This window comes from Telmatherina bonti, assembly GCF_933228915.1.
Source record: "Telmatherina bonti genome assembly, chromosome: 24".
Classification (NCBI taxonomy): domain Eukaryota; kingdom Metazoa; phylum Chordata; class Actinopteri; order Atheriniformes; family Telmatherinidae; genus Telmatherina; species Telmatherina bonti.
This window is the reverse complement of record NC_136633.1, coordinates 3,090,537-3,162,625: the sequence shown is the minus strand read 5'-3', so window position 1 is coordinate 3,162,625 and position 72,089 is coordinate 3,090,537. Positions and strand designations below refer to the sequence as shown.

Genomic DNA, 72,089 nt, shown 5'->3' with positions numbered 1-72,089 from the left:
ATAGAGACAGGTCTATAATCGGTTAGAGACAGATCTATGGTCCGTTAGAGACAGATCTATAGTCTGATAGAGACAGATCTATAGTCTGATAGAGACAGATCTATAATCGGTTAGAGACAGATCTATAGTCTGATAGAGACAGATCTATAGTCTGATAGAGACAGGTCTATAGTCGGTTAGAGACAGATCTATAGTCTGATAGAGACAGATCTATAGTCTGATAGAGACAGATCTATAATCTGATAGAGACAGGTCTATAATCAGTTAGAGACAGATCTATAGTCTGATAGAGACAGATCTATAATCTGATAGAGACAGGTCTATAATCAGTTAGAGACAGATCTATAGTCTGATAGAGACAGATCTATAGTCTGATAGAGACAGATCTATAATCTGATAGAGACAGGTCTATAATCCGTTAGAGGCAGGTCTATAGTCTGATAGAGACAGATCTATAATCTGATAGAGACAGGTCTATAATCGGTTAGAGACAGATCTATGGTCCGTTAGAGACAGGTCTATAGTCTGATAGAGACAGGTCTATAGTCTGATAGAGACAGATCTATAGTCTGATAGAGACAGATCTATAGTCTGATAGAGACAGATCTATAATCTGATAGAGACAGATCTATGGTCCGTTAGAGACAGGTCTATAATCGGTTAGAGACAGATCTATAGTCTGATAGAGACAGGTCTATAGTCTGATAGAGACAGGTCTATAGTCTGATAGAGACAGATCTATGGTCCGTTAGAGACAGGTCTATAATCGGTTAGAGGCAGATCTATAGTCTGATAGAGACAGGTCTATAGTCTGATAGAGACAGGTCTATAGTCTGATAGAGACAGATCTATAGTCTGATAGAGACAGGTCTATAGTCTGATAGAGACAGATCTATGGTCCGTTAGAGACAGGTCTATAATCGGTTAGAGACAGGTCTATAATCGGTTAGAGACAGATCTATAGTCTGATAGAGACAGGTCTATAATCGGTTAGAGACAGATCTATAGTCTGATAGAGACAGGTCTATAGTCTGATAGAGACAGATCTATGGTCCGTTAGAGACAGATCTATGGTCCGTTAGAGACAGATCTATGGTCCGTTAGAGACAGATCTATGGTCTGTTAGAGACAGGTCTATAATCGGTTAGAGACAGATCTATGGTCCGTTAGAGACAGGTCTATAATCGGTTAGAGACAGATCTATGGTCCGTTAGAGACAGATCTATGGTCCGTTAGAGACAGATCTATGGTCCGTTAGAGACAGATCTATGGTCCGTTAGAGACAGGTCTATAATCGTTTAGAGACAGATCTATGGTCCGTTAGAGACAGATCTATGGTCCGTTAGAGACAGATCTATGGTCCGTTAGAGACAGATCTATGGTCCGTTAGAGACAGGTCTATAATCGGTTAGAGACAGATCTATGGTCCGTTAGAGACAGGTCTATAATCGGTTAGAGACAGATCTATGGTCCGTTAGAGACAGATCTATAATCGGTTAGAGACAGATCTATGGTCCGTTAGAGACAGGTCTATAATCGGTTAGAGACAGATCTATAGTCTGATAGAGACAGGTCTATAGTCTGATAGAGACAGGTCTATAGTCTGATAGAGACAGATCTATAATCTGATAGAGACAGGTCTATAATCGGTTAGAGACAGATCTATAGTCTGATAGAGACAGGTCTATAATCGGTTAGAGACAGATCTATGGTCCGTTAGAGACAGATCTATAATCGGTTAGAGACAGATCTATGGTCCGTTAGAGACAGATCTATAATCGGTTAGAGACAGATCTATGGTCCGTTAGAGACAGGTCTATAATCGGTTAGAGACAGATCTATAGTCTGATAGAGACAGATCTATAATCTGATAGAGACAGGTCTATAATCGGTTAGAGACAGATCTATGGTCCGTTAGAGACAGATCTATAGTCTGATAGAGACAGATCTATAGTCTGATAGAGACAGGTCTATAATCGGTTAGAGACAGATCTATGGTCCGTTAGAGACAGATCTATGGTCCGTTAGAGACAGATCTATGGTCCGTTAGAGACAGATCTATGGTCCGTTAGAGACAGGTCTATAATCGGTTAGAGACAGATCTATGGTCCGTTAGAGACAGGTCTATAATCGGTTAGAGACAGATCTATGGTCTGTTAGAGACAGGTCTATAATCGGTTAGAGACAGATCTATGGTCTGTTAGAGACAGGTCTATAATCGGTTAGAGACAGATCTATGGTCCGTTAGAGACAGGTCTATAATCGGTTAGAGACAGATCTATGGTCCGTTAGAGACAGGTCTATAATCGGTTAGAGACAGATCTATGGTCCGTTAGAGACAGGTCTATAATCGGTTAGAGACAGATCTATGGTCCGTTAGAGACCATTATCTAGGCATCTAGAGTCATTCTCTTAAGGAGTGGCTTGACAGCAGCTATCATTAGTGACTAGGAAAAAATATCTGATAACTCTTAACCATAAGTGGGAGATCAGTTTCCACTGAGGTAAAAACTGGTTTTTCCTACATTTTGGACTCAGTCTAAACTCAGATGTTATCATGTCAAGAGCCCACGTTTATGATTTCAAATGACAAACTATTGTCAGACTTTTATCACTTCATTGCTGGTCTGCTGGGGTCTGCAGTAGTGGACTCCAGTAGCTCTTTGCTACAATGTCCATCTGAAAAATGGAAATTAACAGACATGAAAAGAAATGGCTTGTTAACTAAGAATTAAGATACAACAAAACCTTAACAGACACCCAGAAACATGAGGCCTACACAAAAGAAATGTCATGGCACAAGTCGCCAAAAGGCCTGGATGTGCAGCTTTTCAGTCCTTATGTCAGCCAGTCCCAGGCATGGATCGGCTGGAGGAGGCCACATTTTAGCAGAGTAGGGATTAAGCAGCTACAAAGCAGCACACTAAAAAAGATTTTACCAGATTCCCATGTGGAAGGAACAAAGAGACAAAGAATAATAATAAAAATGAAAACAAACAAATCCTCCATAATAGACTAAATGAGAATCAGACATAAAATCTCCAGAAAGACCCAAAATGATCCGGAGATTTTGATTACCACGGGGCACTTAAGCTAGTCCATGTAAATATGTTGTGGTGAGTTTAGGTGTAAAAAGTGAATCCGAACTGGACTGAGACAGTCTGCATGAGCAGTTCCATGAAGCAGCAGTGTTGACGTACTGACAGGCTGTCCAATACAGCTGTTGTCACATAATTCACTGTTTTATCTGTGTTTTTTCTTCAGCTGACGTTGGAGAAGCTCCTACTGACTCCTGAAACTGGCAGTAACAACTACACAAGTCAGCCTTCTCGCATTCAGCCTTTAAAGTTTGTCCCTGTGTCCTGTGAACTTCTCACAGAGAAAGTCATCATGTGAATTACAGGTGTGAAGTGGAGTCCAGCGGAGAAGAAGCTGTTGGTTAAATCTCTGAAGGTTCATCATAAAGACTTCAACAGAATCCAGAAAGCAGTAAGTTGGAACCTTGCTTCATCCTGCCAGCTGATAAACGGAAAGAAACGCCTTTTAAATGTTCTGACATTTTATTTACAACCTAATGCGCCATGTGTTTATGCCATATTGTCTGTCACATAAAGGAAAACTTCAAGAGTCAAAGCATCAGTTTGTTGGTGTGAATATCAGACCTGATTACTGTTCATGTGTGTGTGATCAGGTTCAGACCAAGTCTCTCTCTCAGTGTGTCGAGTTTTATTATCTCTGGAAGAAGAAACTCAGCCTAAGTACGAGGAACCAAGCTGGCCTGACCGTCACCCTGCCAGACACAAATGTAAGCAACACCCTCAAAGTTTGTCCTGTTAGTATCACATCATTTTTTGTATATTGGCCATATGCTGATAGAAACCTGTAGTTGTTGTGAGTCTGCAGTGAGTCTATCAGCAAATAGCCCAAGTGTAGATTTTTATGTTTGTGTGAAAGCAGCGCCTAATGGTTGTAACAATTTAGTCAAACGTTTAGATTAAAAAGGTGTAAATCTCTTCACATTTGAGACTGATATCAACTAACCATGACAACAAAGATCCTGTCAGCAGTCCTTATAAGCGCAGTTCTTCAAGGGTTAGTTTATTTCCTGGTTCTGGACCCTGACAAAGGAGTTCATTACCTTTTTTCTTTCCTAACTTGGGAGCCAGTGGGCTTAAATGTTTTTGTAGCTAACTTGGGACTTGGTGACCTGGTATCAAGATCCTTTATGACCTTTTTAACCCTTTCTTGTAACCTAACTGGGAATTTGAAGATCTTTTTTAGAAAATGACTTGGAACATGTTGGTCTTGTCCTGTCACCAGTCATTGGCCTGATTGACCTTGCACTGACTTATAGAATTGGTGACTTTGTCTTGGGAAGTGACTCTAGGACATGTTGGCATTGTGTTACTTTTTGAAGTCTTTAAAGTAAAGAATAAATAGACACTTGCCCCACAGAACCTCTTCCAGAGACACAAAAGAGGGAATTCTTTTTTAAAAAAAGGATCAAACCAAAAATACACATATACATGCAAGTTACACATCAATACACATAAGAAAATCCTATTTGATGTGTCAGTAATAGATTTATACAGAAGTATAAACCAGCAGAACTTTAAGCCCAATTAGTTAGTGATAAAACAGTGTTTACCAAAGCCAGAGTTGCCAAGGATCTCAGGAAAAAAGTTATATTACAATAATAACAATAATAATAGTAATAATAATAATAATAATAATAATAATAATAGTAATAATAATAATAATAATAATGATAATAGTAATAATAATAATAATAATAGTAATGGTAATGGACTTGTACTTCTATAGCGCTTTTCTAGTCATACAGACCACTCAAAGCGCTAGTAATAATAATAATAATGATAATAGTGATAATAATAATAATAATAATAATAATGATAATCTAACTTAAGTCCTTCTGTAATTTTAGTAAATTGTCCCTAGAGCAGAAAACACTTGTATTATTTGCAAACAACGCTAAATGCAAGGCCTGAGGGATCTTACATATATCATTAATGTACAAAACGAAAATTTTGGTTCCGACACTAACCCCTGGGGGACACCAAAAGCAGTATCCAAGAATGATGAAACAGTCACCCGATATGACAAACTGCTGTCTGCCACTTAAATGACTTTTACCCTCTGCAGCTCTTCCCCCCTGATGCTACATCTTTCTAGTTTCCTTAATGTTTCATTAATTATATAAAAGGCCTTTTACAGCATTTTCCTGTGATTTACAGCATTGGCGATTTCCTCTATTGCATGAATTGTTGATGTGCATCTGTTAGGCCCAACCCTGTACTGATTCTGTACAAATATTTTGTGCTTTTGTAAAAAATTGTTCAGTCTGTTGCTGAAAAGCTTTTCCAGTATTTCTGAGGGAAAGAGAAATAACTAACAAACAAATTGAAGAATTTTTCGCACTAAATGCTAGAAATTGGTAAGATTGTGGAATGCAAAAGGGTCCTCGGTAGGGTTTTAAATGTACTTATGTAACCCAAAATTGGGCCCCATACAGAGAAAAAGGTATCTCTAGATCCCCTAAGTGGGTATTTTTTCTCTAACTGTATTAGCTACATCAAATCGGTTAGTCAAAGGGAATGCCTTTGGTGGGTCTTTTGATTTCTAGTGCAATAGTATTCTCTTTTTTTGCAATTAATGTTGCAAAGGCATATATATCTTTGTGTTTCCCTCATTTTACAATGATTTTGGTCTCTGGTGCCAAAAAAGGGAAAGCGACGATTATTGCAAATGAGACTAGCGTTGTTTAAATGTTTAAATCCAAACGTCTGTCTAAATTGAAACTACATTTTAAAGTGTTTGTTACAACTGGATTATTAAAATAAGACATGGAAGGTTAGAGTCAAGCAAAGCTGTAAAAGTTAGTGAATTACATGACGAGGCTTCACAACAACATCAGTTAGTACTGGGTCCCTGAAGCGAGTACATTTTTTTTGCGCAATATCAGCCCAGAAATAATGGTGCAAGTTTGGGAAGCCAAAACCATCCAGATGGTTAGGTCTCTGTAATAGTTCTAATTCCACTCTTGGCCATCTCCCATTCCAAAAAAGTTAAGTAAAGATATTTCTACCAAGTTAAAGAAAGATTTAGGAATGTAAAGGGGAGTCCATTGAAACAAATACAGTAATCTGGGGAGTATATTCATAGTAATACAGTTTACTCGACCAGAAAAGGGACAACTTGAGTGCTTTCCCGTTATTCAAATCCAGCCTAACCTTGTCATGTAATGGGAGAAAATTTACCTGATATAGACTTTGCATGTCTGTAACTGGATAAGCTACATCAAATACCCAAGTTTCAAGCCTTTTCTAGACATCTGGAATAGTCAGGTGTTATCTTGTAGTTGAACAAGACCCCGAGATATTTAAACTCCTCCACTTGAGGCAGGACCTGACTCCCGACCCGGAGAGGGCAATCCACCCTATTCCGGCTGAGGACCATGGTCTCAGATTTGGATTTGGAGCTTGATTCATGAGGTAAAAATGGGGACAGTACCCTAATGTTAATGCTAATATTCCCATTCAATCCTGTCAAAGGGTTTGTCTGCGGCTAGCAAGAAAACCACTTCAGGCATCCCACTAGACGCAAAAGAATGGATGGTAGACAATACATGTTAGCAAATGAATGAAGTCCATTCATGAATCCAGTCTGACCAGTTGAAATCACATCATGCATTGTTGGATCGTAGGCAAGAATTTTGATTAAAATCTTTCTGTTGCTGTTTAAAAGGGAGATGAGGCACATTCGACTCACATTCTGCAATGTCTTTACCTGGCTTAGGTAGATGGATAATCCCAGCTTTGGTCAGTGTCCTTGGAAAAGAGCCATGAAAGAGTCATTGAACTTATCAAGTAGAATTTTAGCCCTCAGGTTAGAATGTTTTTTAAGAACTCCATGATGTAGCCATTAGTGCCATCTGCCTTGCAACATTGCATTGCTGTTATGGCATTAATGACCTCCACCAGTTGCAGTGGCGTTTTGGTCTCAGTCCTATGAGTAACGGTTATAGATGGAGCAATGAAGTCACCACATACACTTTCCAGGTCGCTATTGCCATTGTTATATTCTAATTTATAAAAGTTTGAGTAACATTTCCTTCATTTTGTAAGGGTTGATTGTTAAAATGCCATTATCGTTCCTCATTTTGGGGAATCTATTGACTAATTGTTTGACCATTGATTTGCAAGGAGACGGCCTGCCTTGTCCCCATGCTCATAAAGATGACCTTGCAAGTTTTGCAAAAATAGCTTTGCCTTGGCAGTACATTATACATCGTACTTAGTCTGAAGTTCAAGCCTTTTTGTAGAGTACACAAGAGTGAGCAATACTACATAAGGCATATTGATTTTATAAGCTGCTCTCTGCGATTGAATCTCTACGATTTGTTAAGTCTGGCAGTGTATGAAATTCCCCTCCATAGAGTGTGGTCAAACTAAAAAATGCCTCAAATATAAATGGGAGGCCCCTCTCTTACAAGCTCTCTCTATACTGTAACCGGACTTCTACAATCATGGCATTGTTTTGTCCACCTGCGAGAGAATTATCAACTAAACTGGTGATTTTGTCTTGGAAAGAGACTTGGGACATGTTCGCCTTATGCTGTCGGCTAACTTTGGAATTACTGACCCTGTATTGACTTGGGAACTGGTGAGTTTGTCCTTTGTCTCGGGAAGGTAATTGGAAGTGTCAGCTTTTGGCTGACTGGCTACATACATCATGACAGTGTGTCAAGTACTGTCGCAATTTGAAGGCTCCTTCAAATCCCCACTACAAACCCACATTTTGTTTGTCATGTAGTGAAGGCTACAGCAGTGCATCTTTCATGGCCTCCTGTCTCCCAGAAGGAATTTTATACAGGATGGAGTGGAATGTGCAGCAGAATGCAGTAGGAGGGAAGCACAGATCTGTTTTTTTTTTTATCAGCGGACTTCGGGTCGTTTCTTTGAGGTAAATCAAGTTTTAATGATCAAGTGAAGTTCAGTTCCATTTGCCACCACATATAGATGAGCTGGGGCCTACTTAATGACAACAAATTAATTTAATTACAGCATCTCACCAGGATTAAAGCTAACGTTAGCTTAACAGGGTGTTCTCTCAGCCCGAGGAGAGTTGGACTGGGCTGCCTCTTGGTCATGTTTTAAATTTAGAGTACAGCTCAGTGAAAGGAATTTAAATAAAAACTTCTGGCTCCATTTTATTTCTTTTTTTCTTTGAATATTCTTGAGGGTTTCATGGAGAAATGAGAACACAGATAAACATCTTCAACAGCTAGGTAGGTATATATGAGCACTGGAAGCTAAAGTAATGCCATCCAGGTTCATTACAAAACTGGAAAATTTAGCTCTGAGTTTTTCAGATCCAACGAGAATTACTTCAGTCTTATCTGAGTTTAAGAGGAGAAAATTTCTAGACATCCAAGTCTTTATGTCTATGAGACAATTTTGTAGCCTATTGGGCTGATTTGTTTCATCTGGTTTAAAGGATAAGTATATCTGAGTATCATCTGCATAACAATGAAAGTTTATTCCATGCTGTCTAATAATTTTGCCTAAAGGGAGCATATATAGCGTGAAGAGTACTGGTCCAAGTACAGAACCTTGAGGAACTCCATGACTTACTGTAGTTTGGGAGGAGGACTTGTCATTTACATGAACGAACTGAAGTCTATCAGATAAATATGATTTAAACCAGCTTAACGCTGTACCTGTAATTCCAACCACCTGTTCTAGTCTCTGTAACAGAATGTTATGATCGACTGTATCAAATGCAGCACTAAGATCAAGCAAGATAAGTACGGACACAAGTCCTTTGTCTGAGGCCATAAGAAGGTCATTAGTAACTTTCACCAATGCCGTCTCAGTACTATGATGAGCTCTAAATCCTGACTGAAACTCCTCGCATAAATTATTTCTGCTCAGGTGGGCATGTAGCTGAGCTGAAACTATTTTCTCCAGAATTTTGGACATAAACGGGAGGTTAGATATAGGTCTATAATTTGCTATCACCTCTGGATCCAGAGATTGCTTTTTAAGTAAAGGCTTGATTACAGCAGTTTTAAATGATTGTGGTACATATCCTGTCACTAAAGACATATTGATAAGATTTAGTAGTGATGTATTAATTAAAGGGAAAATGTCCTTAAAGAGGCTCGTTGGGAGAGGGTCTAAGATACAGGTGGATGGTTTAGATGAAGCTATTATTTTAGTTAATTCAGAGGGTTGGACAGGACAGAAACTATTTAGACACAAGTCAGATCCTGGTTCTAAGGATGCTTCGGAGACCACAACAGGCTCAACATTATAGGTAGAAGGAAGAATATTGTGGATTTGATCTCTAATAGTGTCAATTTTATTCCTGAAAAAATACATGAAATCATCCCAGCTAAGTGAGAAAGGAATACATGGCTCCACAGCGCTCCGGCTCCTAGTAAGCCTGGCTACAGTGCTGAAAAGAAACCCAGGGTTGTTTTTGTTTTCCTCTATCAATGATGAATAATAAGCTGTTCTTGCCGTACGTAAGGCTTTTTTGTATACGATTAAACTTTCTTTCCAGGTTAAGTGAGACTCCTCTAATCCTGATGATCGCCATCTGTTTTCCAAACGCCTTGATGCCTGTTTTAGAGCTCGAAGCTGGGAATTAAACCAGGGAGCCTTCATAATCTTACCTAATTTCTTCTTCTTTAGGGGAGCAACATTATCCAAGGTTGTACGCATTGAAGCCGTTATAGTATCAGCATGTTGATCAATCTGAGCAGGAGTAAAGCTTAAAGGGGGACTCTCAGTCATGCTAACACATGGTAGAGGGGAAAAAATTGATTCAATTGATTGTTTAAATTTTGTAATATTATTGTCTGATAAACATCTACTATAGTAGAATTTATTTTTGGTCAGTGAGTAATCAAATAAAGTGAATTCAAAGGTTAATAAGAAGTGATCAGACAAGACAGGGTTTTGAGGAAAAACTTTGAGCTTATCAGTCTCAATACCAGATGTTAGAACCAGATCAAGAGTATGACCATGAGAGTGAGTGGCTCCATGGACATTTTGTGAAAACCCAATTGAGTTTAGAATAGAGCTAAAGGAAATGTTTAAACTATCATTTTCATGGTCAACATGAATATTAAAATCACCTAGTACAATGACCTTATCAGTAGTCAGCACTAACTCAGACAAGAGATCAGAGAATTCGGTCAACTATTGACTTTGTGAGGAGAAGTGATTTGGAAGATGCTGGCCTTGTTTTTGGAGCTGGCAAAGGGCTTGAACGCCTCATCTTTGAACCTAGAACTGGTTGATTTCCTCCTAAAACCTGACCATGGACTGTCTGACCTTTTCTAGGAAACCAGTTAGGATATTACTGATCTTACTTTAGGGCCTCATTCTGCACTTGATAGTTCTGTCCTGGAACCTGATTTTACTTCACCTCGACTGCGGGGGCTGAGCTACACTTTCTATTGTCCTGTGTGTGAGTCTGTTTTGCTTATCTGAAAGGATACAAGAGTTTCTGTAGTACAAGTCTGGGTTTTCAGATGTCCACTCGGTTATTTGGAAACTCCCCTGTACAGGCTTAGTGAACCATCGGTAAACTAAAGTCGCAGTTCCCACAGAGTTGATTGGTTCAGTGTTTGAGGCCAGTTAACACAAGTGAAACTACTGGCTGAGCAAACAAAAACCACTAAAACCAAATTCCTGTTATCACTCCACATACACCCAGTACACAAAGAACACACAGTAAAACACACACAGGACACCCACTTCCTGCGAGAAGAACCGCGTCTTTAACAAACTGTGACATGACATTTCAAATAGCCAGCAAGTGTGTGTTGGGTTGCACTTCAGTCGACTTTCTTTTCCAACCAGGTCATGCTGTATAGTTTTGGTTCCACCTTCACATACTGGACATTAGACGGGCTTTTGTTTGGGTTTTCATTGTCAGATTGAGAAAATGTAGGTTTTCTTTGTTCCATGACTCATCATTCTGTTTCTTTGCCGTCACATTGATGACACTTACACGGTAAAACCAAACCCACCACTTCACAAGGACTTGTGTATAATCTTACTATTAATACGTCAAGACCAACATATTGTGACTTACGTTTTTTTTTTTTTGTGTCTCTTCAGGATGAAACATCATCAAAGTCCCAGGAAGCATCGTGAAGTGCTGGACCATCAGCTTCTATCACAGCACACTACTTGCCAACAAAAACACGATGATTTGTGTTTTGTCATGAAGCCTTGTCTTTCACTTGTCTTTCATAAATCCGAATGTCACTTATGTTGTATCAATAAAATGTTGTTAAAGGATATGTATTTTATATGTTAGAAACTCAACCAGAAAACATCTGTCTATATTTGTTAGAAGACACATTTTCATTTAAAGTTACATTTTATTTTATTTTATTTTATTTTTTTATGCCAATTTGAAAAACCAACACAAAGACAACCAAACTTCTGACTGAGCTTATGGTGAAAAAAAAAACAAAAAACAAAAAACAGCTCAAGACTTCAAGTTAACTGTTTTGGAAAATTGCTTTTTTCTCCTTAATCCTCTCAGTCTTTGCTTGTTTTGTGCCACAGGGGCCTGATGCTGAACCTAGCTCTGCTTATTGCTGCCTGAATAAAAACCATAAAAATAAACCTGAAACCCAGGCTTTCTTTCTGACCGCAGCTTCCTATGTCAGGATCCAGAGTTGACGCTGATGTGTTGATGTGACGCGAGCCTGCAAGATCTAGTGGTGGTTCTATGTCCACAAACAAAACATTTAGATCACTTTCACTTCACAATATGAAATCTGTGGCAACAAGTTTCCAGAATATTAACAACTCAAATAAGTATGTGTGGGTTTCTTCAATGCTGGACAAGACAAAAAGAAAAAGAAAGGGGATGCATACAGAGCCGATAAGAAACTCCCTCTCAGTCCTGCAGACCATAATGTTGTTCACCTTGTTCCAGTTTACTGCACTGAGCTACAGAGAGACGGCATTGTAAAGGGATGCATTCACACTGTTTACCGAGGCTTTAGACCAGGTCACTGATGGCGTTACATCATACATCACTTTCTGTACAGGTATGCTGGTCCCCACAAAAACAGTTCAAGAGTTTGCAAACGGGAAGTTGTGGAGAACAAAATTACTCTAAATAACCCTGAATAAAAAGGAAATTGCATTTAAATAAACAAACAAGAAGGTAAACTCATTCAAAACAGACTGAATAAAGCAATCCAAGCTACTAAAAGAGCTTCCAGAGACCAGGTGGAGAGACTTTTTAACAACGGTAAGGCCAGAGCAGCATGGCAGTGTGCTAAACCATGGCGCTCCCCCTGGTCCTGCTAAACCGTGGCGCTCCCCCTGGTCCTGCTAAACCGTGGCGCTTCCCCGGTCCTGCTAAAAACCGTGGCGCTCCCCCTGGTCCTGCTAAACCGTGGCGCTTCCCCGGTCCTGCTAAACCGTGGCGCTCCCCCTGGTCCTGCTAAACCGTGGCGCTTCCCCGGTCCTGCTAAAAACCGTGGCGCTCCCCCTGGTCATGCTAAACCGTGGCGCTCCCCCTGGTCCTGCTAAACCGTGGCGCTCCCCCTGGTCCTGCTAAACCGTGGCGCTCCCCCTGGTCCTGCTAAACCGTGGCGCTTCCCCGGTCCTGCTAAAAACCGTGGCGCTTCCCCGGTCCTGCTAAAAACCGTGGCGCTCCCCCTGGTCATGCTAAACCGTGGCGCTCCCCCTGGTCCTGCTAAACCGTGGCGCTCCCCCTGGTCCTGCTAAACCGTGGCGCTCCCCCTGGTCATGCTAAACCGTGGCGCTCCCCCCGGTCCTGCTAAAAACCGTGGCGCTCCCCCTGGTCATGCTAAACCGTGGCGCTCCCCCTGGTCCTGCTAAACCGTGGCGCTCCCCTCGGTCCTGCTAAACCGTGGCGCTCCCCCTGGTCCTGCTAAACCGTGGCGCTCCCCCCGGTCCTGCTAAAAACCGTGGCGCTCCCCCTGGTCCTGCTAAACCGTGGCGCTCCCCTCGGTCCTGCTAAACCGTGGCGCTCCCCCATGTCCTGCTAAACCGTGGCGCTCCCCTCGGTCCTGCTAAACCGTGGCGCTCCCCCTGGTCCTGCTAAACTGTGGCGCTCCCCCTGGTCCTACTAAACCGTGGCGCTCCCCTGAGTCCCTACCTCCTCTGGTCTGCAGCAGCAGTGTCTGTATGGCAGAGGATTGATCAGAATGACTATTCTCATGAGAGGGAGGTGCTCTCTGCAGAGCTCGTCTCCATGCTTGACAACATCGTGAACCTGCAACTTCTGCCCAAGGAGTTGGATCATACCGAACAAGTCCCCAGGACCAGATGTGGTCTGTGGACACCTGGTGAAGGCCCGCTGTGCTGGTCTTCCTGCTGCAGACAACTAGTGATGGTCTTCCCGTTGCAGATGACTAGCGGTGGTCTTCCCGTTGGAGACGGCTAGCGGTGGTCTTCCTGCTGCAGACGACTAGCGGTGGTCTTCCCATTGAAGACGACCAGCGGTGGTCTTCCCGTTGCAGACAACTAGCGGTGGTCTTCCCATTGCAGACGACTAGCGGTGGTCTTCCCGTTGGAGACAGCTAGCGGTGGTCTTCCCATTGCAGACGACTAGTGGTGGTCTTCCCGTTGCAGACAACTGGCGGTGGGGTTCTTGCTGCAGACAACTAACAGTGGTCTTCCTGCTGCAGACAACTAGCGGTGGTCTTCTTGCTGCAGACTACTAGCGGTGGTCTTCCTGCTGCAGATGACTAGCGGTGGTCTTCCCGCTGCAGACTACTAGCGGTGGTCTTCCTGCTGCAGATGACTAGCGGTGGTCTTCCCGTTGCAGACAACTAGCGGTGGTCTTCCCGCTGCAGATGACTAGCGGTGGTCTTCCCGTTGCAGATGACTAGCGGTGGTCTTCCTGCTGCAGACAACTGGCGGTGGTCATCCTGCTGCAGACAACTAGTGGTGGTCTTCCCGTTGCAGATGACTAGCGGTGGTCTTCCTGCTGCAGACAACTGGCGGTGGTCATCCTGCTGCAGACAACTAGCGGTGGTCTTCCCATTAGAGACGACTAGCGGTGGTCTTCCTGTTGCAGACGACTAGCGGTGGTCCTCCCCTTGGAGACAGCTAGCAGTGGTCTTCCCGTTGTAGACAACTAGCGGTGGTCTTCCCATTGCAGACGACTAGCAGTGGTCTTCCCGCTGCAGACGACTAGCGATGGTCTTCCCGCTGCAGGCGACTAGCGGTGGTCTTCCCGTTGCAGATGACTAGCAGTAGTCTTCCCGCTGCAGACGACTAGCGATGGTCTTCCTGCTGCAGACAACTAGCGGTGGTCTTCCTGTTGAAGACGACTAGCGGTGGTCTTCCCATTGAAGACGACCAGCGGTGGTCTTGCCGTTGCAGACGACTAGCGGTCGTCTTCCCATTGCAGACGACTAGCGGTGGTCTTCCCGTTGGAGACAGCTAGCGGTGGTCTTCCCATTGCAGATGACTAACGGTGGTCTTCCCACTGCAGACTACTAGCGGTGGTCTTCCTGCTGCAGACGACTAGCGGTGGTCTTCCCGATGCAGACAACTAGCGGTGGTCTTCCTGCTGCAGACGACTAGCGGTGGTCTTCCCGATGCAGACAAATAGTGGTGGTCTTCCCGCTGCAGATGACTAGCGGTGGTCTTCCCGTTGGAGACAGCTAGCGGTGGTCTTCCCATTGCAGATGACTAGCGGTGGTCCTCCCGTTGCAGACGACTGGCGGTGGTCTTCCTGCTGCAGACAACTGGCAGTGGTCTTCCTGCTGCAGACAACTGGCGGTGGTCATCTTGCTGCAGACAACTGGCGGTGGTCATCTTGCTGCAGACAACTGGCGGTGGTCTTCCCGTTGCAGACGACTAGCGGTGGTCTTCCCGTTGCAGACAACTAGTGGTGGTCTTCCTGCTGCAGACAACTAGTGGTGGTCTTCCTGCTGCAGACAACTAGTGGTGGTCTTCCTGCTGCAGACAACTAGTGGTGGTCTTCCCGTTGCAGACAACTAGCGGTGGTCTTCCCGCTGCAGATGACTAGCGGTGGTCTTCCCATTGCAGATGACTAGCGGTGGTCCTCCCGTTGCAGACGACTGGCGGTGGTCTTCCTGCTGCAGACAACTGGCAGTGGTCTTCCTGCTGCAGACAACTGGCAGTGGTCTTCCTGCTGCAGACAACTGGCGGTGGTCATCTTGCTGCAGACAACTGGCGGTGGTCTTCCTGCTGCAGACAACTGGCGGTGGTCTTCCCGCTGCAGACAACTGGCGGTGGTCTTCCCGTTGCAGACAACTAGCGGTGGTCTTCCTGCTGCAGACAACTAGTGGTGGTCTTCCTGCTGCAGACAACTAGTGGTGGTCTTCCTGCTGCAGACAACTAGTGGTGGTCTTCCCGTTGCAGACAACTAGCGATGGTCCTCCCATTGCAGACGACTAGCGGTGGTCTTCCTGCTGCAGACAACTGGCGGTGGTCTTCCTGCTGCAGACAACTGGCGGTGGTCTTCTTGCTTCAGACGACTAGTGGTGGTCTTCCTGCTGCAGACAACTGGCGGTGGTCTTCCTGCTGCAGACAACTGGCGGTGGTCTTCTTGCTTCAGACAACTGGCGGTGGTCTTCCTGCTGCAGACAACTGGCGGTGGTCTTCTTGCTTCAGACGACTAGCGGTGGTCTTCCTGCTGCAGACAACTGGCGGTGGTCTTCCTGCTGCAGACAACTAGTGGTGGTCTTCTTGCTTCAGACAACTAGCGGTGGTCTTCCTGTTGCCCGTCTCCTTTGCAAAGTTCCTAACGGATAAATAAAGCAAATTCAGTTTGAACTTGTAAATCAAAAGCAAGTCCCAGAAAAGTTCCTCAAGCGTTGAATGAAGAAGCACAGGGAAAGACTCCCAATGCAGGATTGCAGCTGCTCTACTGGACCTTGCTGCTGGATTTCTGCCTCCATGATTCTCCATGTTACGTCCCAACTCTGCAGGGGGATGTGAGGCGTAACAATGAGAACTGCGGAAAGGTGGTAAATGTGGAAGAGCTGAGAATTTATTGTTACCAGTGGAGATGGGGACAAACAAACGGTGGTAATATGACAAGTGTTGGGTTTCGCCAATACAGCAACAAAACATCTATATATACACACAACTCTAAAACCAGCCAGTACAAAAAAGGGAAAATAAGGTACTAAATGTGTGGAACAAAACCTGGCCTGCTAAGCTAAAACACAAATGAAGCAGTTCCAACAGCTATGCTAACAGACAAAGTATAAACATATAACCAAAATCCTTAACCAGCCCAACACATTCTAACTTTAACTAAAACACCATAAATGCAACAGAAAGAGGAGCCAAAAGGACGTCACTTTTACTTTGAAAAGAACAAAACTCTATTTACCAGAAGTAATAAACAGAGAAAACACAACCAAACAGTTTTAACACTGATGGAAACTAAACTCTACTAACTAAAATCTACACAAATTACCGATGGAAGGCAGTTAGCCAATCAGCAGGCAGGGTACAAGCCGTGGCGAGCCAATCTTCAGGAGGTAACAGCACACAGCAGCCATGACACTCCAGATGTTTGTACTGGTGAAAGGTCTGGACTGCAGCAGACCAGTTCTCCTGTTCCACCATGCTGCTGTGATGATAAAGGATGTGGTATCTTCAGAGTCTGAGGAACATTTTCCTTTAGTTCCAGTTGGTCTCAGACTGGTGAAGCTCTGTCCATCTTTCCAACCAAGAGACTCTTCTTCTCTGAAATGCTGCTTTTATACCCAGTTATGTTACCGACCTGTTCCCATTTAAACCAGTAAAAGCTCTTCCATGTTGCTGCATCTGGTTAATATTTTCCATCAGATGATAAAATGCATCAGTTTGCCAGATTGTAGGAACTGGGCCAGCTTGGAGGAACTGGGCGGCTTGTAGGAACTGGGCCAGCTTGTAGAAACTGGGCCAGCTTGTAGGAACTGGGCGGCTTATAGGAACTGGGCCAGCTTGTAGAAACTGGGCCAGCTTGTAGGAACTGGGCCAGCTTGTAGAAACTGGGCCAGCTTGTAGGAACTGGGCGGCTTATAGGAACTGGGCGGCTTATAGGAACTGGGCGGCTTATAGGAACTGGGCCAGCTTGTAGGAACTGGGCGGCTTATAGGAACTGGGCCAGCTTGTAGGAACTGGGCGGCTTATAGGAACTGGGCCAGCTTGTAGGAACTGGGTGGCTTATAGGAACTGGGCCAGCTTGTAGAAACTGGGCCAGCTTGTAGGAACTGGGCCAGCTTGTAGAAACTGGGCCAGCTTGTAGGAACTGGGCGGCTTATAGGAACTGGGCGGCTTATAGGAACTGGGCGGCTTATAGGAACTGGGCCAGCTTGTAGGAACTGGGCGGCTTATAGGAACTGGGCCAGCTTGTAGGAACTGGGCGGCTTATAGGAACTGGGCCAGCTTGTAGGAACTGGGTGGCTTATAGGAACTGGGCCAGCTTGTAGAAACTGGGCCAGCTTGTAGGAACTGGGCGGCTTATAGGAACTGGGCGGCTTATAGGAACTGGGCCAGCTTGTAGGAACTGGGCGGCTTATAGGAACTGGGCCAGCTTGTAGGAACTGGGCGGCTTATAGGAACTGGGCCAGCTTGTAGAAACTGGGCCAGCTTGTAGGAACTGGGCGGCTTATAGGAACTGGGCCAGCTTGTAGGAACTGGGCGGCTTGTAGGAACTGGGCCAGCTTGTAGAAACTGGGCCAGCTTGTAGGAACTGGGCGGCTTGTAGGAACTGGGCGGCTTGTAGGAACTGGGCCAGCTTGTAGAAACTGGGCCAGCTTGTAGGAACTGGGCCAGCTTGTAGAAACTGGGCCAGCTTGTAGGAACTGGGCGGCTTATAGGAACTGGGCCAGCTTGTAGGAACTGGGCGGCTTGTAGGAACTGGGCCAGCTTGTAGAAACTGGGCCAACTTGTAGGAACTGTGTTGATGTAGGAACTGGGTTTGGTGGGAATCAAACTGCTTATCAAGGTTGCAGAATGTTCTTGTATGACGAAGACTAAGCGAATGTTCTGTGAAGTTTGTGTTGTCTACATATATTTGGGGAAAATACATCCCCACTCCTCTGTTTTTGAAGTGTTTTTCACATGGACCCTGTGAGGTTTCTGTGTTTATTCTGTAAAACAAACAGCAGAGAATCAACATGCAGCACAAACACCAGTCCATCAGGTGAGTGAAACCCCCAAACCTCCACATTCTTCTGTAAGCCTTCATTTAGTGTGTTGCATGAGTTTCCAGTGTCTGTAAAGAGCTGCAGGCTACTAATAAAGTTTGACTCCTCCTGGTTCCAAAGGTCCGGACAACAATCTGAGATCCAGAGGAGAAGGAGAGAGGAATGGGAGGACAGGAGCAGGAGGAGCCCGTAGCTCCTTCAGCTGGGAAAAAGCAACAGAAAACCTCCAAAGAAGTTTATTTCTGCGTCCTGCCAGATAAATATGAACCTCTGATTGAGGAGGAGGAGACAGAGGAGACAGAAGAGGAAAGGAAGAAGAGGAAGGAGGAGAAGAAGAATAAGAGGAAAAAGAGATACAAGAAGTATAGAAAGGTAAGACGTGAATTTATCTGTCTTCTCAGGAACGGACGTTTTAATAAAATATTTATTCCAATTTCAATCAAATTTAAAGTTTAAATTACTGATAAATAATAAAAGATAAATTCTACATGTAAAGACAACAGAATATACAAACAGTTCCTGGAGAGTTGATTCTCTGTAACAAACCACAGTAGCACCTCAGCAGGTCAGATTATCTTCCCAGTGGAACTAAACATCATGTCAGATGAAGAAACTGGTGGAAAACATGAATCTGATGCAGCAACACCTTCCCTGCTCCAACACACCTGACTCAATCTAATCAGTCATTGTGCAGAACTTTATTGGCTGCTGGATCCATTTAATGGAAGCCAGGTGTGTTGGAGCAAGGAAACATGAAACCTGCAGGACAGCGGCCTCCGAGGACCGACTTTGGACACCCCTGATCTGTAGTGTAGAATATCATCTCAGATTCAGAGAATTACAAGGACTCTCTGTATGCTGGGACAAGGCTGGATGCTGGTGATCTTCTGCATTATAACATGATTCTCTACTGGAAACCAGTGCATGGACTCAGGAAGCTTCCAGAAACCAGTGTGAACCCAGTTCAGGCTGAAATCCACACATGCAGTTTCAAAGCTCCATCATATGTGAAGAGGATCCAGAAACAAGCCGTCTTCTCTGGACCAAAGCTCATTTAAAATGTTCTGAGGCAAATCAGATGGGTGGAAATGAAATCTGCTTGAACTTATTAAACATCTGGAGCATGATGGAGGCAGAAATCCAGCAACAAGGTTCAGTAGAGCAGCTGGAATCCTGCGTCAGACCAGAACTGGACAACATTCCTCTCCTAAAACTCCAGCGACTGGTCTTCCCAGATGTTGCAGACAGATGTTAGAAGAAGATCATCTGACATGTTGGGAAGAAAATCTGACCTGATGAAATTCTCTTTGTTTCCTTTTTACACAAAGTCACGTTGTTTCGTGCAGCATTATCGGACGTGACAAGTTACACGTCATCATGTGCAACCATCAAACACACTTTGTCACTGATAACAACCTACATATAATCAAGTTTTTTTTTTAAATACACAGAAAATCCAGACTAAATAACATCATTATAAACATCAGGTATTTTTGTTCTTTATGCTGTAAAAGCTTTAAAAATGATAAATATCCAGCAAAATGGTAAAATGTAAAAAAAAGTCTTTATCACATGCACATTGTTTAGTCCCAACAGTGAAATAAGAAGTGTTGATGGAATTCCAACAGTCTTCCAGCAGCAGATGTTAAACATTGACTCAACGCTGTTAAGTCTGACCTTTGACCCTGACACCCTGATTCAGTCGGATAACAACGCAGAGAGCAGCTGGTCAGAGTCACGAGAACAAAACCGTGTGAAAGATAAAGCCGTCTGGTGCAAAACCTCGTGCCAGCAGTGGAGAACCGAGTCTGGCTGGCGTTCCCCATCTGTTCCTGGTCTGGCTGGCGTTCCCCATCTGTTCCTGGTCTGGCTGGCGTTCCCCATCTGTTCCTGGTCTGGCTGGCGTTCCCCATCTGTTCCTGGTCTGGCTGGCGTTCCCCATCTGTTCCTGGTCTGGCTGGCGTTCCCCATCTGTTCCTGGTCTGGCTGGCGTTCCCCATCTGTTCCCGGTCTGGCTGGCGTTCCCCATCTGTTCCCGGTCTGGCTGGCGTTCCCCATCTGTTCCCGGTCTGGCTGGCGTTCCCCATCTGTTCCCGGTCTGGCTGGCGTTCCCCATCTGTTCCCGGTCTGGCTGGCGTTCCCCATCTGTTCCCGGTCTGGCTGGCGTTCCCCATCTGTTCCCGGTCTGGCTGGAGTTCCCCATCTGTTCCCGGTCTGGCTGGCGTTCCCCATCTGTTCCCGGTCTGGCTGGCGTTCCCCATCTGTTCCCGGTCTGGCTGGCGTTCCCCATCTGTTCCCGGTCTGGCTGGCGTTCCCCATCTGTTCCCGGTCTGGCTGGCGTTCCCCATCTGTTCCCGGTCTGGCTGGCGTTCCCCATCTGTTCCCGGTCTGGCTGGCGTTCCCCATCTGTTCCCGGTCTGGCTGGCGTTCCCCATCTGTTCCCGGTCTGGCTGGCGTTCCCCATCTGTTCCCGGTCTGGCTGGCGTTCCCCATCTGTTCCCGGTCTGGCTGGCGTTCCCCATCTGTTCCTGGTCTGGCTGGCGTTCCCCATCTGTTCCCGGTCTGGCTGGCGTTCCCCATCTGTTCCCGGTCTGGCTGGCGTTCCCCATCTGTTCCCGGTCTGGCTGGCGTTCCCCATCTGTTCCCGGTCTGGCTGGCGTTCCCCATCTGTTCCCGGTCTGGCTGGCGTTCCCCATCTGTTCCCGGTCTGGCTGGCGTTCCCCATCTGATCCCGGTCTGGCTCGTGTTCCCCATCTGTTCCTGGTCTGGCTGGCGTTCCCCATCTGTTCCTGGTCTGGCTGGCGTTCCCCATCTGTTCCTGGTCTGGCTGGCGTTCCCCATCTGTTCCTGGTCTGGCTGGCGTTCCCCATCTGTTCCCGGTCTGGCTGGCGTTCCCCATCTGTTCCCGGTCTGGCTGGCGTTCCCCATCTGTTCCCGGTCTGGCTGGCGTTCCCCATCTGTTCCCGGTCTGGCTGGCGTTCCCCATCTGTTCCCGGTCTGGCTGGCGTTCCCCATCTGTTCCTGGTCTGGCTGGCGTTCCCCATCTGTTCCCGGTCTGGCTGGCGTTCCCCATCTGTTCCTGGTCTGGCTGGCGTTCCCCATCTGTTCCCGGTCTGGCTGGCGTTCCCCATCTGTTCCCGGTCTGGCTGGCGTTCCCCATCTGTTCCCGGTCTGGCTGGCGTTCCCCATCTGTTCCAGGTCTGGCTGGCGTTCCCCATCTGTTCCCGGTCTGGCTGGCGTTCCCCATCTGTTCCAGGTCTGGCTGGCGTTCCCCATCTGTTCCTGGTCTGGCTGGCGTTCCCCATCTGTTCCCGGTCTGGCTGGCGTTCCCCATCTGTTCCCGGTCTGGCTCGCGTTCCCCATCTGTTCCCGGTCTGGCTCGCGTTCCCCATCTGTTCCTGGTCTGGCTGGCGTTCCCCATCTGTTCCCGGTCTGGCTGGCGTTCCCCATCTGATCCCGGTCTGGCTGGCGTTCCCCATCTGTTCCTGGTCTGGCTGGCGTTCCCCATCTGTTCCTGATCTGGCTAGCGTTCCCCATCTGTTCCTGGTCTGGCTCGCATTCCCCATCTGTTCCTGATCTGGCTAGCGTTGCCCATCTGTTCCTGGTCTGGCTCACGTTCCCCATCTGTTCCTGGTCTGGCTCGCGTTCCCCATCTGTTCCTGGTCTGGCTGGCGTTCCCCATCTGTTCCCGGTCTGGCTGGCGTTCCCCATCTGTTCCTGGTCTGGCTCACGTTCCCCATCTGTTCCTGGTCTGGCTCACGTTCCCCATCTGTTCCTGGTCTGGCTCACGTTCCCCATCTGTTCCTGGTCTGGCTCACGTTCCCCATCTGTTCCTGGTCTGGCTCACGTTCCCCATCTGTTCCTGGTCTGGCTCACGTTCCCCATCTGTTCCTGGTCTGGCTCACGTTCCCCATCTGTTCCTGGTCTGGCTCACGTTCCCCATCTGTTCCTGGTCTGGCTGGCGTTCCCCATCTGTTCCTGGTCTGGCTGGCGTTCCCCATCTGTTCCTGGTCTGGCTCACGTTCCCCATCTGTTCCTGGTCTGGCTCACGTTCCCCATCTGTTCCTGGTCTGGCTCACGTTCCCCATCTGTTCCTGGTCTGGCTCACGTTCCCCATCTGTTCCTGGTCTGGCTGGCGTTCCCCATCTGTTCCTGGTCTGGCTGGCGTTCCCCATCTGTTCCTGGTCTGGCTCACGTTCCCCATCTGTTCCTGGTCTGGCTCACGTTCCCCATCTGTTCCTGGTCTGGCTCACGTTCCCCATCTGTTCCTGGTCTGGCTGGCGTTCCCCATCTGTTCCTGATCTGGCTGGCGTTCCTCATCTGTTCCTGGTTTCAGATGATGCCCTGGTGGACAGTTGTTGTACTGCGCCTCATCGCCAGTAGGTCTGTTCCGAACATCCACAGTCTTCTTTATACCAGGGTTCCTCAGTCCTGGTCCTGGAGGACCGGTGTCCTGCAGGCTTTGTTAGGGTCCCTGCTGCAACGCACCTGATTCTAATCAGTGTGTGTCCAGCAGACATGTGCAGAGCTTACCTGTGCCCAAGTCAGGCGTGTTCCAGGAGCACGTGAGCCAGACCAAGACCAGGACTCAGAACCCGTGCTTTATTCAGATGGGGAACGCGAGCCAGACCAGGATTAGATGGGGAACGCGAGCCAGACCAGGATCAGATGGGGAACGCTAACCAGACCAGGATCAGATGGGGATCAGACCAGGATCAGATGGGGAACACGAGCAAGACCAGGAACAGACGGGGAACACGAGCCAGACCAGGAACAGATGGGGAACACGAGCCAGACCAGGAACAGATGGGGAACAGACCAGGAACAGATGGGGAACATGAGCCAGACCAGGAACAGACGAGGAGCGTGAGCTAGACCAGGAACGGATGGGGAACACGAGCCAGAACAGGAAAAGATGGGGAACGCAAGCCAGACCAGGAACAGATGGGGAACGCAAGCCAGACCAGGAACAGATGAGAACCAGACCAGGAACAGATGGGGAACGCTAGCCAGACCAGGAACAGATGGGGAATACGAGCCAGACCAGGAACAGATGGGGAACGCTAGCCAGACCAGGAACAGATGGGGAATACGAGCCAGACCAGGAACAGATGAGAACCAGACCAGGAACAGATGGGGAACGCTAACCAGACCTGGATCAGATGGGGATCAGACCAGGATCAGATGGGGATCAGACCAGGATCAGATGGGGAACGCTAGCCAGACCAGGAACAGACAGGGAACACGAGCCAGACCAGGAACAGATGGGGAACAGAGCAGGAACAGATGGGGAACATGAGCCAGATCAGGAACAGACGAGGAGCGTGAGCTAGACCAGGAACGGATGGGGAACGCCAGCCAGACCAGGAACAGATGGGGAACGCAAGCCAGACCAGGAACAGATGGGGAACGCAAGCCAGACCAGGAACAGATGGGAACCAGACCAGGAACAGATGGGGAACGCTAGCCAGACCAGGAACAGATGAGGAGTGTGAGCTAGACCAGGAACGGATGGGGAACGCTAGCCAGAATAGGAACAGATGGGGAACGCCAGCCAGACTAGGAACAGATGGGGAATGCTAGCCAGACCAGGAACAGATGGGAACCAGACCAGGAACAGATGGGGAACGCTAGCCAGACCAGGAACAGATGGGGAACGCGAACCAGACCAGGATCAGACGGGAACATGAGCCAGACCAGGAACAGACGAGGAGCGTGAGCTAGACCAGGAACAGATGGGGAACGCTAGCCAGATCAGGAACAGATGGGGAACGCCAGCCAGACCAGGAAGAGATGGGGACCAGACCAAGAACAGATAGGGAACGCAAACCAGACCAGGAACAGATGGGGAACACTAGCCAGACCAGGAACAGATGGGGAACGCTAGCCAGACCAGGAACAGATGGGGAACGCTAGCCAGACCAGGAAGAGATGGGGACCAGACCAAGAACAGATAGGGAACGCAAACCAGACCAGGAACAGATGGGGAACACTAGCCAGACCAGGAACAGATGGGGAACGCTAGCCAGACCAGGAACAGATGGGGAACGCTAGCCAGACCAGGAAGAGATGGGGACCAGACCAAGAACAGATAGGGAACGCAAATCAGACCAGGAACAGATGGGGAACGCTAGCCAGACCAGGAACAGATGGGGAACGCTAGCCAGACCAGGAACAGATGGGGAACGCTAGCCAGACCAGGAACAGATGGGGAATGCAGCCAATAAGGGATGAGTTTGACTCAGGTGTGTTGGAGCAGGGATACATGGAAAACCTGCAGGATTGTGGCCCTGAAGGACCAGATCTAACCATCTCTGGCTCCTGTAGACTCATTCAGATGTCATTTTCAGTGAGTCCTGATGCTTGTCGTAGTCACATCGCCAGTCAAAAGTTTGGACACACTTTCCCATTAATTCCAACGTTCAGGTGTGTCCAGACTTTGGACTGGTAGAGTAGATTCATTACTCTGATCAGAGTACAGGCGGTTCTTCTGAAAACAGATCAAAAATTAATTTTTGAGCACAAAGTGGTCTGTCTAATCAGGGTTCAGCACCTCCACCGTTCTGCTCCGCCTTCTGGACCCGGTATGGTCCCGTCTGGTTCCCAGAAAGCTCAACTCACCATCTGCACTTCACCACACTATGGTGGTCACAAGACTTACTGCATGATATTGGCTTAAATGATGGGTCTGAGATGCAGCACCACCTAGTGGCCGTTAGTGGAACTGCATGTCAGCCTCCTCCGGTTGTGGTGTTCATGCATGTTTAATGTCTGGAGTTCTTCTGGGGTGCAGTGTGTTTAATGCCTGGACTTCTTCTGTGGTGCAGTGTGTTTAATGTCTGGACTTCTTCTGTGGTGCAGAACGTGGGGAAAGCGCTACGCTTCAGCTGGCGCTGCCTTCTGGCCGGCCTGCACAACATGGCATCCACCTACTCCACGCCGCTCTCCGCCATGGCTACTGTGGTGACGGAGGTCAACCGAGCCTGATGGGGAGCAGGAGACGATGTTTACGCCGACTGTTGTGTTTTATTATGTTTGTTTTCTTTGGTTTATGATGCTGAATTAAACATTTCATGTATTCTGATCCTTCCTGGAACATTTTTACTGATTTTTATCCAATAAATGTAGTAAAACTGTCAGAGGGGGCGGACCCATGTTCAGCACATCTGTATGTAGAATTATGTATCATTTCTGGTTTATATGAGGAGATAAATAAATAAGTTTAGTTTCTTTTTCAGTTTGTTCCATTTATTCCTCTAGTTTGCACCAACTTTAGTTTTATTCCCACGTTCATATTTCTGCTTTTTTTGTTTCTTTTAAATCCACATCTATTCATTTTATTTCTATCTTTATTTATTCATGCATTTATGTTAATTTTCCACATTTCCTCCAGTTTATGCTAATGAGACGCTGATTCTGACTTAAACATGACGCCTGAGTCAACCAATCAGCTCTCAGCATCTGCCCAGTGGCCCAGACTCCTTCAGAGGAGGAGATGCAGAGAGGAGGAGGAGATGCAGAGAGGAGGAAAACAGTTTCAACCCAACTATGTTCCTATCTGAGCAGAAACAATCTGAAGAGTTTCAGTCAGGATTTAGAGCTCATCATAGCACAGAAACAGCACTGGTGAAAGTCACTGATGATCTTCTCATGGCCTCAGATAAAGGACTTCTGTCTGGACTCATTCTTTTAGATCTCAGTGCTGCATTCGACACTATTGATCACAATATTCTGCTACAGAGGCTGGAACATGTTATTGGGATTAAAGGGACCGCATTAGACTGGTTCCAGTCATATTTATCTGATAGATTTCAGTTTGTAAATGTAAATGATGAGTCTTCCTCACACACCAGGGTAAGTCATGGAGTTCCTCAGGGTTCTGTACTTGGACCAATACTTTTCACATTATTCTGCTTCCCTTAGGAAATATCATCAGGCAGCATGGTGTAAATTTTCATTGCTATGCGGATGACACTCAGATCTACCTTTCCATGAAGCCGGATGAAACCAATCAGTTTCTTAGATTACAAGGATGTCTTACAGACATCAAGACCTGGATGACTCTGAATGTTCTCCTTTTAAACTCAGACAAGACAGAGGTCGTTATCTTTGGGCCTGAAAAACTTAGAACAACATTATCCAATTATGTAATTGATCTGGATGGCATTAATCTGGCCTCCAGTACCACTGTGATCTTGAAGTCATTATTGAACAGGACTTGTCTTTTAGCTCACATTTAAAACAGGTTAGAACCGCCTTCTTTCACCTGCATAATATTGCAAAAAGCTCAGGATGGGGGATTGGATCAAAGTCAATATTCAATGCAATCAGTGGGTTTCTGTTATAGGCTAGTCGTCTGCAACAGGAAGACCACTGCTAGTCCTCTGCAACAGGAAGACCACCGCTAGTTGTCTGCTCCGGGAAGACCACCGCTAGTTGTCTGCAGCGGGAAGACCACCGCTAGTCGTCTGCAGTGGGAAGACCACCGCTAGTCCTCTGCAACAGGAAGACCACCGCTAGTTGTCTGCTCCGGGAAGACCACCGCTAGTTGTCTGCAGCGGGAAGACCACCGCTAGTCCTCTGCAAAAGGAAGACCACCGCTAGTCGTCTGCAACAGGAAGACCACCGCGAGTCGTCTGCAGCAAGAAGACCACCGCTAGTCATCTGCAGCAAGAAGACCACCGCTAGTTGTCTGCAGCAGGAAGACCACCGCTAGTAGTGTGCAGCGGGAAGACCACCGCTAGTCATCTGTAGCGGGAGGACCACCGCTAGTCGTCTGCAGTGAGAAGACCACCGCTAGTTGTCTGGAGCAGGAAGACCACCGCTAGTCGTATGCAGCGGGAAGACCACCGCTAGTCGTCTGCAGTGGGAAGACTACCATTAGTCGTCTGCAGCGGGAAGGCCACTGCTAGTTGTCTGCAGCAAGAAGACCACCGCTAGTTGTCTGCAGCGGGAAGACCACTGCTAGTCGTCTGCAGCGGGAAGACCACCGCTAGTCGTATGCAGCGGGAAGACCACTGCTAGTCGTCTGCAGCGGCAAGACCACCGCTAGTCGTCTGCAGTGGGAAGACTACCATTAGTCGTCTGCAGCAAGAAGACCACCGCTAGTCATCTGCAGCAAGAAGACCACCGCTAGTTGTCTGCAGCAGGAAGACCACCGCTAGTTGTCTGCAGCAGGAAGACCACCGCTAGTAGTCTGCAGCGAGAAGACCACTGCTAGTTGTCTGCAGCAAGAAGACCACCGCTAGTTGTCTGCAGTAAGAAGACCACTGCTAGTTGTCTGCAGCGGGAAGACCACTGCTAGTTGTCTGCAGCAAGAAGACCACTGCTAGTTGTCTGCAGCGGGAAGACCACCGCTAGCTGTCTGCAGCAAGAAGACCACCGCTAGTTGTCTGCAGCAGGAAGACCACCGCTAGTTGTCTGCAGCAGGAAGACCACCGCTAGTTGTCTGCAGCAGGAAGACCACCGCTAGTTGGCTCCCTGTTAAATCCAGGATAAAATTTAAAGTTTAAAATTCTTCTCCTCACAAATAAAGCTCTCCATGACTAAGCTCCATTGTACATAAAAGATCTTATAGTTCCATATATTCCAAATAGAGCACTTCGCTCTCAGACTGCAGGTTTACTGGTGGTTCCCTGAGTCTCAAAGATTAGTATGGGAGGAAGGGCCTTTACGTATCCGACTCCTCTCTTATGGATCGCCATTTGTTTTCCAAACACCTTGATGCCTGTTTTAGAGCTCGAAGTTGGGAATTAAACCAGGGAGCCTTTATTGTCCTACCCAATTTCTTCTTCCAGCAAGCTAGTCTGGTAATCAAAGTTGTACGCATTGAAGCTATTATAGTATCAGTATGATGACCAATCTGAGCAGGAGTAAAGCTTAAAGGGGGACTCTCAATCATGTTAGCACATGGTAGAGGGGAAAAAATTGATTGTTTAAATTTTGTAATAATATTGTCTGATAAACATCTACTATAGAAGAATTTATTTTTGGTCAGTGAGTAATCAAATAAAGTGAATTTAAAGGTTAATAGGAAGTGATCGGACAAGACAGGGTTTTGAGGAAAAAACTTTGAGCTTATCAGTCTCAACACCATATGTTAGAACCAGATCAAGTGTATGACCATGAGAGTGAGTGGCTCCATGGACATTTTGTGAAAACCCAACTGAGTTTAGAATAGAACTAAAGGAAATGTTTAAGCTATCATTGTCATGGTCAACATAAATATTAAAATCACCTAGTACAATGACTTTATCAGTAGTCAGCACTAACTGAGACAAGAGATCAGAGAATTCGGTCAGAAACTCGGAGTAAGGATTTAAATCACATAGGATATCTAAAGCTCATGTTGATAAATCAACGGACAAAGGAGGTCTTGGGCTCCCAATTTTCAAACACTCCTATTGGGCTGCCAACTCCAGGGCCCTCACCTTTTGGAAACGTGGGAACCTTATAGATATAGAGGGGCAAAGAAGCACACCTTCTTGGTTACAGCTTGAGGTTCCTGACGTTGATGTTTCACTAAGTACATTCTTGTTTTCTAGTACTAAATTAGATAAGTCATTCAAGAAAAGTTTTGTCCTGAGGAACTCCTTGCCTATATTACAGCAGATCAAATCTGGAAATCAGCTGACTAAAGATTCAATATATACTCCAATTTGCCAAAATCCTCTATTTAAGCCTGGGCAAATGGACACAGCATTTGGCATTTGGAAAAGAAAAGGCATCAGATCTCTGACTGACCTATATATTGATGGTTACTTTGCCTCTTTTGCACAATTACAGGATAAATACAACATTCCAAATTCACACTTCTTTCGCTACCTTCAAATTAGGCATTTTGTGAAACAAACGTTTGAAAATTTTGAATCTATTCCAACCACTCACCCTTTTTATGACAATCTGCGACTTGCTCCTGACTCTAAACACTTGATTTCCAGGTTTGTAAATTGCTTTACTACCTCTGTCAATACGGAACACTTGAGGGTAGCCTGGGCTCAGGATTTAAATTCAGAGGTGTCACATGAACTTTGGGATAAAGCCATATCATTGATTCATACTTGTTCTATTAACAGCCGTTACCGACTTATTCAGTATAAAGTGATCCATAGGTTACGCTATTCAAAAACAAAATTGAACAAATTGTTTCCTGCAGTCTCCTCCCAGTGTGATAAATGTTCCTCTGCTGAAGGAACACTTGCCCACCTATTTTGGTTCTGTCCTCAATTATTTGGTTTTTGGTCTACAATTTCTGAATGGTTTTCTAAATGTTACTCTAGAAATAATAAACCAGATCCCAACCTGGCAATATTTGGACATTTAACTGACAATCTAAGATACACGACGGACATGCTGTTGGCCTTACAGCTTTGTATGGTGGTTGCTAAAAACCTAATTCTGTTAAATTGGAAATCCTCCACTCCCCCAAATTTTGAGCACTGGCTGAAAGAAATGATTTCTGTCATTCAAATGGAACAACTCCGGTTAAACAATATGGACAGACAACATAGACATATTGCAATATGGGGACCCTTCTTGGCTCAATGCCAAATTACAACATCTATATAAAATGAAGACTGTATTTACTGTATACACTATTTGTGAATGTTGAAATGTAAACAACACATGCATAATTGTCAATTGCTTTTGTATTTCTGTCAGCTTGTCTGGCAGGGTTCGTTGTTTGTGTTTTGATGTTTGTTTGTACTCAAAAAAATGTAAATTTAATAAATATAATATTAAAAAAAAAAAAAAAAAAGAAACTCGGAGTAAGGTCCAGGTGGGCGATACACTAATGCTAAAAGGAGCGCTTTCTCTGAAATTCATTTTGGATGAGATAAATTTAATGTCAGGAATTCAAAGGATTTATAGTTAGTTTTGAGCTTAGGATTAATTAATAATTCTGACTGAAAATTAGCTGCAACACCTCCTCCTCTGCCTGTAGTTCTAGGAATGTGAAAGTTTAAATAGTTAGCTGGCGTAGCTTCATTAATACTAACATAATCCTCTTGCTGTAACCAGGTTTCCGTAAGACAGAATAAATCAATGTGGTGATCACCTATCAAGTCATTGACTAATAAAGACTTATTTGGGAGGGATCTAATATTCAGTAGGCCACACTTTATTGTCTTATTTTCAGATTTTATTAGATCCATTGTTTTTATTTTTATGAGGTTTTCACGATTAACCCCAGAAGTGTTTTTGTGTTGTTTAATTCTTACTGCTGGGGAGTTGTATAAGGTCAGAATGGGGTTTTGGTGGGAAGCTGCAGAAAAGTGTTTAGGACTACAATTCTGCCTCCTGGTCCCAACCCTGAGTTGTCAATTTAGCTGACTAATAAAAGAGTCCATATTGCTAGATAAGAGAGCGGCTCCATCCAACGTGGGATGGATGCCATCTCTCCTAATAAGACCAGGCTTTCCCCAAAAAGCGCTCCAATTATCTATAAAACCCACGTTGTTATCTAGAAACCACCTAGACAACCACATGAAAGATGACATGCGGCTAAACATGTCATCGCTGATCAAATTCAGCAAAGAAGTGGACTAGAACTGGCGTACACCGGGTCTTGTGCGACAGATTTATAAATGAGGCCCCAGGTCAGTATGGACGCCCCTGCGGCAGTGTGCGGCGGTGTCCGCTGGGAGTCGCTGTTTGGCTCCGGACTCCGCCAGGAGGAGAAGGCGGAGATAAAAGAAGCGACGTTAACGTGACCCTCCTGGTGTTCACCAAACCTCCAGGACCTGCAGCTGCAGCTCAGACAGACATCACCTCCCTGAAGCTGCAGCAGCTCCTGAAAACCCCTGAAGAGTTGCAGCTTCTTCACGGCCAGCATGAGAAACTCCGCCATGTCCCCCCTGCAGCTCTCCGTCTACTGGCGCCTCTGTCTCCTCTACTTCTTCACTCCATTCCTCTTCTTCCTCGACATTTTCACCGCGGCCGTTGCGGCGGAGACGTGTCGCCACGACAACGGCACCGCTTCTTGGGATAGGCTCCGGCCGGAAACGGCAGAAATCAACCAATCAGAGCGCGGGGAAGTTTCAGAAGACGAAGCCGATTGGACGACGGACAGAGAGGTGATTTCATTTCGTGTCTGTTTTCATAGAAATCCTTCAACCTGCTTTTATTAAACCCACAGAAGCTGTGAAGCAAAAAAAAAAAAAAAAAAAAAAAAAAAAAAATCAAGTAAATTTTCTCAAACTGAACAATAATGGACAATCAGTTGGACAAATGTAGGATTAGATTTGGTTGTCAAACAGTGAAATAAATAAGGAGTGAAAGAAATCAGCTGATTCTGTTGAGCAACACATGCCTGCTGCCAAACTGCTGCCAAACTCATTACATAACTGAGTACATATTACCACAGTGTTAATCTGCAACCCGAGGCTGTTAATGAAACTGCTGGAAAACTGACAAAGTTGAGGATATCTGGGTTTGTTTATGCTGATAGACAGATTTGGGACATGTGCAAGGCTTGGCAACGTAAAAATTCAGTTTTAGAGTTGCTGCTGGCAAATTTTCCTTATTTATCCCACTTTTCTCATATTTGGCATATTTTTCCTATATTTTGGAATAAACTTACACATATGAAGATGTCAAATACAATATTCAGTCGAAATATTACATCTAAATCTTATTATTTAAATATAAATGCTTTATGTTTAAGATAAATATTTTATCTAAATCTAAAAATATTATAACTTCCATCTAAATATTTAATATGAAAAAGTTAAATTATTGGTTGAGGTTACAAGGGGCGGAGTCAATTAGCATACATCTAAAACATTTGTGTTCGACATGTAACATTTGGATATAACATTTACATATGAAACATTTAGATGTAAGGTATAACATTTACCTTTAGATAAATATTTAATTATAACATAGTGTTTATATTTAAATATTTACATCAAATATTATATTTGACATATGTGCAAGTGTGTATATATTGTAGAAAATGTAGGAAAAATGTGCTAGATATGAGATAATTATGAAAATATCTGCAACAACTTTAATGCTGAGGTTTTGCATTTGGCACCTCACCTGCTTTTACATGCTGTTTACACCTGTTTACATGCTGTACAGGCTTGTTTACAGCGTACAGTTCTGCACTGCATGATGGAAAAGTCATTGATTTGCATTTGGTCTCCAGCGAGCTAGTCTGGTAATCTGTTAGTGCACCTGATCAATACTTCTGCAGCGTCTCAAAGGTCTTTCAGTATTTCTCAGTTTGGTCTTGGTACCTGAACATTTTCAGAGGAAAGTTTGTCTCTTCAGCCTCTTTAATGAACATATGACATAAAACTTTTTCTTCTTAGACGTTTGTCTCCTGTGGTGTTTGAAGTGGCCTGTAAGAAACAACAACGCCACCTCTTTAGTTTACAATTAAGACTTCTGCAGTTAGGTTACGTCACAACAGGGAAAGAAACCCCACCTGCTGGTCCTCGGCACCGCCCATGTTCAAACTGGATTTTCTTGGTCCGGTTTCTGCAGCCCTTAGAAAACCACATTAAGGAGTCCATTCTCGGACTGAAACACTCTGCTCTGGCCGTCTGTAAGAACACATTTCCCTCCATAAACTCTCAGCTTCAGAGGAAACACAAACCATCACAGGGGTCACGTTCCAGAAAAAATCTGTAAAAACTGGACTGACCTATCAACCTGGACCAGGTCACGTAAGAGTCTCAAACAAGTACAAGGCTGTTGGTGTGTTCAGACCAAACGCGTTTTGAGCGTCAAGAGCGGCAAGTTTCCATGTAAAGTCTATGTGGAGGTGCGGAAAGGGGGCGTCGAGCTTTCTCGCTTGATTGTTTTGAGCGTCAGCGTTCGGACGTCAAAAGCCAGAGATGGACAAAGCTGAACTTTTGCTGCTTGACGCAGGGCGTCAACCAATCAGAGCGATCAGCTCACAGCTCCTGGAGGATTCGTGTGGTGAACCCAGACACGGGGCTGAGACGCCATTACCCCGTGCAACATTTAGGATAACCATTCCTTGTTAAAAAGCTGAATGTTACTGATTTGGCAATGTACTAGGATACGTTGCCTAGCAACGCTTTGTTTGGGTGGGGTGGCGGCTCTCTGCTGAGTGCGGCTCTTGTTGCATTAATGGTGACTATCACTGCCCTACAACAACGTTCTCGAGCTTTATTTATTAAATAAAACCATGCCATTGCTCTACTCAATCCGCCATCATTCAGACTGACCGGAAGAAAAGCTCCCCCTTCCCCCTCTCTTTTCCGCCGCGTTCGCCGCTCGCCCCAGACAAGCGGCAGGAGCATCAGGAGCGTTTCGGGCGTCGGACACTAAAGTGGCAGTTTAGTGACCAGCGTCAAGCGTTCAGCGTTTTGAGCGTTTTTGACGCTCAGAACGCGTTTGGTCTGAACACACCGTGTGGACTAACGTTAGACCAGGACAACGTAAGTATCTGGGATATTATTCATATATTTATATAACGGACATGTTGAATACGTAATGCTAACAGCTAATAAACGTTACTGTTGAAGCTGGTGTATGTTACCATTGTAGCTGTCATCAGTGTGGTCAAGAGGAGTGCCACGCAGCAAGCCCTCAGTATCTGCCTCTCCTGTCGGTATTTTATGTGTGAACAATGTCGGCACCCACCGACAATTCAGGAGAGGAATCCCGGATCCAAAGGGGAATGTCCGAATCAACAAACTTTGTCTTGTTTTTAAGTTTTCATTCTGGTAGATTTCTTGTTTTTTTACTACCTATGATATTGTATCTTAGAAATAACATGTGCTTGGAACTATATGTTTGTAAAATAATAAATGACAGTGTCTATACTTTCTGTGTTGGAGACAGTCACTTCAGTACACACTAGTACAATCCAACAGCTGGGAAATGGCTGGAAGTAGTCTGGCAGGAAGGTTTGGTTCTTGAGGAGAGGATTTTGTTTTCCATCATGGCAACACACATGATGTCGTACAAGGCACTGTTAATGGTGATGAAGATGTTGCTGACTGTGGCACAGCAGCGGTTAAATCTTGTAGAAAGGTCAAGAACACCATAATTCAGTCTGAGCTCCATCATAGTCAAGAGCAACTGATTGATTGGGGCATTATTTAAAACATTCTAATCAAAGTGATACTGGAGAAAGAAGAGCCTCCAAAAAGGAGACTGTGGCAGCATCTGGCAAGCCAGTGTAATAGCTGACTCTGTCAGGGTGAGAGGAGATTTGACCAAATAAAAAAGTTTGTTTATATGTCTCTAATTCTTCCTTCAGTTTGTAATTTTCTTTCCTGAGCATCTTATTCTCAATTTCTACACCAAAACACTTTTAGTAGCAGGTGTCTTTTGAGCAGTGTCAAAGAGACTCTGGTCAGGTTCAGCTCTTCCTTCATCCTCTACAGTCACAAGGAGCATTTTCTTTTTGCATTTGGTTGGATGTCTGGTGTCGTCAGGGAAAGACTTTCGCTTATTTCAAGCGAACCGTGTCGGCCCAGCTGCTTTGCCATTTGGAAATGCCATCCAAAGACCCTTGAGTTATGGTTGGGGTGAAATCTTTATGCCTGAAATAAAAATAATAAAGGACCACGTGGCAATCAGCAAATGGTTGTAAAATCAATATCTTATGTTATGTGGTGTTTAATGTTTAGCCCAAATAATAGTTACAAACACTAGTTAGCTAATGATAGCTGCAGGCGCTAGCCTACACTGACATGTATTTTTCATGATTTCCAATCAAACTTATCGTATTAGTTTAACCTCTTCTGGTTTTCGTCTAGGGGAAAGTAGTAGTATGGTATTGTTTTATTTACATAATTTCTGTTTTTACAACATGGGACTCTGCGCCATCGCAATTCAGTTTGAACACCAAAGTGACGTTTTTGGCTAAGGTGACGTAGCCACTAGCCATCCCCGTACGCCGACACATACGTCAGCTGCTGCAGGTACTTACTATCAGGTACTGTCTAGGTACTGTCAGGTAAAGAGGGGGAAGGGGGGCGGCTGGGTGACGCGTAACACTGCAGAGGAATTCAGTCAGTTTTGTTTGTCTGCTGGTTTCAGTTTTTATGTTGATAATCAAACAGGAGTTGCTACAATGTGGAAACTAAACTTCCCATGTTGTTCACATGTATAATAATAAATATAGTTATGATACACAGTAAATAATGAAATAAGTACTACAATAAAAACATCAGTGAGTTAACATGAACAAATTTACAGTGCTATGAATAAAACCACCACAGATATCTTTCAACGACAAAAGGTAGAGACTAGATACGGACCTACAGATATTTACAGTCCTGCGGACTGTTGAATAAAACTGCTCAGACCGGATCGTCACTGTAAGGTCCTGTAGAACTGGACTGACTGTGGTTCTGGTTCTGGCTCTTCTACTGTATGGAACATGTTCAGTAAACTTCTGCACATCTTACATGTGTTCCTGGACTTTAGAGGGAAATGATGGTTTATTGTGTTTGTGTGTAATATTTTTATTTGTGTGTGTGTCTGTGTCAGTCAGTGTGTGGTTGGACCAGCTGGTTGTCTTATGGTCAGATTGTCTACATGATGGGTCTGCTACTGGGATCGCTGGTAGGAGGAGCAATATCAGACTGGTATAAAACACACACACACTTACACTTTTAGTTGAAGGAAATGATGCAACAGATACTTAAACAATGCTTTATGTGCAGGTACGGGAAGCGTCGGGTGCTGCTGGTGTGTGTGTGCATGCACGCCGTGTGTGGTCTTGTGCCTGCTGTCCTTCCTCATCCACTCCTCTTCCTCGCCATCCGGTGCCTTACAGCGTTTTCCTGCTGCTGCATTAGCATCTGCGCCTTCAGTCTGGGTAATGCAGTGACCCGAACCCACCAGTTCACCGTCCAACACGTCCAACATGTCCAACACGCCCATTAAGACCAAAATGTCCAACATGTCCAACAAATACAACATGTCCAACTCGACCATTAAGACCAAAATGTCCAACATGTCCAACAAATACAACATGTCCAACTCGACCATTAAGACCAAAATGTCCAACATGTCCAACAAATACAACATGTCCAACTCGACCATTAAGACCAAAATGTCCAACATGTCCAACAAATACAACATGTTCAACTTGACCAACATGTCCAACACACCCAACAAGAGCAACATGTCCAACACGCCCATTAAGACCAAAATGTCCAACATGTCCAACAAATACATGTGCAACACGCCCAACACGCCCATTAAGACCTAAATGTCCAACATGTCCAACAAATACATGTCCAACACGCCTATTAAGATCAAAATGTCCAACATGTCCAACAAATACAACATGTCCAACTCGACCAACATGTCCAACACGCCAAACAAGACCAACATGTCCAACATGTCCAACTCGACCAACATGTCCAACACGCCAAACAAGACCAACATGTCTAACTCGACCAACATGTAAAACAAGACCAACATGTCCAACACATCCAACACGTCCTACATGTCCAATATATCCAACACATCCAACATGTCCAGCACGATCAACATGTCCAACATGTTGGACGTGTTCAATATGTCCAACACGTCCAACACAATCAACATGTCAAACATGTTGGACGTGTTCAGTATGTCCAACATGTTCAACATGTCCAACACGTCCAACTTGTCCAACACATCCAACATGTCCAACACGTTCAACATGTCCAACACGTCCATCTTGTCCAACACATCCAACATGTTCAACGAGTCTAACACATCCAACTTGTCCAACACATCCAACACATCCAACATGTCCAACACGTTCAACATGTCCAACACGTCCAACACGTCCATCTTGTCCAACACATCCAACATGTTCAACGAGTCTAACACATCCAAAACATCCTACATGTTTAATATGTCCAACAAGACCAACATGTCCAAGCCTTTATTAATAATTTATTACGAACGTTCACAGCATTGATTGCTTTTAAAAGACTAAAATCTTTGAACACTGCTTAGATCAGGAATTCCTGAACTTTAAAAACATTCCTGAGGCTTTAGATTTCCTGTCATGACCACCACATCCTACGGTCTGTTCTAAGTGAAACAAACCAGTTGGAATAATACCTCATTTAGTGTTCTTTTTGTCAGTAAGAACAAAGAAATGTTCTTTCACCCCTCTGTGGTGCTCCTAGAGCTTCATGCTTGGGTCCCCTCCTTGCAGTATTCACTACTTCTGGTTTGGTTTCCTGTGTTACGCTGATGATACGTCTGTTCATTGACAGCAGTAGTTCTTATCTGACTTGCTGAGTCTGTTTCTCATGCATATTTCTGCACATTCAAGCATAAGAAAGTTCAGTTCTTAGGCAGGCAGACAGATGGACAGGCAGACAGACAGTATTCATGAAGCAGCACCAGCTGACCTCTGACCTGCTCATGTGTTTGCATGGCAGCTGTGGAGTGGACCCTCCCTGCTGCTCGGCTCTGGCCACCCGCCTTCCTGCCATTCTGCTTCAGCCTGGGAACGATGGGCAGTGCTCCTCTGGCTTGGCTCAGCTCCTCCTGGACACAGCTGCACCTGTTGCTGGCTCTGCCCCAGGTTGTGTGTCTGCCGCTCTACCTGTAGGCCCACACACACCTGATCACCTCCCTGGTTTTACTGGGATGGTTTAAATCTGTGGAAGTGACTTTCTGTTTTTCAGCTCAATTCCAGAGTCTCCTCGCTGGCTGCTGTTACAGAGGAGAATGGATGTTCTGGAGCGTTACCGTGGCAACAGTCTTGCAGATAAACAGCATCTGGAACTGGTAAAAAGAAACACACAACTGGTTTTTCATCATCCACCAATAAGCCTGCAGTGTGAGTCAGCGAGTTAAAACATGAGTTTGTGTTCAGCTGCTGGACTCAGCCTGGTCCGACCTGCACAAAGGCACCGAGGTTCAAATGGAACCTCTTGGAGGAAGCCACGCCCCCAGTGGCATCACCCACCTCAGGCACCCCACCATCCTGCTGCGGCTATTCATCATGAGCTACCTGAGGTACTGCACATGCTCAGTAGCATCCTGTTCGTCTTTTATAATACTTGACTGGAGGTTTTCGTTGTTTCCCTCATCCAACACACCTGACTGACAGCGAAGTGTCATGGTGAAGAAGTTGATGTTACGACCCAGACTCTGCTAGTGCAACTGAGCCGCACAAAAGAAAGACCTGTGGCCAGGTGTACATATGGACCAATACAGATTTATTGTCTAATGGGGGAAGACAAGGCAAGAACAGGCCAGGAATGGCCTCAAAATAGCCAAACCAAGAGCAAAACAAGCCCGTAAAGCAGTTCTCCAAACAAAAACAACACTGGTTTAACTAGTCAAACAAAAAAACTAACAGATATAACAGGACTGGATTTTATAGCCACAAACCAGATTTAAAAACCATGAAAATGAACAACACAACAGAAAACAATGCAGCTCTGTCAAAGTCCTCCGGAAACACACCAGCTCAGAGTCACAACACAATCTGAGGGCAGACCACTACTGAGCCAGTGGTTGCCGTTGAATGAAGGACTCCTGGTGTCTTTTAAGTCCTGGCGATTAGTAGACTGAAAAGCAATACAGGCAGCCGTAACAGTTGACAAGAAGCTGTTTGATCCATTTGATTTGATTCAGGTGTGTTGAACCAGGGAAACAAAGAAAACCTGCCGGATTGCAGCCCTCAAAGAGTTTGAGACCTCTGTTCTAAAGGATGAGGATGATTTTGGGTCTGAAGGTAATTAAACATCTGAGCGTACACAGATGATGTGAAGTTCCACAGGGTTCTGTTCCGGGTCCACTTCTTTTAACATCTATGTGCTACAACTTGCACTGGTCAGAATTTCCTTCTATTAAACCAGTGGTCTCTTTTGAAAGCTCTGTCGCATTGAATAGACGCTGGAGGATCCATTATACGAGGAAAAACTAATGACTAGAGACGTCTGGACAGAAAGACAGTACTGAGGCGCTAATCATGGCAGCAAAGAAACCAAAAGACCAGATCTGTCACACCAGACAGGATCCCAGGTCTACCAGACCAGGCAGGATCCCAGATCTACCAGACCAGGCAGGATCCCAGATCTACCAGACCAGGCAGGATCCCAGATCTACCATACCAGACAGGATCCCAGATCTACCAGACCAAGCAGGATCCCAGGTGCAGACGATGCAAAGGAGCCCCTGAAACAACCCAGCACCTCACAGCAGGGTGCAAGATACTGGCAGGCAAAGAATACATGGAGCACCATAACCAAGTAGCTGGCATAGTGTACAGGAACATCTGTGCAGAATATGGACTGGAGACCCCCAAGTCCCAGTGGGAAACTCCCCCCAAGGTGGTGGAGAATGAGAGGGCTAAGATCCTCTGGGACTTCCAGATCCAGACAGATAAAATGGTGGTGGCCAACCAAGCGGACATAGTGATCATGGAGAAGCAGCAGAGGAAAGCCGTAGTGATCGATGGATCCATCCCCAATGATGGAAATATCAGGAAAAAGGAGAAACTGGAGAAGTACCAAGACCTCAAGGAAGACCTGGAGAAGGCCTGGAGGGTGGAAGCAACAGTAGTACCCATAGTGATGGGAGCACTGGGGGCCGTGTCCCCCACACTGGAGAAGTGTCTCCAACAGATACCTGGTGGAACATCAGACATTTCCGTCCAGAAGAGATCAGTCCTAGGAACAGCTGAGATACTGAATGTCAGAACTTGCAGGTGAACTCTGCTCTCTGCACTGCCCCCCGGTGGGTGTGTTGTGTAACACTGGCATAAGAGTATTAGACCTGAGACGAATGGAAGAAACTATTTACTATTTACATTGCATTAAATTAAATGGGCCTTTAATCATGTGGAAATTTAACAAAATCCTGGCCAATCACAGGGAACCTGCCAGACCCAGCATCATGATTGGTGCAGCAGCAATGGGGGTGGATCCTCCAGTGAGTGGGCAGGTGGACAGGTCCAGGACGGTCTGGTGTATTTCTGACCGACAGATAACGTCCTCCATTAACCCTTCACGACAGCATGTCAACTCTGACGTTTAAATTTACAGCGCTATCCCCTGTACAGAACCAGAAGCAGTACCAGTACCAGAACCAATACCAGAACAAGAACCAGAACCAGAAGCAGTACCAGTACCAGAACCAATACCAGAACAAGAACCAGAACCAGAACCAGAACCAGAAGCAGTACCAGTACCAGAACCAATACCAGAACAAGAACCAGAACCAGAACCAGAAGCAGTACCAGTACCAGAACCAATACCAGAACAAGAACCAGAACCAGAACCAGAAGCAGTACCAGTACCAGAACCAATACCAGAACAAGAACCAGAACCAGAACCAGAACCAGAAGCAGTACCAGTACCAGAACCAATACCAGAACAAGAACCAGAACCAGAACCAGAAGCAGTACCAGAACCAATACCAGAACAAGAACCAGAACCAGAAGCAGAACCAGATGCAGAAGCAGTACCAGTACCAGAACCAATACCAGAACAAGAACCAGAACCAGAACCAGATGCAGAAGCAGTACCAGTACCAGAACAAGAACCAGAAGCAGTACCAGTACCAGTACCAGAACAAGAACCAGAAGCAGTACCAGTACCAGTACCAGAACCAATACCAGAACAAGAACCAGAAGCAGTACCAGAACCAATACCAGAACCAATACCAGAACAAGAACCAGTACCAGTACCAGTACCAGAACAAGAACCAGAAGCAGTACCAGTACCAGTACCAGAACCAATACCAGAACAAGAACCAGAAGCAGTACCAGTACCAGTACCAGAACCAATACCAGAACAAGAACCAGAAGCAGTACCAGTACCAGTACCAGAACAAGAACCAGAAGCAGTACCAGAACCAATACCAGAACAAGAACCAGTACCAGTACCAGTACCAGTACCAGTACCAGAACCAGAACCAGTACCATCCTTCTGGATCAGATTGTTCAGGCTCTAAGTTTCTGAAGTTATTTTCAGACTAAACGTCCTGGAAACGATCGTGCCGTTGTCACAGTCTGATGGAGATCAATATTCCAATCTGTGTGTGTGTGTGTGTGTGTGTGTGTTAGATTACATAACACATAAACAGGTGATGGAATCAGTGTTATGTCACCAGCAGACTTTGCCTCCTCGTGGTCAGAGCACGATGGGACGCCCCCCCCCCCCCCCCCCCCAGTGCAGACCTGCCAGTTATTGATAAACACCAGCTTTCCTCAGACGACCAATAGGAACAGAAAGATGTGAAACTAAACTTTGATCAGCCGTGTGACTGAGGTTTCCATGGCGTCTAGTCCAGTGTCACAATCAGACCTGGTCCTGGGGGGCCGCCACCCTGCATGTTCTGGTTCCAGCACACCTGGTGCAGGTAACCTAACCGCTCCCCAGGTTCTGTGGAGACCTGATGATGAGCCTTGGATCTGAGTCAGGTGTGTTGAAGCAGGGTTACCTGTAAGACCTGCAGGGCGGTGGGCCCCGAGGACCAGGACTTACTGTCCTAGACCACCTGACCCGAGCTCCCTGTCTGTGGAACATGTGAAGCAGGGCGTGATTCTAACCCCCCCTCTTCCTAACCCTGCCTCCTACTGACCCCGCCTCCTCCTAACCCCGGCCCCTCCTACCCCCCCTCCCGACCCTGTCTCCTCCTCCTCCCCCCCCGCAGCGCTGCGTCAGCCTTGACGTACTTCGGGATCTGCATGAACATCGGTTCGTTCGGCGTCAGCGTCCACACCGCCCAGTTCTTCTCCGGCCTGTCGGAGGCGCCCTGCCTGCTGGTCCCACTGGTGCGGCTGGGCCGTCGGCCAATCAGCATGCTGGCTCTGTCTCTGAGCGGAACGGCCTGCTTCCTGTCCCTGCTGACGTCCAGATACGAGGGTGAGTGGGGGGCGGGTCTGGGTGTGCCGGTGCAACGTGGCGCGGGTCTGACCTGGTCAGTGCTGTGTGCAGGTGAGCCGATGCTGGTGATGACTCTGGCCCTGCTGGGGAAGCTCTGCATCCTGGCCGCCACCTTCATCTCCATCCTGTACAGCATCGAGCTGTTCCCCACCGTGGTCAGGTACGCACCGCCCCCTCCCCACGCCTCGCCGGCGCCTGCAACCAGTAGCAGCTTCTGCTCTCTGTCCAGACAGCGCTGCATTTCATTGGTCAACCTGTCTTTCCGGCTCGGCTGTCTCGCCACGACCTTCATGCCCTCCAGCCCCGGCGGAGCGATCTCATTGGCTGCGATGGTCGTGTACAGCAGCGGGCCAATCCTCGGCTGCGGTCTGTGCATGCTGCTGCCAGAAACCAGCGGTGCCCCCCTTCCCGACTCGGTGAAGGACTGCGACAGGCAGCACCAGTCCCCCCCGCTCAGCGTGGACGCCCCCTGGAGGCCGTGGTGAGAACACGCCTAACATTGCTGCAGCTGGAGCTGGTTTTACTGGGTCTGATCGTGTGTTTGTCTCCAGGAAACAAGGTGGAAGCCAGATCAAGGAGAACCGGACCCCTCCTCCGGAGAAGGACGACACACACACACATTGTTCCTGTGAGCTTCCAACGAGTCGAGTCGGGAGCTCAGCCTGTCGGACCGACTCGCCGCCTGCTTTTAGTACTTTCTTCTGTTTTTATCAGCGTGACGTGAAAACCAGCTCCAGACCTGGATTTGTTCCATCAGCTGACAACCGCGTTATCATGGAAACCATTTCTGATGAGGCTTCGGCCAACAGATCCGCTGAAGGTCCAGATGAGTCTCAGGTCCTGGTTCTGGTCTAAAATCCTGTTTTCTGTCGGATCTTTGCTGCTTTCCAGATGAAACTGAAGAACTGGGAACAAACGATGCCACTTTTTAAGAAAGAGTCTAAAGATCCAGTTTAAACTGGTTCTTTGCTGAGTTTCTACACGACCTGCCAGTTAGGAGCCTTTTTACCCTGAAGGGTTCCTTTGGAACTGGTCTGATACAGGACCACCGATCATGACCACTTTCAGCGTTGACACAATCTGTCTACTGGGAATGGGAAATGGAGTCGATGCTTAGTTCAAAGCTCCGTTTGCAGGAGAGGCTGAAACACATTTACACATAGAAACGTGCGTTTGAAGGCGTCTGCTGTGGAAGATGAGGAGCAGGAAGCTGAATTATGGAACATTTAAAGCCAACAAACCTGATAAAAGTCAGATTTTCCTCTTAGTTTATCGTCAGCGATGACCTCCTGTGACAACCAGGTGATGGAAGCAGTGGAAGCAATGGGAGGCCGGTGTGTGCAGCTCCATCCCAGCAGGATTCCTGTTAAACCTGCGGTTGCTCTCCTGCAGCTCCCCCTGCAGGGCAGACGTGGAACTGCACACAGCGATGCCCACCGCCGTGTTCTGCAGGCATGGAAAGCCGGATCAGGTCAGGACGCAGCTTCAGGCTGATCCGATCCAAGCTGACCCCCCAGAACCAGCATGAAGACCAACATGCTAGAAAACGCAGGAGATTTTTGGGTCTCTTCAGGCACATTTAGCCGTTTCTCATCCTTACTGGTTTAACTGGTTGTACAGTGAGTCGTCAGGCTTTCCAGTCATAACAGCAGCAGCTCGGATTAAAACAGGAAAAAAGTCACCTTCTTACTTGGTGACACGCTCGTTTATATCTACGTTCTACAACTAGAACTGTTTTATTTCTATTTTCAACTTGTTCAGGACACTTCTCACTTTAAGACCATAAAACTACGTTTTTTTTGTTAAAAAAAAAAAAAAAAAATGGACACGAAAGACAAAATCTTCTTAGAAATCTGGTTTATTTGCTTAAAAAGACATGATTATATAAAACTGTATGAAAGTTCCCGATACCATCAACAAACACTGAAGAAACGCATCGTACCACCAAAACGGCCGGACTGCAACAGATCCCAAACACCCACCTGAACCGCGGCGAAGACAAAACACCCAGACAATCCCGGTGAAACAGGCAGCTGGGCCAACGCTGGGATGTCCCACGCTTCCTGAACTCAACAGTTTTGTATTTGATCAAAACCTTTAATAAACTCGTTTTTCTGTGTTTTATTTTCCAGAAAAGCTTTAAAACAACCAAGTAGGAGGAAAAATGTGGGAATTTTGGTCCTAAAAGGATGAAAATCCCCAAAACAAAGATGTGAACTGAAACGGCGTGTGATGCGTGAAACGTGGCCTTCAGTTACAACGACAGGAAAGTTTTCCTAAAACTAAAAGCTTTTGTGCAAATTCTCAGGAGTTTTCCCAGAAAGGGTTCAGAGACCGACCGTCCAACGTCCACAGCTCAGCAGGGCCGGCTTTTAAAGTCAGACGTCTCTGAAGTTTGTCCCGCTGCAGCTCCTCGCGCCGACCACCAGAGGGCGACATCAGTACGTGACGAAGTTGGCAGGAAATATCCCGACCCGCCCGTCGTCCAGTTTTCCCTCCCACCAGTCGTACTGGGAGTCCGTTTTGGTGATGACGGTAGTTTGGTCACCGGGGACGAAGCTCAAGTCTCCGGGCTGTTGTCCTGTGAACGGGTGGGTTGCCGTGACAACAAGCAGCCCACTGGCCCCGCCCACTGAAGACCCCGCACCTGCAGGAATTAAAGATAAACAATAAATAAATCTTTATTTTTGGTGGAAATGTTGGAACATTCTGGAAAAATAAAAACATACATTTAACTTAAATTTTTTGGTTAAATATAAAATAAAGTGAAAGTTTTATCAACGTAAAACGTTTGTAAATGTTTTTAATTCATCTGAATTATCCACTTCAAAATAAACATTTTTACTTTGATTCACTTTGTTTCCATTTTATGCATATTAATGAGTTCATATGATCTACGGTAAGATAAATAAAATGCACGAAAACTGACATTTTATTGATGGAAAATATGAGCAGATTGTGGATCTGATGAAGAAACACCTGAAGGATACTTTACTGGTTTAACTGGGAACCTGTCGGTCTCTGATATGGAAAGACAGAACTTTAACAACCTGAGAAAAGTCAGACATTCAGAAAAATGTTCCTCAGACGATGAAGACCCTCCATCTACAGTGTAGAGAATAGATTCAGGAGGAATCTCTGTATGCTGGGACCAGTCTGGATGCTGGTGATCTTCTGCATTATAACATTATTCTCTACTGGAAACCAGTGCATGGACCCAGGAAGCTTCCAGAAACCAGTGTGAACCCAGTTCATGCAGGTTAAAGCTCCATCATATGTGAAGAGGATCCAGAAACACGCCGTCTTCTCTGGACCAAAGCTCATTTAAAATGTTCTGAGTGGAAACCTGGATGAAGATGTGGAATAGTTTGTGGACAGCATGGACGGCGTGTCCTGCAGACTAAAGAGGAGAGGGAGCATCCAGCTTGTTATCAGCCTGCATCTCTGATGGGATGGGGTTGCATTAGTGCCGATGGCGTGGGCAGCTTCCACATCTGGGAAGCTCCATCAATGCTGGAACATCTGCTCCCATCCAGACAACGTCTCTTTCAGGGAAGACCTTCCACCATGCTGGACCACATCCTGATGGTGGAACAGGAGAACTGGTCCAGCAGGACCACATCCTGATGGTGGAACAGGAGAACTGGTCCAGCAGGACCAGGCTGAACCACATCCTGATGGTGGAACAGGAGAACTGGTCCAGTAGGACCACACTGGACCACATCCTGATGGTGGAACAGGAGAACTGGTCCAGTAGGACCACACTGGACCACATCCTGATGGTGGAACAGGAGAACTGGTCCAGCAGGACCAGGCTGAACCACATCCTGATGGTGGAACAGGAGAACTGGTCCAGTAGGACCACACTGGACCACATCCTGATGGTGGAACAGGAGAACTGGTCCAGCAGGACCACGCTAAAATATCAGTTTCATCATCTGACATGTTGTTACTGGGAGCCGATGGGATTCTGGTTGTATTCACATTTCACACAGCACCAGCAGCGTTTTGGACTTTAACGACACTACGTGCCATGAAAACACTGAAACCTGAGCTCGTTTTATGCTCTGCGACGCAGCACTCTGGAAGTGTAGATATAAGACTAGAGCTTCGTACCGTAGCTTGGAGAGCTTCCGGAGGCAAACTGACCTGCAACAGAATAGAAGTGGGGTAAGAAATCAGAAGAAGGTGAAACTGTAACCGGTTTAGATTAAATATTCTGTTTTCTGCTTTAAAACGTAACATATCAGAGCCATTTTGGGACTGCGGTGTTCTGGTTTAGGAGAAACTAAATAAACCCAGTCACGCTGCAGCTGCAGTACAGCTCTGTGGCCACCAGAGGGAGCTGCAGCCTGGTAAACAGCCACAGTTGCTTTTCCTAACTTCAGTCTGATTCCTAAAGATCTGCTTTAAACCAGTTCTTCACCCTGAAGTGGAACAATTTACCCTGAAATGGAATAATTTACCCTGAAGTGGAATAATTTACTCTGAAATGGAATAATTTACCCTGAAGTGGAATAATTTACTCTGAAATGGAACGATTTACCCTGAAGTGGAACGATTTACCCTGAAATGGAACGATTTACCCTGAAATGGAACGATTTACCCTGAAATGGAACGATTTACTCTGAAATGGAACGATTTACCCTGAAATGGAACGATTTACTCTGAAATGGAACGATTTACCCTGAAATGGAACGATTTACTCTGAAATGGAACGATTTACCCTGAAATGGAACGATTTACTCTGAAATGGAACGATTTACCCTGAAATGGAACGATTTACCCTGAAATGGAACGATTTACCCTGAAATGGAACGATTTACCCTGAAATGGAACGATTTACCCTGAAATGGAACGATTTACCCTGAAATGGAACGATTTACCCTGAAATGGAACGATTTACCCTGAAATGGAACGATTTACTCTGAAATGGAACGATTTACTCTGAAATGGAACGATTTACTCTGAAATGGAACGATTTACCCTGAAATGGAACGATTTACCCTGAAATGGAACGATTTACTCTGAAATGGAACGATTTACCCTGAAATGGAACGATTTACCCTGAAATGGAACGATTTACCCTGAAATGGAACGATTTACTCTGAAATGGAACGATTTACTCTGAAATGGAACGATTTACTCTGAAATGGAACGATTTACCCTGAAATGGAACGATTTACTCTGAAATGGAACGATTTACCCTGAAATGGAACGATTTACTCTGAAATGGAACGATTTACTCTGAAATGGAACGATTTACTCTGAAATGGAACGGTTTACTCTGAAATGGAACGGTTTACTCTGAAATGGAACGGTTTACCCTGAAATGGAACGATTTACTCTGAAATGGAACGATTTACTCTGAAATGGAACGATTTACTCTGAAATGGAACGATTTACCCTGAAATGGAACGATTTACTCTGAAATGGAACGATTTACTCTGAAATGGAACGATTTACTCTGAAATGGAACGATTTACTCTGAAATGGAACGATTTACCCTGAAATGGAACGATTTACTCTGAAATGGAACGATTTACTCTGAAATGGAACGATTTACTCTGAAATGGAACGATTTACTCTGAAATGGAACGATTTACCCTGAAATGGAACGATTTACCCTGAAATGGAACGATTTACCCTGAAATGGAACGATTTACCCTGAAATGGAACGATTTACTCTGAAATGGAACGATTTACCCTGAAATGGAACGATTTACCCTGAAATGGAACGATTTACCCTGAAATGGAACGATTTACCCTGAAATGGAACGATTTACCCTGAAATGGAACGATTTACCCTGAAATGGAACGATTTACCCTGAAATGGAACGATTTACTCTGAAATGGAACGATTTACCCTGAAATGGAACGATTTACCCTGAAATGGAACGATTTACTCTGAAATGGAACGATTTACCCTGAAATGGAACGATTTACCCTGAAATGGAACGATTTACCCTGAAATGGAACGATTTACTCTGAAATGGAACGATTTACCCTGAAATGGAACGATTTACTCTGAAATGGAACGATTTACTCTGAAATGGAACGATTTACCCTGAAATGGAACGATTTACTCTGAAATGGAACGATTTACTCTGAAATGGAACGATTTACTCTGAAATGGAACGATTTACCCTGAAATGGAACGATTTACTCTGAAATGGAACGATTTACTCTGAAATGGAACGATTTACTCTGAAATGGAACGATTTACTCTGAAATGGAACGATTTACTCTGAAATGGAACGATTTACTCTGAAATGGAACGATTTACCCTGAAATGGAACGATTTACTCTGAAATGGAACGATTTACCCTGAAATGGAACGATTTACCCTGAAATGGAACGATTTACTCTGAAATGGAACGATTTACTCTGAAATGGAACGATTTACCCTGAAATGGAACGATTTACCCTGAAATGGAACGATTTACTCTGAAATGGAACGATTTACCCTGAAATGGAACGATTTACTCTGAAATGGAACGATTTACCCTGAAATGGAACGATTTACTCTGAAATGGAACGATTTACTCTGAAATGGAACGATTTACTCTGAAATGGAACGATTTACTCTGAAATGGAACGATTTACCCTGAAATGGAACGATTTACTCTGAAATGGAACGATTTACCCTGAAATGGAACGATTTACTCTGAAATGGAACGATTTACTCTGAAATGGAACGATTTACCCTGAAATGGAACGATTTACCCTGAAATGGAACGATTTACTCTGAAATGGAACGATTTACTCTGAAATGGAACGATTTACCCTGAAATGGAACGATTTACCCTGAAATGGAACGATTTACCCTGAAATGGAACGATTTACCCTGAAATGGAACGATTTACTCTGAAATGGAACGATTTACTCTGAAATGGAACGATTTACCCTGAAATGGAACGATTTACTCTGAAATGGAACGATTTACCCTGAAATGGAACGATTTACTCTGAAATGGAACGATTTACCCTGAAATGGAACGATTTACTCTGAAATGGAACGATTTACCCTGAAATGGAACGATTTACTCTGAAATGGAACGATTTACCCTGAAATGGAACGATTTACTCTGAAATGGAACGATTTACTCTGAAATGGAACGATTTACCCTGAAATGGAACGATTTACCCTGAAATGGAACGATTTACCCTGAAATGGAACGATTTACTCTGAAATGGAACGATTTACCCTGAAATGGAACGATTTACTCTGAAATGGAACGATTTACCCTGAAATGGAACGATTTACTCTGAAATGGAACGATTTACTCTGAAATGGAACGATTTACTCTGAAATGGAACGATTTACCCTGAAATGGAACGATTTACCCTGAAATGGAACGATTTACTCTGAAATGGAACGATTTACCCTGAAATGGAACGATTTACCCTGAAATGGAACGATTTACCCTGAAATGGAACGATTTACCCTGAAATGGAACGATTTACCCTGAAATGGAACGATTTACCCTGAAATGGAACGATTTACCCTGAAATGGAACGATTTACTCTGAAATGGAACGATTTACTCTGAAATGGAACGATTTACCCTGAAATGGAACGATTTACCCTGAAATGGAACGATTTACCCTGAAATGGAACGATTTACTCTGAAATGGAACGATTTACTCTGAAATGGAACGATTTACTCTGAAATGGAACGATTTACCCTGAAATGGAACGATTTACCCTGAAATGGAACGATTTACCCTGAAATGGAACGATTTACTCTGAAATGGAACGATTTACCCTGAAATGGAACGATTTACTCTGAAATGGAACGATTTACCCTGAAATGGAACGATTTACTCTGAAATGGAACGATTTACTCTGAAATGGAACGATTTACTCTGAAATGGAACGATTTACTCTGAAATGGAACGATTTACTCTGAAATGGAACGATTTACCCTGAAATGGAACGATTTACTCTGAAATGGAACGATTTACCCTGAAATGGAACGATTTACTCTGAAATGGAACGATTTACCCTGAAATGGAACGATTTACTCTGAAATGGAACGATTTACTCTGAAATGGAACGATTTACCCTGAAATGGAACGATTTACCCTGAAATGGAACGATTTACTCTGAAATGGAACGATTTACTCTGAAATGGAACGATTTACTCTGAAATGGAACGATTTACTCTGAAATGGAACGATTTACTCTGAAATGGAACGATTTACCCTGAAATGGAACGATTTACCCTGAAATGGAACGATTTACCCTGAAATGGAACGATTTACCCTGAAATGGAACGATTTACTCTGAAATGGAACGATTTACTCTGAAATGGAACGATTTACCCTGAAATGGAACGATTTACTCTGAAATGGAACGATTTACCCTGAAATGGAACGATTTACTCTGAAATGGAACGATTTACCCTGAAATGGAACGATTTACTCTGAAATGGAACGATTTACCCTGAAATGGAACGATTTACTCTGAAATGGAACGATTTACCCTGAAATGGAACGATTTACTCTGAAATGGAACGATTTACCCTGAAATGGAACGATTTACCCTGAAATGGAACGATTTACTCTGAAATGGAACGATTTACCCTGAAATGGAACGATTTACTCTGAAATGGAACGATTTACCCTGAAATGGAACGATTTACTCTGAAATGGAACGATTTACTCTGAAATGGAACGATTTACTCTGAAATGGAACGATTTACCCTGAAATGGAACGATTTACCCTGAAATGGAACGATTTACTCTGAAATGGAACGATTTACCCTGAAATGGAACGATTTACCCTGAAATGGAACGATTTACCCTGAAATGGAACGATTTACCCTGAAATGGAACGATTTACCCTGAAATGGAACGATTTACTCTGAAATGGAACGATTTACTCTGAAATGGAACGATTTACCCTGAAATGGAACGATTTACCCTGAAATGGAACGATTTACCCTGAAATGGAACGATTTACTCTGAAATGGAACGATTTACCCTGAAATGGAACGATTTACTCTGAAATGGAACGATTTACCCTGAAATGGAACGATTTACTCTGAAATGGAACGATTTACTCTGAAATGGAATAATTTACAAATGAAGATGTGTTTATTTTCCCTAAATGGATGTGTAAACACACACCTGTCCCTGGAAGCTGGGAAACCCTGTTCCACATCAGCAGCAGGACGGTTAATGGCTGCGTGTGTTGACACGATAGTGAACACACACATTATCTGTTCTGGCTTTGTGAGGACCAGAGACGACACTGATCTGGATCCTAAAAGTCGTCTGAATGTAATGGAAAGGAAAGGAGGTCAAGGAGACGAGACAAAGAAACTCACTGGAGGTTTCAGACTTGTAGACGGAGACGCTGGGGTAGAGTGCGTTTTTCCTTCCTGTTCTCACACACACACACACACACGTTACACACCATTACCAGACTAACCGACATGAGACACGCAGGCTGAGTGTTTACCGCCATCGGCCGCCTGCTGGCTGCTGGTCTGTCCTCTCTGCTGGGACGGAGCTGGCGGTCTGGATGGAGGAGCAAACGACTGCAGGGAGACACGACAAGTTCATACATCCATCATGACATCATTCTAGCTTAGCGTGTCCACAACGCCAAGTTGCAGCTTCGCTGTAACCCCGGTTACCTCTGCAGGCGCTGTTCCTGTTTGCAGCCTGCTGGGATGGACCTGAAGTCCTTCCTGAACCACCCAGAAACCCCCAGAACAGCAGCTGGCAGGAAGGTTTCAGCTGTGGCACATTCACTGAACCAGGAGAAGCTAGATGACCACAACCTGACGCTAACACACGTCATTAAACTCAAAGACACGTAGAGCTGGGCGATACGACCAGAACCTCATATCCCGATACTTCTGAGAGCCCATCGAGAATAAAGTCCTGCCAGGATGACGAGCTAAAAACTGTCTTCCACCATGTCTGCCAGAACAAAATGACGTGATTTCAGTTCCCGTTTCTCGTGGAGGACGTAGGAGGTTTCCAGCAGGACATAACATTACCACAGCAGGGATGCAAAATGGCTGAACATACAGGGAAATAAAGCTGCAAAACAATCTAGAAAAGGATGAAAAACATTTCTAAAAGATGCCCAATGCATCAAATAAAGATGAAAGAGACGAAAACAGTTTAAAAGTCCCGGCAGGAATGTAAAAAGGTCTGTAAAGCTACGTTAACGCCTCGCATCAGCACATGCAACATGATCCCAGACAGAAATGGCTTTTCACATGAAAAGTACCTTAGCATGCATGTTCTTACTGGTCCAGTCGGTGGTGAAGGCCTCGGTGTACACATCCAGGATGTGGTAGAGGTCATAGCACTCCGACGGAGGCTCTACATCGCCATTCAAGATGGCCGACGCCCGGATATCTTGAGAGTAAAACCTTCCAATGAAGCAGCAGATTAAAGAGAAGAAATAAGCAGGACAGAACTTAGACAGGATCCAGGGTGGCGGATGTGCTGCTCCATACTTGCGGTTGGTTTCCTTCCGCTCTATCAGGTAAGATCCCTCCAGAGAAATCCCTGCAAACAGCCCTCTGGACCTGCAGTAGGTGAAGACGGCCGCCATGCTGCGCAGAGCAATGTCCGCCTCCACATTCCTGAACAAACACAGTCAGTGTGCACGTGGCTCTGAAAGCGCCGCATGAAAATAACCCCGAAATATTCCTGCTAAAAGTGTGGCGACTGCTCGTTTCAAAATGGCCACCGACATCACAAGAAATGCTCAAAAACAAGGAGAAACAAACAAACATGCAACAAAATGCAAAAAGGATGGTGAACGAGATGTGGAAACCAAGCAGGAGGCAGAACATCGGAAGTGATCCACACAGAGCTGTGGAAATGTTTCATCTTCCTGCTGCCAACCTGAACATGGCACCACTGAGTTGTATCTATGTGTTTTATTTAATCATAACTGGCTGTAAATCCAAACCGGTTCACGTCAGGTCCTTGAGCTCTCCGTCTGCAGCATGTGGACACGCCCACACATGTCTGAGACGACCTGCTTCTCCAGAAATCAGCCATAAATCACGAGCTCTAAAGTAAACCACAGCCGCCGTTTCCTCCTACAGGACGAGCTGATTGCAGCTTCAGGCCTCAAAACACCGACTGTCATCAAATGTCTCATAAATCTCCGGCAGGCAGGATGGAGGCTGTAATTTACATCAACTGTAAACATTAGAAGTAATTAAAAGTCAGACAGATGGAGCGGGGGAGGGGCGCTTCACCTGCCCACAGGTCCCACGGCGACGGTGCAGTTCCCGCCCAGCGTCAGGTTCCCGCCCTTCGTGAAAGCCTCGATGGCCCTGCGCTGGTTCAGGATGATCACCAGGTCCGACACCTGAACACAACAGGGTGCATTCACAGATCATCCACAGTCACGGAAACAGTGGCCACAGTTTATGATGTTCATCAACAGTGGATATAAAAAGCCTTCAAACCCCTGACTAAGTCCACATAGTCCAGATAGGGTCTACATATGGTCCAGATAGAGTTTATATAGAGTCCAGATATGATCCAGATAGAGTCTAAAAAGTAGGGGTGGGAAAATCGAATCGAAAAATCGAAAAATCGAAAATCTGGATTTTTTTGCTTCACAATTTTAGAATAGATTTTTTTTTAAATAAATGAAAAATAATCCATGACAAAATTTTTGTCATTTTTATTGTTTTTATTGATCTTTTTACTTGTCTTCTTGGCCATTATAGCAGCAGAATGATGGTCTGGCAACTGTGTTGTCTTTTCCGTTCTTGAAATCAAGAAAAATGAAAAGGTTTTATTCATTTATTTTGTTTTTAATCTACAAAAATCAGCAATATTGAAGAACTGTGAGAATCGCACTTTAAATCAAATCGGCACCAAAAAAAATCGGAATCGAATCGAAACAAAAGCATATCGTCAAAGTCCTACCAAAAACGGTCAATATAGAATCTAGATAGTGTCTAGATAGAGTCTATATATTATCCAGTTAGGATCTAGATAGAATCTAGATCAAGGGTGGGCAACTCCAGTCCTCCAGTGTCACAGTCCAGCAACTCCTGTTCGGAGTTTCTCTGCTGTAACACACCTGGCAACATCAGACCCAATGTCTGCTGATTACCCATCCAGAGTCCAGAGTCTAGAGTCTAGATAGATAGGTGACGTCCAGAGGACGTCCAGAAGAAGTCCAGGTGACGTCCAGGTGACGTCCAGAGGAAGTCCAGGTGAAGTCCAGAGGACGTCCAGAGGACGTCCAGGTGACGTCCAGGTGACGTCCAGAGGAAGTCCAGGTGAAGTCCAGGTGAAGTCCAGAGGAAGTCCAGAGGAAGTCCAGAGGAAGTCCAGGTGAAGTCCAGGTGAAGTCCAGAGGAAGTCCAGGGGAAGTCCAGAGGAAGTCCAGGTGACGTCCAGGTGACGTCCAGAGGAAGTCCAGAGGAAGTCCAGGTGACGTCCAGGTGACGTCCAGAGGAAGTCCAGGTGAAGTCCAGGTGACGTCCAGAGGAAGTCCAGGTGACGTCCAGAGGAAGTCCAGGGGAAGTCCAAAGGAAGTCCAGGGGAAGTCCAAAGGAAGTCCAGGGGAAGTCCAGGGGAAGTCCAGGTGACGTCCAGGTGAAGACCAGGTGAAGTCCAGGTGAAGACCAGGTGAAGTCCAGGTGAAGACCAGAGGAAGTCCAGAGGAAGTCCAGGTGAAGTCCAGAGGAAGTCCAAAGGAAGTCCAGGTGGAGTCCAGGTGGAGTCCAGGGGAAGTCCAGGTGACGTCCAGAGGAAGTCCAGGTGACGTCCAGAGGAAGTCCAGGTGACGTCCAGAGGAAGTCCAGGGGAAGTCCAAAGGAAGTCCAGAGGAAGTCCAGGTGAAGTCCAGAGGAAGTCCAGAGGAAGTCCAGGTGAAGTCCAGGTGAAGTCCAGAGGAAGTCCAGAGGAAGTCCAGGTGACGTCCAGGTGACGTCCAGGTGACGTCCAGAGGACGTCCAGAGGAAGTCCAGAGGACGTCCAGAGGAAGTCCAGAGGAAGTCCAGGTGACGTCCAGAGGAAGTCCAGGTGACGTCCAGAGGAAGTCCAGGTGACGTCCAGGTGACGTCCAGAGGAAGTCCAGGTGACGTCCAGGGGAAGTCCAGGTGACGTCCAGGTGACGTCCAGGTGACGTCCAGGTGACGTCCAGGTGAAGACCAGAGGAAGTCCAGGTGAAGTCCAGAGGAAGTCCAAAGGAAGTCCAGGGGAAGTCCAGGTGGAGTCCAGGTGGAGTCCAGGGGAAGTCCAGGTGACGTCCAGAGGAAGTCCAGGGGAAGTCCAGGGGAAGTCCAGGGGAAGTCCAGGTGACGTCCAGGTGACGTCCAGGTGACGTCCAGGTGACGTCCAGGTGAAGACCAGGTGAAGTCCAGGTGAAGACCAGGTGAAGTCCAGAGGAAGTCCAGGTGAAGTCCAGAGGAAGTCCAGGTGAAGTCCAGGTGGAGTCCAAAGGAAGTCCAGGTGGAGTCCAAAGGAAGTCCAGGTGGAGTCCAGGGGAAGTCCAGGTGACGTCCAGAGGAAGTCCAGGTGAAGTCCAGGTGAAGTCCAGGTGAAGTCCAGGTGAAGTCCAGAGGAAGTCCAGAGGAAGTCCAGGTGGAGTCCAAAGGAAGTCCAGGTGACGTCCAGGTGACGTCCAGAGGAAGTCCAGGTGAAGTCCAGGTGAAGTCCAGGTGAAGTCCAGGTGACGTCCAGGTGACGTCCAGGTGAAGTCCAGGTGAAGTCCAGGTGGAGTCCAGGTGGAGTCCAGGGGAAGTCCAGGGGAAGTCCAGGGGAAGTCCAGGTGACGTCCAGAGGAAGTCCAGAGGAAGTCCAGGTGACGTCCAGAGGAAGTCCAGGTGACGTCCAGAGGAAGTCCAGGTGAAGTCCAGGTGACGTCCAGAGGAAGTCCAGGTGACGTCCAGAGGAAGTCCAGGGGAAGTCCAAAGGAAGTCCAGGGGAAGTCCAGGGGAAGTCCAGGTGACGTCCAGGTGACGTCCAGGTGAAGACCAGGTGAAGTCCAGGTGAAGACCAGGTGAAGTCCAGGTGAAGACCAGAGGAAGTCCAGAGGAAGTCCAGGTGAAGTCCAGAGGAAGTCCAAAGGAAGTCCAGGTGGAGTCCAGGTGGAGTCCAGGGGAAGTCCAGGTGACGTCCAGAGGAAGTCCAGGTGACGTCCAGAGGAAGTCCAGGGGAAGTCCAAAGGAAGTCCAAAGGAAGTCCAGAGGAAGTCCAGGTGAAGTCCAGAGGAAGTCCAGAGGAAGTCCAGAGGAAGTCCAGAGGAAGTCCAGGTGAAGTCCAGAGGAAGTCCAGGTGACGTCCAGGTGACGTCCAGAGGACGTCCAGAGGAAGTCCAGAGGAAGTCCAGGTGACGTCCAGAGGAAGTCCAGGTGACGTCCAGGTGAAGTCCAGGATAAGTCCAGGTGACGTCCAGAGGAAGTCCAGGTGACGTCCAGGGGAAGTCCAGGGGAAGTCCAGGTGACGTCCAGGTGACGTCCAGGTGACGTCCAGGTGAAGACCAGGTGAAGTCCAGGTGAAGTCCAGGTGAAGACCAGGTGAAGTCCAGAGGAAGTCCAGGTGAAGTCCAGGTGAAGTCCAGAGGAAGTCCAGGTGAAGTCCAAAGGAAGTCCAAAGGAAGTCCAGGTGGAGTCCAGGGGAAGTCCAGGTGGAGTCCAGGTGAAGTCCAGGTGACGTCCAGAGGAAGTCCAGAGGAAGTCCAGGTGACGTCCAGAGGAAGTCCAGGGGAAGTCCAGGGGAAGTCCAGGTGACGTCCAGGTGACGTCCAGGTGACGTCCAGGTGAAGACCAGGTGAAGACCAGGTGAAGTCCAGAGGAAGTCCAGGTGAAGTCCAGAGGAAGTCCAGGTGAAGTCCAGGTGGAGTCCAAAGGAAGTCCAGGTGGAGTCCAAAGGAAGTCCAGGTGGAGTCCAAAGGAAGTCCAGGTGGAGTCCAGGGGAAGTCCAGGTGACGTCCAGAGGAAGTCCAGGTGAAGTCCAGAGGAAGTCCAGGTGAAGTCCAGGTGAAGTCCAGAGGAAGTCCAGAGGAAGTCCAGGTGAAGTCCAAAGGAAGTCCAGAGGAAGTCCAGGTGAAGTCCAGAGGAAGTCCAGAGGAAGTCCAGGTGAAGTCCAAAGGAAGTCCAGAGGAAGTCCAGGTGAAGTCCAAAGGAAGTCCAGGTGGAGTCCAGGTGACGTCCAGGTGACGTCCAGAGGAAGTCCAGGTGAAGTCCAGGTGAAGTCCAGGTGAAGTCCAGGTGAAGTCCAGGTGAAGTCCAGGTGAAGTCCAGGTGACGTCCAGGTGAAGTCCAGGTGGAGTCCAGGTGGAGTCCAGGTGGAGTCCAGGTGGAGTCCAGGTGGAGTCCAGGGGAAGTCCAGGTGAAGTCCAGAGGAAGTCCAGAGGAAGTCCAAAGGAAGTCCAAAGGAAGTCCAAAGGAAGTCCAGGTGGAGTCCAGGTGGAGTCCAGGTGGAGTCCAGGTGGAGTCCAGGGGAAGTCCAGGGGAAGTCCAGAGGAAGTCCAGGTGAAGTCCAGGTGGAGTCCAGGGGAAGTCCAGGGGAAGTCCAGGGGAAGTCCAGGTGGAGTCCAGGTGGAGTCCAGGTGGAGTCCAGGGGAAGTCCAGGGGAAGTCCAGGTGGAGTCCAGGGGAAGTCCAGGGGAAGTCCAGGTGACGTCCAGAGGAAGTCCAGAGGAAGTCCAGGTGAAGTCCAAAGGAAGTCCAGGTGGAGTCCAGGTGGAGTCCAGGTGGAGTCCAGGTGAAGTCCAGGGGAAGTCCAGAGGAAGTCCAGAGGAAGTCCAGGTGAAGTCCAACAGAAGTCCAGGTGGAGTCCAGGGGAAGTCCAGGTGAAGTCCAGAGGAAGTCCAGAGGAAGTCCAGGTGAAGTCCAGGTGAAGTCCAAAGGAAGTCCAAAGGAAGTCCAAAGGAAGTCCAAAGGAAGTCCAGGTGGAGTCCAGGTGGAGTCCAGGTGACGTCCAGGGGACGTCCAGGGGACGTCCAGGGGACGTCCAGAGGAAGTCCAGGTGAAGTCCAGGTGAAGTCCAGGTGAAGTCCAGGTGAAGTCCAGAGGAAGTCCAGGTGAAGTCCAAAGGAAGTCCAAAGGAAGTCCAAAGGAAGTCCAAAGGAAGTCCAGGTGGAGTCCAGGTGAAGTCCAGGTGGAGTCCAGGGGAAGTCCAGGGGAAGTCCAGGGGAAGTCCAGGGGAAGTCCAGGGGAAGTCCAGGGGAAGTCCAGGTGACGTCCAGAGGAAGTCCAGAGGAAGTCCAGAGGAAGTCCAGGTGAAGTCCAGGTGAAGTCCAAAGGGAGTCCAGGTGGAGTCCAGGTGGAGTCCAGGTGGAGTCCAGGGGAAGTCCAGGGGAAGTCCAGAGGAAGTCCAGAGGAAGTCCAGAGGAAGTCCAGAGGAAGTCCAGGGGAAGTCCAGGGGAAGTCCAGGTGGAGTCCAGGGGAAGTCCAGGGGAAGTCCAGGGGAAGTCCAGAGGAAGTCCAGAGGAAGTCCAGAGGAAGTCCAAAGGAAGTCCAGGTGGAGTCCAGGTGGAGTCCAGGGGAAGTCCAGGGGAAGTCCAGAGGAAGTCCAGGTGAAGTCCAGGTGAAGTCCAGGTGAAGTCCAGGTGAAGTCCAGAGGAAGTCCAGGTGATGTCCAGGTGATGTCCAGGTGAAGTCCAGGTGAAGTCCAGAGGAAGTCCAGGTGAAGTCCAGGTGAAGTCCAGGTGAAGTCCAGGTGAAGTCCAGAGGAAGTCCAGAGGAAGACCAGAGGAAGTCCAGGTGAAGTCCAGGTGAAGTCCAGGTGAAGACCAGAGGAAGTCCAGGTGAAGTCCAGGTGAAGTCCAGAGGAAGTCCAGAGGAAGTCCAGAGGAAGTCCAGAGGAAGTCCAGAGGAAGTCCAGGTGATGTCCAGAGGAAGTCCAGAGGAAGTCCAGAGGAAGTCCAGGTGATGTCCAGGTGATGTCCAGAGGAAGTCCAGAGGAAGTCCAGAGGAAGTCCAGGTGAAGTCCAGGTGAAGTCCAGGTGAATTCCAGAGGAAGTCCAGAGGAAGTCCAGAGGAAGTCCAGGTGAAGTCCAGAGGAAGTCCAGAGGATGTCCAGAGGATGTCCAGGTGATGTCCAGGTGATGTCCAGGTGATGTCCAGAGGAAGTCCAGGTGAAGTCCAGGTGAAGTCCAGAGGAAGTCCAGAGGAAGTCCAGAGGAAGTCCAGAGGAAGTCCAGAGGAAGTCCAGAGGAAGTCCAGGTGTTTTCTGAGGGTCTTTCTGACGTGTTCTGATTGTCCTGCAGCAGCAGGATGGTGAAAGGAGGGAATGAAAACATTTCTACAGACAAAAGAGCAGAACAGCAACAAAGATGTTGCAAACAACTGGACGTCCCCCTAAAACTGATGAGACAAGGGTGAAACTGTTCAGCCCTGAGACCAGCATGTCCACAGTGAAGCATGGTGGTGGCAGTGTCATGCTGTGGGATTGCTCTTCTTCAGCTGGAACTGGAAAGGACCTGATGGGGGCAGAGATCCAACAGGTGTGGAGCTGCTTTGGGATGAAAGTGAAGATGCTGGGACGAAACTGGTTTGGTTAGAGAGCCGTTCCGGCTGCAGGCCACCTGAAGGAACACCCGGAATTATTGTTGCCTTCGTAACGTCGCAAAAACCTGGAATACTGACAGGGATGTGGGAACGTTTTATATCCACTGTAGCCCTCCCAGAACGCTTCACTCACCTCCACTCCGATCTCAAAGCCTCCACCCAGACCAGCTATACCGATGGCAGAAGGTGCTGACCAGCCTACACACACACACACACACACACACACACACACACACACACACACACACGGGGAGAACAGAAACGGTCATGGCGCAGGTTTCTGGAGCCAAACTTCTGAATGGTCTCAGTTATTTAACCTCAGACAGCTGATGAGCGTTGGACTGGAGTAATGGTGCCAGTGTTTTATTATGTCTCACACTGCTTCTTCATTGTGAAAAATCCACAGAAACGCCCAAAGTCAGGAGAGTAGCATGGGGGGGGGGGGGCGCGCCACCATCACACAGCAGCATTCACATCAAACGCTCGAGGTGTCAGATGACTACCGCTTCATCCCAACGCTGCAGGGAGGTCTGTTTGTTACCATGACAACGGAAGCTGTCACAAAACAACAACAGGGCACTGTGGAGCCAGATGTAAACTGGATCAGATCGTTAACTCCCAGGAGACAAACTACTGATGTCTTCAACCCGGATGATGGAACCATGACGTCATGTAAAGACAGAAAGATGACGCTATGACCAGCTGTAACAACACGCTAACAAACATGGCTGCACATTAAACCTCCAGCAGATCTCCATCAGGACCAGCAGTGTGAAACTGGGATGTGACCCTCCAGCTGGTCGACGGAGGTTTTCCAGCGTTTCTATCCGTCCAGGAGGTCTACAATCCAGATGTAGTGTTTATTCAGAGACTCTAGATGGTAAATCCACCATTATTTATCACATCTTCATCACCATCACCACCATGTTGCTAAGAGACCTCTATTTTCACCTGGACATGATGATGAAGACACTTCCTGTCAGACTTTCCACCAATCAGAGAGCTTAAACTGACGTTAACGTCCAATCAGGAGCAGCCAAAGATCAACAAGTGATGAGAAAAGCAGGAAAATAATGATCCTCTATGGCTGGAATAAAGCCAGGAAGACGTTTGGGATGCAGCTGAGGTGGAGGTGCTGCAGTGAGGACAGCAGGTAGATAGTAGCAGGAAGACGTGTGGAAACATGGAAACAGTGTGTGTTGTGTGTGTGTGTTTCAGGGCTGGGTGGTACTACATAAAACTTACGTTGCAGCAACTGTTTGTATCACAGAGTGGATTTAAGCTTCAGGATAACAAGAAAACCAATGATAGAATGTGATTTCTGGAGTATTTATGGAGCATAAAGCGGTATTCATAAATATACTCAGAACTGTATGGTGCTAAACAGTGCAAATTACCAGAAATAACAAATACAAAGGAATATTTTCCAATAATGAAAACTGTTTCAACAACAATGAAAAACAATGGATCAGTCTCCAATATAAAATGAAAGTGGACATTATAATCAGCATTTTTTATGTTAGTCAAAAGGCAGAAAAATGGTGAAACTGTTCTGTAATCCAAAAAGAGTTCCACATTACCAAACACCAACCCTTCCATGTCTTTAAGACAAAAGTATAACAGATGTTTATATTAAACAAGCGCCCGCGGCTTTACGACAAGCGCCCGCGGCTTTACGACAGGCGCCCGCGGCTTTACGACAGGCGCCCGCGGCTTCACGACAAGCGCCCGCGGCTTCACGACAGGCGCCCGCGGCTTTACGACAGGCGCCCGCGGCTTCACGACAGGCGCCCGCGGCTTCACGACAAGGGCCCGCGGCTTTACGACAGGCGCCCGCGGCTTTACGACAGGCGCCCGCGGCTTCACGACAGGCGCCCGCGGCTTCACGACAAGGGCCCGCGGCTTCACGACAAGGGCCCGCGGCTTCACGACAAGGGCCCGCGGCTTCACGACAAGGGCCCGCGGCTTCACGACAAGGGCCCGCGGCTTCACGACAAGCGCCCGCGGCTTCACGACAAGCGCCCGCGGCTTCACGACAAGCGCCCGCGGCTTTACGACAAGGGCCCGCGGCTTTACGACAAGCGCCCGCGGCTTTACGACAAGCGCCCGCGGCTTTACGACAAGGGCCCGCGGCTTCACGACAAACGCCCGCGGCTTCACGACAAACGCCCGCGGCTTCACGACAAACGCCCGCGGCTTCACGACAAACGCCCGCGGCTTCACGACAAGGGCCCGCGGCTTCACGACAAGGGCCCGCGGCTTCACGACAAGGGCCCGCGGCTTCACGACAAGGGCCCGCGGCTTTACGACAAGGGCCCGCGGCTTTACGACAAGGGCCCGCGGCTTCACGACAAGGGCCCGCGGCTTTACGACAAGCGCCCGCGGCTTCACGACAAACGCCCGCGGCTTCACGACAAGGGCCCGCGGCTTTACGACAAGGGCCCGCGGCTTTACGACAAGGGCCCGCGGCTTTACGACAAGGGCCCGCGGCTTCACGACAAGGGCCCGCGGCTTCACGACAAGCGCCCGCGGCTTTACGACAAGCGCCCGCGGCTTTACGACAAGCGCCCGCGGCTTTACGACAAGCGCCCGCGGCTTTACGACAAGCGCCCGCGGCTTCACGACAAGGGCCCGCGGCTTCACGACAAGGGCCCGCGGCTTCACGACAAGGGCCCGCGGCTTCACGACAAGGGCCCGCGGCTTCACGACAAACGCCCGCGGCTTCACGACAAGGGCCCGCGGCTTCACGACAAGGGCCCGCGGCTTCACGACAAGGGCCCGCGGCTTCACGACAAACGCCCGCGGCTTCACGACAAACGCCCGCGGCTTTACGACAAGGGCCCGCGGCTTCACGACAAGGGCCCGCGGCTTCACGACAAGGGCCCGCGGCTTCACGACAAGGGCCCGCGGCTTTACGACAAGGGCCCGCGGCTTTACGACAAGGGCCCGCGGCTTCACGACAAGGGCCCGCGGCTTTACGACAAGCGCCCGCGGCTTCACGACAAACGCCCGCGGCTTTACGACAAGGGCCCGCGGCTTCACGACAAGGGCCCGCGGCTTCACGACAAGGGCCCGCGGCTTTACGACAAGGGCCCGCGGCTTTACGACAAGGGCCCGCGGCTTCACGACAAGGGCCCGCGGCTTCACGACAAGCGCCCGCGGCTTTACGACAAGCGCCCGCGGCTTTACGACAAGCGCCCGCGGCTTTACGACAAGCGCCCGCGGCTTTACGACAAGCGCCCGCGGCTTCACGACAAGGGCCCGCGGCTTCACGACAAGGGCCCGCGGCTTTACGACAAGGGCCCGCGGCTTTACGACAAGCGCCCGCGGCTTCACGACAAACGCCCGCGGCTTTACGACAAACGCCTGCAGTCCACTCAGCATCTTCACAGGTAAACACACAAACTCTTCGGTTTCCGCTTAGCACTAACGAACCCTGACTACGAGGCGTACATGTAGTGTAGATGGTGTAGATGGAATTTTACGTCCCCGGCGGTATTTCTCAACTGTTTAGTTTGAGCATGTCCGTGTTGTTAAAATACTTTCGGTACAGAGGTTTGTAACATGGATCAGTGGATTATTCGTCTCCCGCTGCACTTCGCTGCATAGAAAGCGAGCTCTTTGAAAACTCCTGCACAGTGGCGGTAGCGGGGAAACTGTCCTGTTTCCTCCCATGTTGTTTGAACCGAGCAGGTGTTTGAGCCAAAGCCAGCTTTGTTCTCTGTAAAACATACATGTTGTGTGTTTTACAAATTTCTCGTATTTACTTCTGTTTGCTGTCACTGTCCCAAACCCAAACCGAGTCCACATCGCAGCGATAGCACCCCCTAATCGGCTGTCTCTGTGCCTGTAGCCATGGCGACGCAGGAGAGATGATGTAACAGACTAAAAAACAGCCGAGTACAAATCATTTCCACAGTGACGCCGTGGCGTGCTTGTTGCAATGCTAGTATTTTGCAAGTTTGATGCACTTTTGAGATTTCCAGAGGCGTCCCACAGGGTTCTGTACTCGGCCCACTTATCATTTTACCTTGAACTCCTGGTGTGTGTGTGTGTTAGCATAGCCCTGTCTGCACGGTCAAGCCTCACATTTAGCAAAAACGGTCAGTGAAAACAGTGTGTGTGTGTGTGTGTGTGTGTGTGTGTTTGTCAGACATGAGAGAATGATTTGCAGATGAGAAAAGGCTTGGTCACTGCTGATCTGTGTGTTATTTCTACACACTTCTGTTAGGGATACATCCCATTGGAACCATCATTCAGGAGCACAGACGTGCTTTCCAGCATCAAGCCTGATCACGGTTTGCAGTTAATCAGTGGAAAAAGGGGTTTGCTGGAAGGGGGGGGGGGGGGGGGGGGGGGGAGGGGGGCTTTATGTGTATAAGTATACTGTGGTCTGTGTTTTTAATTCATTTTGCTTTAATACTGAGGTGTGTGAAAGCTTATTTTCATTTTTGAGTGGAAATTATTTTAATTTGATATCTAAATGTTTGTAAATGCTCTTTGGTGTTAAAAGATTTTTGTGGATTGCTTAAATTAATTTTAGAAATTCTGACAAATGAACTTGTGAAAACATCATGTCTGGATGTTGACGGGGAAGAGAAAGGTTGAGGCTCATCCATTTAAAAAACAATACAAAACCAGTAAAAGCAGGAGGACCAAAGATATAAAACCTATGTTGGAATTTCATCGTTAAGACGGATAAACACAATAAAAAGACGTAACAATACGGAGACGAGACACGATGGATGACAGCGAGGATGAGAGGAGAAAAGTGGAGAAGAAACCCGAAGCCCTGCAGGACGCCGCCCGCGTCTTCCTGCGGGGCGCCGCCCGCGTCTTCCTGCGGGGCGCCGCCCGCGTCTTCCTGCGGGGCGCCGCCCGCGTCTTCCTGCAGGGTTGCAGATCAATCAGCTCTGCGCCTGCTAATATTAAATTGAAGATACTTTATTCATCCCCGAGGGGGAATTCAAGGTTCAAGCCAGCTCGTCCAAGGTTAGACATACAGACATTTAACGTTAACGAGTTTTCAGAACCGAACGGAAGCCAGTTTTACCGGCGCCGCCTTATAAATGAGGAAAAGATGACATGAGGAAGAATAAGCTGAAAACAAAATGGAAGTCTGCAGGTAGACATGGAAGACATGGAGGACCCGTGCTGCCCTCCAACCTGCCTGTACAGAAGCGCAGTGCTTACGTCTGTCGGCGAGCCTGGCAATGACGATGCCGCTGCCTCCTCTGGCTGTGATCATGAAGCCGGCTTTGATGACTGAAATGATGGCCAGACCCTCCGCCTTGGCTATGACATGAGCTGCAACACACAGCAGACGTCTGGCTGCATCCACGTTTCAGAACAACACACCCGGTTAAGTCTGCCAGCGGGTCTCTTACCAGGGATAAGCTTGTCCGGCCCGTACCTGTTGGAGATCTCGGTGAACTCCCGCAGGATCCTGGCAGCTTTCTTCGCCTCCGACTTCAGGTTGGAAGGAATGGGGTTACTCACTGCAAACATGGAAATGAAAAAGGCTCATTCAGAGCTTCACTCTGAAACCCTATGAGACAAGTGGGGGGCAACAGGTGTCAATAAGCTCCTTGTTAGCATCAGACTTTATCTGAGGCAACCAAATTTCCTGCAGAGCTCCGACTAAAACACGTCTGTGTGACGAGGCGAACAACTTCCAGCTTCACTGATGCTGCACTTTGTTTGGGTTCTTTCTTACAAACACTCAGTTCTGCTGAAATGGTCCGGCATCGGCAGGTAAACCAGGCCTAACTTCCTCATCCATCAGATGCACTGGTGAAGTCAAAGTCCACAATCTGCAGTCGGACTGCAACAACCAGTCGGCCGACATGCCAACACGCCTCCTGCTGCCGCAGCACATTCCTGACTCATGACACAACCCCGCTGCAGCCTCAGCCACATGGCCCACATACCGCCGTTTTACCAGTGTCTTTACAGGAAACACAACTATCACCCTCAAAACCACAAATATCCTCATGGAGACGAGTAAAGGTGGTCCCGCTGGCGCTGTCTGCGGTTCTTTAAAAACCACGACTGGTTCATGACATCTTTTAGGTTCAGGGTCGCTCCGACGGCACTGGCGGTCGCGCCGACGGCACCGGCGGTCGCTCTGGCAGACCGGGGGTCCGATGGCCTGGGGTCAGTTTGATGGTCAAGGGACAGACGGACACTTCGGGGTCAGACGGACACTTCGGGGTCAGACGGACACTTCGGGGCGACACTTCGGGGTCAGAGTTAAGACCAGCAAGTGCTACTAGTCGGTTCCTTCTGACACAAGAACGATGAAGATGGATCCATCTTTGAAGAAACTCTGGAAGTTTTAGATGTTTATGGGAATGATAGACGGGTTTTGGGGTTCTACAAAGGTCGTGATTTGGTTCAGCGTGTTCCCATAAACACATTTCCATCAGTCATATGGGATCCTCAGGCTAAGCAGGACCAGTAGGGAGGTCTGAGTAGTTCTACGTGGTGAAGGCACAACTCTGACTGGGTTGTAGTGGAAAGGGATTATGTTCTTCTCATAATGACGTCTAGTGCTGAATGGAGCAGTTTTGGGACATGACTTAGGTGGTCTTTCAGGTTCCAGTTCCCTGGTTCTGGTCTTTGAAAGCTATCCAGAGCTTTGTGTTGGTAATAGTGCCTGACGGAGGTGTCCTGCTCCACAAGCAGCGGCGTTCATGGAGGGTGTTGCTGAAAGCCTGGATGTTACAGCAGGGTTAAAAGGCTCTCCAGCTGCAGAACAAGTAAAACGATTACTTTCCTCCATCGCCATGAAACTCCAGAAAGCACTGGGAGAAACTAAACATGTTAGAAACAAATAAAATATCGCCTCGAATGTAACAAATCTCAGCAAAGACGTGAAAATGTGAATCTCCAGTCAGTAAAAACTCTGCTGGGAGGCGTTGGGCCAACCGGGAAGTCAGGAAGGGACTTTTTACTTCCTGGATTGTTCCAACTCTCGGTGATAAATCTCATCAGTTTCCTTCACATGGACCCAAACTGGAGGAGATGCAGCAGACAGGAAAACCTGTCCAGACCCTCTGCCATGCGGTGACCTGGGGGTCAGCCATGTCTGACTGCCCACACGGCTAGCGGCGCTACAAAGAGGGGTCCTGCCGCCAGCTGACCGTGTACCGGGGATGGTAGGCGTCGGCCATTTCCACAGCCTGTGGGCGGGGCTAGTGATGCCAGTCTTTTACAGATTTACAGGACAATATGGTCGACAGCGATCGGCCCAGACCGTGGAGGGCAGCTGGACTTTACACAACCCGATAATCAGTCCGGCAACAACGATCAGCACAGTCCCTTCTGGGTAACATCTTCATCATGGCGAGGACGGACACCCTCCCAGACGAGGAACACACCTGCTTCATGTCGCCCAAACCTGTTTATACACAACCGACAAAACGTAGGGATGTGGCGAATTGTCCAATGTCCCAGCGGACCTCAAACACACCATGTCCCCCCAGTTTACACACATGTTGCAGAGCCTGAAGTCATCATCAGAATCAGCTATTTGTTGTTGTTGGAACAAGCCCGGCACGCAGACACACACACACACACACACACACACACACACACACACACACACACACACACACACACAGTTCCTGTTTCCTTTAGTAAAACCAGACCAGTAGGTGGGAACCAGTAGGCTCCTCTGCTGGAGCTCCTAGTGCACAGGTGTCAAACTCCAGTCCTGGAGGGCCGCTATCCTGCAGGTTTTTGTTGTCTCCCTGCTCCAACACACCTGACCGACATTCATAAACAGGTTGACAAGAAGCAGCTGGATCCATTTGATTTGAATCAGCTGTGTTGGAGCAGGGAAACAACAAAAACCTGCCGCATACCGGCCCTTTAGGACTGGAGTTTGACAATCTAGTCCAACTGGGAGGGCAAACCCGGAAGCAGAAACCTCCACCGTCTCGCGCCTTTTACTTACTTTTTCCCGCTTTTCTCTGGTCGATGACCTGCCGACAGGTGAGCTGCGCGAGGCTCTGCTCTCTCCACTTCCGCCTCACCTGACTGCAGCAGCCGGAAGCCAGCGCACGCACAGCGAGGTGCACGTAAGTAGGCACCGCCTGCACAGGTGGAGGAAGGTGGAAACAGGTGTGGAGGAGCCAATAGGTGAGGTGACGTTGTCGATCACCTGGGCGCGTTCCCGCACGCGCCTGTCTCCACCGAGCGCGTTCCTGGCTGTCAGGTGTTTCCCTGAGTTCAGTCTGTCAGGCTGGCAGATATTTCCCTGAGTTCAGTCTGTCAGGCTGGTAGGTATTTCCCTGAGTTCAGTCTGTCAGGCTGGCAGGTATTTCCCTGAGTTCAGTCTGTCAGGCTGGCAGGTATTTCCCTGAGTTCAGTCTGTCAGGCTGGCAGGTATTTTCCCTGAGTTCAGTCTGTCAGGCTGGCAGGTGTTTCCCTGAGTTCAGTCTGTCAGGCTGGCAGGTATTTCCCTGAGTTCAGTCTGTCAGGCTGGCATGTGTTTCCCTGAGTTCAGTCTGTCAGGCTGGCAGGTATTTCCCTGAGTTCAGTCTGTCAGGCTGGCAGGTGTTTCCCTGAGTTCAGTCTGTCAGGCTGGCAGGTATTTCCCTGAGTTCAGTCTGTCAGGCTGGCAGGTGTTTCCCTGAGTTCAGTCTGTCAGGCTGGCAGGTATTTCCCTGAGTTCAGTCTGTCAGGCTGGTAGGTGTTTTCCCTAAGTTCAGTCTGTCAGGCTGGCAGGTGTTTTCCCTAAGTTCAGTCTGTCAGGCTGGCAGGTGGAGGCCGGAAATACTGGCTGAAGGAGTGAACATACTACATGTGTAAAACTGTCGCTTTGGATAAAAGCGTCTCCTAAATGACTGTAGAATAGAATAGAATAGAAAAAAGCTCCCAGTAGTTCCTGGAAACTGGCGGAAGCAGCAAACCAGCAGGTCCGACCAGTTCCGACCCGTTCCGCTTTCACATGAAACTCTTCTCACCAGATGATGACGGGCAGGTCACGCCGAGGTCACATCAGGAGGACTTTCCATGTAAATGTGGGGGATGTGCTTCTTTCTGGTAGGTTTCCATGGCAACAGGTACAATGCTCCACCCACCGTACCGTAGTTTAGACAAACATTCCTTTAGAAGATGAATAAATATGAATAAATCCAACATCTTCTTATATTTTTACGCCTTATTGACGATGATGTTTTGGTCGCATACTGCAGACCATCCATCCATCTATCTTCTGCCGCTTATCCGGGGTCGGGTCGCGGGGGCAGCAGCCTAAGCAGGGAAGCCCAGACTTCCCTCTCCCCAGCCACATTTGCCAACTCTGCGGGTGGATCCCGAGGCGTTCCCAGGCCAGCCGAGAGATATAATCCCTCCTTCCGGTCTTCCCCGGGGTCTCCTCCCAGAGGGACGTGCCTGGAACACCTCACCAGGGAGGTCCAGGAGGCATCCTGACCAGATGCCCGAGCCACCTCAACTGGTTCCTCTCCATGCGGAGGAGCAGCGGCTCTACTCTGATCTCCTCCAGGATGACCGAGCTCCTCACCCTATCTCTAAGGGAGAGCCCGGCCACCCTGCGGAGGAAACTCATTTCAGCCGCCTGTATACGAGATCTTCTTCTTTCGGTCACGACCCACAGCTCATGACCATAGGTGAGGGTAGGAACGTAGATCGACTGGTAAATCGAGAGCTTCGCCTTCTGGCTCAGCTCCTTCTTCACCACGACAGACCGGCGCAGAGCCCGCATTACTGCAGATGCTGCACCGATCCGTCTGTCGATCTCACGCTCCATCCTTCCCTCACTTGTGAACAAGACCCCGAGATATTTAAACTCCTCCACTTGAGGCAGGACCTGACTCCCGACCCGGAGAGGGCAATCCACCCTATTCCGGCTGAGGACCATGGTCTCAGATTTGGAGGTGCTGATTCTCATCACAGCCGCTTCACACTCGGCCGCGATTCGCTCAAGTGAGAGCTGGAGATCACGACCAGATGAAGCCAACAGGACCACGTCATCTGCAAAAAGCAGGGACCCAATCCTGAAGCCACCAAGCCGGATCCCCTCAACACCTCGGCTGCGCCTAGAAATTCTGTCCATATAAGTTATGAACAGAATCGGTGATAAAGGGCAGCCTTGGCGGAGTCCAACCCTCACCGGAAACGAATCCGACTTACTACCGGAAATGCGGACCAAGCTCTGACACCTGTCGTACAGGGACCGGACAGCTCGTACAAGGGGGTCCGGTACCCCATACTCCCGGAGTACCCCCCACAGGAGCCCCGGGGGACACGGTCGAACGCCTTCTCCAGGTCTACAAAGCACATGTAGACTGGTTGGACAAACTCCCATGCCCACTCCAGGACCCCAGAGAGGGTATAGAGCTGGTCCACTGTCCCGCGGCCAGGACGAAAACCACACTGCTCCTCCTCAATCCGAGATTCGACTATCCGGCGGACCCTCCTCTCCAGGACCCCTGAATAGACCTTACCAGGGAGGCTGAGGAGTGTGATTCCCCTGTAATTGGAACACACCCTCCGGTCCCCCTTCTTAAAAAGGGGGACCACCACCCCAGTCTGCCAGTCCAGCGGTACTGCCCCCGATGTCCACGCGATGCTGCAGAGGCGTGTCAGCCAGGACAGCCCCACAGCATCCAGAGCCTTAAGGAACTCTGGGCGGATCTCATCCACCCCCGGGGCCTTGCCGCCAAGGAGCTTTTTGACCACCTCAGCGACTTCAGCCCTAGAGATAGGAGACTCCACCCCTGAGTCCCCCAGCTCTGCTTCCTCATCGGAAGACGTGTTGGTAGGATTGAGGAGGTCTTCGAAGTATTCCTTCCACCGACCCACAACGTCCCGAGTTGAGGTCAGCAGCTCTCCATCTCCACTGTACACAGTATTGATGGAGCACTGCTTCCCCCTCCTGAGCCGCCGGATGGTGGACCAGAATCTCCTCGAAGCTGTCCGGAAGTCTTTCTCCATGGCCTCGCCGAACTCCTCCCATGCCTGAGTTTTTGCCTTGGCGACAGCCGAAGCCGCATGCCGCTTAGCCTGTCGGTACCCATCAGCTGCCTCCAGAGTCCCACAGGCCAAGAAGGCCCGATAGGACTCCTTCTTCAGCTTGACGGCATCCCTCACTGCTGGTGTCCACCAACGAGTCCTGGGATTACCGCCATGACAGGCACCAACGACCTTACAGCCACAGCTCCGGCTGGCCGCCTCAGCAATAGAGGCACGGAACACACCCGGAGGCGGAGGGAAACTACCCTTTCATCCACCGGGGTAAACCCCAACGTGCAGGCACCAAGCTGGGGGCTGATGAGAATGCCCACACCTGCTCGGCGCCTCTCACCATGAGCAACTCCAGAGTGGAAGAAGGTCCAGCCCCTCTCGAGGGTTCTGGTTCCAGAGCCCAAGCCATGCGTGGAGGTGAGTCCAACTATATCTAGTCGGAACCGCTCAACCTCGCGCACAAGCTCAGTTTTTTCAAAAATAATTTTTCCCCAAAACTTTTTATAATTAGTTTTCTTTGTTCAGATAATTTGAACATTTTTCAGATCATCAACAGAACTTCTGTTTCGAGCGTTGTTTTGTTTTATTGCATTTCTCAGAATGATTTCAATCATAGAATCTTTTATTATTCAGTCTTTTGCTGATCATCTAACACGTTTATCTGTTTGTTTCTACACTTTGTTTCTGCTTCAGTCTGACTTGAACTCACTCCGGTGTTTTTGTGCGGTCGTGGAACTATTTGCACATGCGGATGAACATGTTCTGCTTGAATATTCTAACAAATCTTTTCTTCAGCTTTAAATGAAGATTTTTACTTCATCATCCTTGTTTTTCTTCTCTCAGCCTTCATCAGCCAGCACTCCTCTTCCTCTTTATCTTTCTTCAGCATCAGGTTTCTTTAAATAGCCATTAGAATAAACATGGCTCTGACTGCAGACATCAGTCTCACTGATGCCTTTCCACTTAGTCCCCGTTTTCCGACAATGAGGAAGAAAATCTGGTGGAACCAACATGTGAGGACATCACGGTGGACATCATGTCTCCGTGTCACCATTAAAACGTTGACGTTTAACAGGGAACAACAAGTTTTTATGTGTGAGTGTTGGGAAGTCAGCATAGCTGAGAAGTAGCTTCTTCTCTGCATGATGCCGTTTTAACCTGCATGTGTGGATTTCAGGCTGAACTGTGTTCACAGACAGATTTCTGGAATCTTCCATCCATGCACTGGTTTCCAGTAGAGAATCATGCTTTTAATGCAGAAGATCACCAGCATCCAGCCTATCCCAGCATACAGAGATTCCTCCTGATTCCACAAATCCCTGGATGATAATTTACACCACAAACCAAACAGTTTTGTCTTTGCTTTATGAAACATGATGTTGCATTTTTCTCTTTCTTTGTGTTTATTTTCCTTTATGTTAATGTGTTTGTGCCCTGCGATGGACTGGCGAGCTGTCCAGGGTGTACGCTCCCTTTTTAACCAAAGACTGCTGGGATAGGCTCCATCTTCCCTGGGAC

At 47.5% G+C, this 72,089-nt stretch overlaps 3 protein-coding genes across 3 annotated transcripts; 2 read left to right on the top strand and 1 right to left on the bottom strand.

The window, feature by feature from the left end:
* Nucleotides 1-18,373: 18,373 nt before the first annotated feature.
* On the top strand, nt 18,374-25,198 carry LOC306773882 (uncharacterized protein; the record flags this gene model as incomplete). Its single annotated transcript, XM_079263826.1, has 2 exons — nt 18,374-18,583; nt 25,073-25,198. The coding sequence occupies 2 exons, from the start codon at nt 18,374-18,376 to the stop codon at nt 25,196-25,198; spliced, it is 336 nt and encodes a 111-aa protein (XP_079119952.1).
* A 5,861-nt stretch (nt 25,199-31,059) lies between these two features.
* Nucleotides 31,060-43,585, top strand: LOC306773881 (solute carrier family 22 member 6; the record flags this gene model as incomplete). Its single annotated transcript, XM_079263825.1, has 9 exons — nt 31,060-31,300; nt 35,697-35,790; nt 35,869-36,023; nt 37,594-37,762; nt 37,843-37,945; nt 38,034-38,176; nt 41,825-42,036; nt 42,109-42,538; nt 43,450-43,585. The coding sequence occupies 9 exons, from the start codon at nt 31,060-31,062 to the stop codon at nt 43,583-43,585; spliced, it is 1,683 nt and encodes a 560-aa protein (XP_079119951.1).
* A 910-nt stretch (nt 43,586-44,495) lies between these two features.
* On the bottom strand, nt 44,496-65,504 carry sh3yl1 (SH3 and SYLF domain containing 1; the record flags this gene model as incomplete). The annotated part of the gene is made up of 11 exons (XM_079263824.1): nt 44,496-44,704; nt 46,174-46,206; nt 51,391-51,444; nt 51,525-51,603; nt 52,308-52,452; nt 52,540-52,668; nt 53,296-53,408; nt 59,710-59,774; nt 64,770-64,883; nt 64,964-65,074; nt 65,423-65,504. 11 exons carry the CDS (start codon nt 65,502-65,504, stop codon nt 44,496-44,498), a joined length of 1,134 nt encoding a protein of 377 aa, XP_079119950.1.
* Nucleotides 65,505-72,089: the final 6,585 nt, after the last annotated feature.